The sequence below is a fragment of the Schistocerca serialis genome, chromosome 1, assembly GCF_023864345.2.
Source record: "Schistocerca serialis cubense isolate TAMUIC-IGC-003099 chromosome 1, iqSchSeri2.2, whole genome shotgun sequence".
Taxonomy (NCBI): Eukaryota; Metazoa; Arthropoda; class Insecta; order Orthoptera; family Acrididae; genus Schistocerca; species Schistocerca serialis.
Window position 1 is genome coordinate 510,826,865 of NC_064638.1, and position 60,948 is coordinate 510,887,812.

The 60,948-nt window shown below is 38.6% G+C and overlaps 1 protein-coding gene and 1 long non-coding RNA gene across 2 annotated transcripts; one reads left to right on the top strand and one right to left on the bottom strand.

Annotated features, from left to right (window-relative positions):
- Window positions 1-19,366: 19,366 nt before the first annotated feature.
- On the top strand, window positions 19,367-51,025 carry LOC126474209 (uncharacterized). The gene is made up of 3 exons (XR_007586583.1): window positions 19,367-19,511; window positions 47,264-47,367; window positions 50,514-51,025. It is a non-coding gene; the product is annotated as an uncharacterized LOC126474209 (long non-coding RNA).
- Window positions 35,412-55,521, bottom strand: LOC126474199 (holocytochrome c-type synthase-like). The gene is made up of 6 exons (XM_050101666.1): window positions 55,406-55,521; window positions 55,117-55,290; window positions 54,970-55,035; window positions 45,852-45,974; window positions 39,406-39,638; window positions 35,412-36,672 (listed from the first exon to the last, which is right to left on the bottom strand). The coding sequence occupies exons 2-6, from the start codon at window positions 55,273-55,275 to the stop codon at window positions 36,426-36,428; spliced, it is 828 nt and encodes a 275-aa protein (XP_049957623.1). The 5' UTR covers window positions 55,276-55,290; window positions 55,406-55,521; the 3' UTR covers window positions 35,412-36,425.
- Window positions 55,522-60,948: the final 5,427 nt, after the last annotated feature.

Below are 60,948 nucleotides of genomic sequence, written 5' to 3' on the forward strand. Positions count from 1 at the left end.
AAAAACAACCGAGTAAAAATTAGTGAACTACATCAGTCAAGTGAAGCCTCTCCCTATATTAAAATAATCAAAGTGGGTTATGCAAATATTTCTGACCTAAGGAATGTGAATCCTTTAGTCAGCTTTAGTCAGCATATGATACTGTGTTCAGTGCATAAGTCTACTTTAAAGAAAACCATTTGTGACACATTTAGTTAAACATCACAGAAACATCACCGGTATTGAAACAGTTGAATCTGAAGTTACTTAAATTTGTTGATATGTTCAGTGAAAATACTGTCTGCACACAGTAATGAAAGCTGAGAATGGTAGCGACTAGAAACAAATTAATATCAATCCGAACTCATAAACGGTCTCCCAAGTTCTATCGGAACAGTAACTTCAGTCTCCTCCAAGTTTTAACTATTGATACGTGATGGCGTAAGAGTTCATGTGCTAATCTGTTACAGACTACTTGTTAGCAAAATGAAACACAGCATTAAACAAAGACGACTATACTGTAGTGTCAGGTCTCTTACACACACTATCATCTGATCGTCGAAGTTGATAGCAACAAGAATCAACATATTACTTTAATTCAAGCTGCCTCTACCTATTTAGTGCTAGGGAGACGAAAAGCCAAGAAAATATGGGCTCACTATACAGAAACTGAAGATACAAGATGAAGTGGCACCAAGACGAAGGCTGAACCACCTTATTCAATTACATGTAAGCGGAAACGACAGTTTCAAATCCCATTTCATCCATTTACTACACATCTTTTACTTAAAAAATTAATTACTTTTCTGAAACAAATATTGACTAATTTTTGAAATTCGTCTATAATATTCAGAAAATATTATAAAATGTATTGCCTTATAATACGTACATGGAAAACGAGTTTTTCAAAACACCACGGCGATACACTCGACTTGCTGAACAATGTATATACGAGCAAACACAGGCATCACTTAACACGGAAACTTCGTTGGAGAATGTATAATCTATAGTATTCCTATCTTCCTATAAGTACAATTTATAAATTTCATGCTCTTCCAACACAAACTGCCTCAGATAAACACTGGGGATCAGTCTGGATGATAGATTTGTAACATCAAATTACCCCGAATTTAACTGCAGAGTCAAAGATCTCCACATTTATTAAATGCATATGTCTGTGAGAATGTTATGTTGATCGTCCGTAGAAAGGTGCAGTTGTTTTGACGCCTGCGTTTTGGATGTCACCGACTGACAGAACTCAGGTGTTTCTTGATGACTTACCTGCTGACTGCTATCTTTGCTGCGTGTTCTTACGGCGTTTCACGGTTTTCTTAAGATTTTGCTCAATAGGGACAGAAACATTCACGTTGCTCGCCAGTTGCCCCATCTTCAACTGATGCTAAGCAACGGCGCGGGCCGCTTCAGAGGGCCCTCTATTGTTGAGAACGTCGCGATGTGTTTGTTTACTCTGAGAGAGTTTGCGGAAAATAATCACTGCTCGGTTAAGGAAAGTATCTATCAATAATGGCAGGGACTAATGGGGCAATGCCTACGAGGATAAGGTGCCTCTGGAATTCAAAAGGGAAAAAAAAAACGAGGGAAAATGGAAATCGGAGAAAGGACAGTGGAAAATTTAGTAAATTTGATCAGTCAAGACAGATCACAAAAACTACCAACGACTGGGATACCGGTGTGCTGAGCCCCCCCTCCCCCCCTGCCACACCGTACCCCATTATTCAATGGCCCCACTGGTAGAGGATGACACGGCGGTCGGTCGGTACCGATCAGACCGAAAGGGCCTGTGGATGGATTTTACACTTACGACCAGTCAAGAGAAGTCTTTTCCTAAGTTAAAATAACGAAACATCATACTGAGGTAAGACATGCATATCGTTTACCTCCTTCACCAATGCCAAAGCTCATTCTGCATTAGAATACGAAAATCAGTTACCTGAGTGTACAGGATGTTCGCAGATACCCGTTACAAACTTCCAGGACTTGTAGATGGGAGAGTCCTCTTCGAAAATTTAAAAAAAAATCGATATTTTTGTTTTGACTTAAAATGTTCTCTTGGATATCTACGTTATTGTAGTGATAATCCCGTGCCTTTGAAAACCATTCACAGCGGGAAAAACATAGTCGACAAAGCGGCCAGCGTAATTTCAACGACGACCCAGCAGATATGGAACTTATGAGCGTACTAGAACTCGAGATCGTTCCAGCCTATTCCAACTTCTCCACAAAAGTGGACGCAAAGCGTATCGAGCGACCGGAGCAGCGAGTGACAGAAGCAGGAAAAAGAGGTCCACAGGACCACCATGGCCACGAAGATGGAGAAGGGCCTCATTTTGAGTCTGAGATTCCAGTGTGGTCCAAAGATCGCTGTCTAGAGGTCTGTTTAACTACAAAAAATGTAGCCCAAAACTTCAAATGCGTATGTCTGGAAAACGTATTTTCCATATTGGCGGGAAACATGACTTACGAACGGTATACACGATTTTGATCAAAATTGGATGCTGACATTCTAAATTAAGTTCTCTATCAGTGTACATAACTATTTTGATACTTTGTATGCTGTCACAAAATATTGTGAAAATAACCAATATAGGTAATAGGTCCAATCGGGGGGCTTTGGGAATTCCCGCCGACGTTTCGGCTGCAAGGGATCCTCCCACCTGGTGCAGCGATTACGGGGAGTGTCCGATGTGGGGACGAAAATTATTTCCTAAAGACAAATGTGTAAGAAATAAAACTATTTCATTAGATTTGGCGTTACTTTTTATTTTACTTGAAAAAGACATCATGAAAATCACCTATTTTTCATGGGATCGAAGAGAGCTACCCCGTTAAGAAACGGTTTGGTGTCGTACTTTGTTAACAGTTATCTTTGGTAGTGTGCATTATTTATTATGTGCAGTGAGGCAGAAAAGAACAACTCTTTCATGTGTAGATGGAGGTAAATCTTTTAAGATCATATTGCACTTGATCAAAATACTTAAAACAGAGTGGCCTTTTTTAAGTTTTTCTCATTTATATCACACTTTGACGTAAGTGGGAGGAGAGTGACCGAGATAGTGGTGTAATTTAGCGTGTATGTGGGTGAGGGAAAAAGGGGGTAGGGGTTGTTTATGAAAGACAATGTGTGGACGACGTTTTGTTGAGTTGTTAATGGGGTGAAGATGCGGTAGACACGTAGGAGGTGTAGGGTGTCCTATTTTTCATACTTGCTCCAGCGCCCTCATGACTGCATTTAACGCCCGTGGTGGGGGAAGGAACTAATAACAAAATAAGATTCCCATGAATTGGACACAGGATCTGTGCCTGCCTGGGGTATACCTTACTTCTACATCTGTTGACGTCTCTCCATCAAGGATGGCATTCTGCGTCTACCTCACCAAGAAATCCTCAACGTTCTTACAAATGTCGCTCAATACCCCATTCGAGTATGCTTTCAATAATAAGCATAGATTTAGTACTGAATCAAGTGTTTTTTTGAGAGTTCATACACTCTTCACAGTTTGCTGACAAAATTTTTAAACACATAGCTTATACTTCCCAGAATGAATTCCAGTCTGCAGCGGAAAGTTTACTGATTCGAAACTCCCTGGCACATTAATACTTCATGCATGGCTAGAACTTGAACCGGAGACCTTTGCCTTTCGCAGGAAAGTGTTCTATCTACTGAGCTATCCAGTCGCAACTCATGACCTGCCCTCACAGCTGCAAAAAGTCAGTGAATGTTGGAAGGTAGCCAACAGATACTGCCAGACGTGAAACTGTGAGGGTGGGTTGTGAGTCGTGGTGAGATAGCACAGTCTTAGACAACTTGCCACAGAAGGCAAAGGTCCGCAGTTCAAGTCCCTGTCCAACATGCAGTTTTAATTTACCACGAAGTTTCAGATACTTTGTTTAGTATAAGACTGTGCCAAACAAAGTTGCAACTTAGCTATCACATCTTCTCGAGCTTGTCCTTTCTCTATCACACATACACATGCTCTGCTTTTTGAAATCATTATTTATTTATTTTTATGACACATTAGTTCAGTGTCACTGTCTGCTAGGCAATAAACGTGGTGTATTTCTAGTATGCTACTCACTTGAAAATTCCTACATAATAAGCCTCCCAGAAAAGAAAAATTCTTGCAGTGCTGGGTACGCTATGTGCCGATACAACAGCACTTCTGAATCTCACGTATGACAGAAAGTATGTGGCATTCACTCACTGACATTCACCAAGTAGTGCTGCCAGCCAAATGAGGAAGCCAGCTGTATACGGAGTTACTACCCTCTTTCGCTGACAGGTTTCTATCATTTTGTGATCAATGCACTTTGTCTGGATGAGACAGCTCCATGAAATCTTTAAGTGAACATATTACATGTGACTTTATTATTTTTATTTCTGTTGACTTGTCAATCATGAGCTACAGATAAAGAGCAAAGTTTATTATTATTATTTTACATGAGAAATAGTAGATAACTCTGTTCACCACCAAAAGGTGCAAACCACAAGCAGATGAAACAGTAATATTATTGGATGTTGTCTCGTGTTGTACACTGTCTCTTCCTCCTTCAACTCACCCCATTATTTGCCTTATTACATGAACGCCACTTTATATCAGGTCATCAAATATAGCATTCCAAGGGTAAGCAAATTTAATGAAGATCTCTGCAATGTAATGGTGGGCTGGCACTCACGTGATAATTTGTGGCTGCAGAAATGAGTGTAGTGATAGGATCAATTCATTTCTTCACTGTTACAGTATGTATTACACTAAGCTACACTGCTACATTAATATTAATGACAGCTTTCATGTTCATCATCTACAGTCTAGGCTATGGTTTTACAAAAGTGTGACCTTTTTTTTCTGCCTTCATATTTCGTTCAGTGTTACAATATAGTATACTTCAGTCGATGAGAATCAGCTCTCTAGTAAAGTGTCATCTTCTCTAAATTTGACTTTCAACATTATAGATTTCCAACAACCACCTTTGAGCCATTGCCAAATCCAATTATGAACTAGCATTAGAAGAAACACCTTCCAGATTGCTCATTGTTCAGTTGTTGCCTTCAGACCAGTGCAGCTCTCAAATATGAGAAATGACTGAATCATGAACATTTATTCAACTGTAGAACATCACAATCACAATCACAATGACTAGCTGACATACTTACATTGTGAATATTTTATAAAATATATCTACATCATATGATATTACCAACTTAACATTAAATTCAAGTGAGCCAGTAGTAGTAATGCAGTTGTAAAGCTGTTTTTGTTTTGCTGTTGCTGTAAGATTTTGGACATGATGTTTTTGTGGAAAACTTTGTGATCTGCAAACCAATTTATGAAGTCTAGAATCTTTGTGTTCTTTTGACTTACCTCATTAAGTAACACCTCAGTTGCAACATTTGTCCTGCTGTACCAATCTAGATGAAAGGTATATTACTTTGAGGATGATGAACCAAGATTCTCCTTATGAAAGATACATTAGCTAATCATTTGATCTCATTTATAGAACTGTGCAGATGTTCTGTTACTTCTCAAAATATTCATTCTCTAATTTTCGGAATGAGAATACACTTTTATAGGTTTAGAGCAAATGATGTAGAAAAAGCAGTTTAAAGTAACTCACACAATAGTTCTCACATAATTTTGCTATAGGCCATTCCAACCTGCTTCCAAGAGGTTAAAATATTCAGACCCTCGTTAAATTTTAGAGAGAGGTTCATATATAACCTTAGTTGCTCACTCTTTCATGGGTAACCCAACTACAGTACTCTAAAACACACACAATTTAACTACCATACTCTAAAAACAATTCAATTTTCATGCACTCAGCCTACTGTCCCACTGATGTTATACAGAAAGTTTACGTGTTCATACAACTAATTGTCAGCATCTACAGCAAGATGTTCTTTACAAAGTGCTCCATTTTTCCTTAGAACATCTGTAATTATGTAGTAAAAACTGACAATCAGCAAATCCTATTTTGTAAATGAGGATGCACAGCTGCTTGTTACAAGTACAGAAGAAATGGTCATCGATATAGGAAGGCAAACTAAATGTTACAGCAAAGAAACTGTTTTAATCCATTACTAACAGTCAGGGCTTTTACTGAAGTATAACAAAATGGAAGTGGTGGAAGTAGCAGAATTGGTACCACTGACCAAATACCAAATAACAGAGCTACGAGTTAACCAAACTGCTTAATTATGAACCACTATAGAATAGTTGTGATGTAAACAGAGTAAACAAGATAAAGAACCAAATAGATAACACACAAAAAAGACAGTTTATGCATGTAAGACTCAATTACTCCCTGCAGGTAAATGCGTCTCTTACTAGTGAAGGATCAGCCACTGTGTTTCAGTTACTGCTACCTCTACGCTCCACAGTATGGCATAAAGCACTCCACACACGTCAGACATAGAGACAGAAGTTGAAAGATAGACATATGTGGCTGTGTGTAATGTTATTACTTTCATTTCACAAGAGGCATTTGAGAGTTCAGCACTTCTCCAATTGCACATTGTCTGCATGCAACAGAAACCAAAGTACTACTGTCTCCCATTCTGTCAAACCATCATTTGTGTACACACATGCCAAGCTACGCTGCACACATGCTATCTGGAATTTTCACACACATAAACAGTCTATTGAATACAAAAGTATTCCTTCAGTACTCTTCGACACACCTAACTTTATTTATAATTTTATTATGCAATGGTTCTGACCCAAATCTCCAACCAGTCTTCTAATTTAGTTCAGATTAATTTTGTTCATGCCACATTCATACTCATTATTTTCTACATACCCCTTGTTTGTTATAACACTATCATTCCCTTTCATTATTTCATTTGTGCAGAATTATATTTTTTCCCCCTTTGGAGGACATGCCTCATTTAACACAATGACTAAAATTTCCTCTTTCATTTCACTTCCATCACATTTCTTTCCTCCCTCTCAAGGTTCTTTCAGTAACTGTTATTTCTGTTTCAGCTGGTTAGTACTCCTGTTACCACATCACTCAAATGACCCTTCTTGACACTGACTGCCAGAAGGTTACCAGCAGCTACAGCAAAGCCTTGCACTGTGCTTATTCCTGATGCAATGTCCCAGCTTGGCAGTGAAATATCTATCACTCTGTGTGTAACAGTTAATGCATTGACTGAATCCCTACTCCTCATGATTGCAATGTCTGCAAATTTATCACCCTCCACAAGAATCCAGTTTTTAAAACTTTTCATTTCATCACTCCTTTACAACAGAAGTTTGAATTTTATAGTTATCATATTTCAATAGCAAAAGTTTTTCAAGGACTCCAAGGGATACTGAATATTGTTTAAATCACATTCTGCTATGGAGTGCACAGAAATGAATGTCTGCATTACACATTACAATTCAGTAAAAGCCTTACTGCAATGTTTTGCATATGCACCTGAGGAGAATCTTGCAGTACTACCTTTTCACTTCACACTGAACGCCTACCGGCAAACAATTATCCAATGACTGATAACAGATTAAATATGTTAGTGTACCTTCTCTATTCTCCATCACATTCATGCTCAATAGCTGCTGAGGTGTGGTGAGACAGTTAATTCACAGAAATTATTGATTTGCCCACACAGCTAAGAGAATGATAGTGGATATTGAAAAAAATGAGTTCAAACAAGTATTTTAGTAGGTAAATAAATGTCCCTCGAAGTTCTCTGTCACAAAGCTCCCAAAACAAATCAACAAGGTTCCCTATAAGTTACTCCTCAAAAATGCATGTCTGCAGTCTTTCAACTTCATCTGCTTTTCAGTACGTTTATTATGCTAAATACAACTGCATCTATCCTCAAAGTGTGCATCTAACTGTCACTCAGTCCTAACTAATACTTGAAAGAAGATTCTCTGCCAATTACTACATACACTAATGAGCCAAAATATTACCATCACTGACTGCCCATCATGAGATTGAATCAGCTTGGTGGCATTGCATAGGCAAGTGTCATAGTAAGTAACTGTAAGCAGCATGCAGTCTAACAAAGGCTTTCCAGAGTGGGAAGGAGCGCCTGGTCCCCGGCACAAAACCACCCGGCGGACTTGTGTTGAGGTCCGGTGACCCTTTCAGTCTGTGGGGATGGTTTTTAGGCAGTTTTCCATCTGCCTAGGGGAAAGCGGGCTGGTTCCCCTCATTCCGCCTCGACGAATGCTGCGCAAACAAGTTCTCCACATACGCGTACACCACCATTACTCTACCACGCAAACATAGGGGTTACACTCGTCTGGTGTAATTTGTTCCCTGGGTCAGGAGGGGGGTGGGATGGGGGCCGTACCACACAATAACCCTGAAAGAGTGGTTTGGTGTGGGGCAGCAGAGAAATGAAGTGGACTGCAGTAGTCGTAGTGGGGTTGTGGACCACTGCAGCTGTGGCGGGGATGGACCCTCTCCGTCGTTTCTAGGCCCCCGGTCATCATACAATACAACTGAAAGCAGAGAAAAGGTGTCTCGGGACTCATTCTAACAACAATATGGGTTGGAAATATGGAAATCCATTGACATAAGCGACTTTGACACAAGATAGATTGCTACAGCCCAGCGCATGGAAAGATGGTCGGCTGTACAAACGCTATAGCCATTTAGTACCTATGGAAAGTGGCTGAAAGACAGCGAAAAATGAGCTGGTGATAAGGTGTTCAGTGTCCATGCCTCTTCACAGAATTGGCAGTAGGAAGCTTGTTTGGTCTGTTGAGCAGGATACGTGACAATCCGTGGCAGATTGGCAGATCTGATGACACAGTAGTGCTGGTGCAGGAACAAGTGTTTTGAAGCACACCATTCAGCACACATTGTCGAACATAGTGCTCCCAAGCCGACCAAATGGTGTGTCACTTACATTAGACCATAGATCAATGGAAACATGTCACCTGGTTAGTTGAATTAAGTTTCTTATTACACTGGATTTATGGCTGTGTCCTACATGCCTGCTGCTCAGAGACATGCTTCGCATCTTGTATGCAGGCTGGTGGGGGTGGTACTATGCTACAGGGAACATTTATCTGGGCTTCCATGGGAGTTGGGACAGGAACTAAATGCATCGTAACACCCGACGAAACACATCTGGGTGACTACTAAGCACTAATTCCACACCCACAAACCACTGGCCTGTAATTTATATGAAATGTTAGACTTATTGAATCCATGCCACATACAATTGTAAATACATTGCATTCTGGAGGCACCAACACACTATTGGATACGTAGTCATAATTATAGTTAAAGCAATTACAGCCCTTGGTCACAAAATTTAAGTCTTTTGGCCAGGTTTCAACACTTCTGTGAGTGCCTTCATCAGAAATTAAATATTCAAATTGGCCTGTAACATAAGCACAAATTTATGGGAAAATTTTTTTATATAGAAGTGTAAGTACTGACTAACAGTACAAGAAAGAAACAATACTTACACGTCATGTATAAGATAAATATCGAGTGAGAAAGGCTTTAGTCACAAAAATTTAAAAAGAATTCATGGAAGGCGAGCCACTATGGGTTGCTCATAGCTATAAAGCCACAGATAGCAACAGACTGAGGTGCCCGCATTAGCAAGTGCGGGCAGATGAACATTACATGTAGAGTGCCATCTAGTAGCTGTAAATATAAGTAGGCTACTTAGCATTTAAAATATAGACAGCTGAATATTAAGATGAACAGTATTTAGTACATGATCTAATAGATGAAGTTTTATTTGACAACAGCAGAGATGGAAACTTTTTGTTTAAAAAAAAGCTTAGAAATACAGTTTGAAGACCGAAAACTGATTAACAGTACAAAAAGAAGCGGTACTTACACATCACTTGTAAAATAAATACTAAGCGAAAAAGCTTTAGTCACTTTTTTTTTTCACGATTGTGACTAAAGCTTTTTCAGTTAATATTTATTTTATATGTGAGTTGTATATGCTGCATCTTTTTGTACTGTTAATCAGTTTTCAGTCTTCAAACTATTTCTAAGCTTTTACATAAATAAAAAGTTACCATGTCTGCTGTTGTCAAATAAAACTTTGCCTCTTAGTTCATGTACTAAATACTGTTCCTCTTAATATTCAGCCGTGTATATTTTAAATGTTAAGTAGTCTTCTTATATTGACGGCTACTAGATGGCACTCTTGGTGTAATGTTCAGTTGTTGCTACCTGTGGCTTTACAGGTATGAGCAGCCCATAGTGGCTTGCCTTCCAAGTATTCTTTTTAAATTTTTGTACTAAAGCCTTTCTCACTTGATATTTATGTTATACATGACATGTAAGTACTGTTTCTTTCTTGTACTTTTAGTCAGTACTAACACTTATTTATATAAAAAAAAAAAAAAAATCCCGTAAATTTGTACTTATGTTATAGGCCAATTTGAATATTTAATTTCTAACGAAGGCACTCATAGAAGTGTTGAAACCTGGTCAAAAGACTTAAATTTTGTGACCAAGGACTCTAATTGCTTCTATTTGTAAACAGTCACTGAACTGAGCAGCCATGTTTAAATCTTTACGGTAGTCATAATGTTGTGGGTGATCAGTCTATTTGAACTTTGAGATGGTTTGAAACTGTGAGCAAAGTTGAGACTTCTTTCCTCTATGTGTCAAGTTCTCACTGCCCAAGCCACCTAATTACACCCTGCAGCTCAACACCAAGCTGCAAATAACCTGAACGTCTCCCCTACACTCCAAATACTATGAAATAGAGCCCCTGCAGCTCATACCCAGAATAATCTTACAGGATTGATTGGATACACATTAAATATGTATTACATAACTTCAATCACTTTCACATTTATTGAACAATGAGACTGCCGATTCCGAAAGTATGGTCACTTACTGTTGACAAAAACATGCAGGCTTATAAAAAGTGCACTGACAGTATCAAAATGAAAGTAATGAGTCAACATACATGAAAAAACTATGTTCTTTCGCTATTGCATCATAAATCATTAGAGCTCAGTAAAGAAACTTCAGAATAAATACTGAAGCAATATATGTATGAATGACCACTTGTAACCCTTCACACATAACTAACTGTAGGGCTTGAATTTTTCAGGTTTATCACAGTGTAATAGGCAGATGATTTCCTGGACGCAGTATCCGGAGAGTAACTACCATTAACCAATAAATAAAATGCTGTAGTAGCTACAGTGAATTTATTACAAGAATCTTAATATTTCACCTCTGTATTACCCCTCTGCATAATCACCACACCCTTTAAACATCCCAACAACCACCACCACCATAATCACCACTGAAATTTAAGAATTCATTTTATGTCTTAATGATGTCCCAAATTCTCTCCACTTGAAATTCTGCCACTTGAGATTTCAGCCAGCTAGTGCCATTATCTTTACGTTATTTGTTGGAATAACAGTGTTTAGAGCCATGCCACTTTTTTTGTGCCTGAAGAGGTGGAAATCACTTTGAACCACATTTGGGCTGTGGCAGATGTTCCTTTAATGCCCTTTAATCTATTGCCCACTGTTTTGTCTCTATGTGAGCATGGGAACTTTATAACAAGTAACCAGTCATGATTCTGTTCAGTAGGCCTTTTCATTTCACATTTTAACAGTTAAATCCAGAGAAGCAGTCATCTGTTGTGGTCCTCAGAAATGAGTCCTGGAATCCACTGACCACAAATTACTCCCAAAAATATCTGGAAAATTGTAAAACAACTGAGAGGTCATTAAATGCACCTTTTCACTGATTTTTCTGCTATTTTTGCTCCATTTTGTTACTGACTATAGTTGTTCAATACCTTTAGCATGAATATTCATATGAATGTGCAACACCTTCACTAATTACATAAGGTCCATATACAGAACATAATACACAATTAATGTCACAGCTTTGTTATTTCTGACCCCTATAAAAGCTACTACAGAACGAATTTTACATTTGATGGAATTTTCAGTTGTGATGACCATTTTGAATAATTAATCAGAAGCAATTTGGTTTTCTCACTACTGCAGCTCTAAGGAAAGTGATCTACTGTGGGAGGTAGTGAAGCGACCATTCTGTTTCCCCTACTACTTTCTATGATGTATGAAATTGAATTTACTTTCCAGATAGCTCTCAAATAAGTACAATTAATTGTATGTTTAAAAGGACGGTTCTGGGAAATTATTTCTCTGCCCTAAAAATATATAGTATGGAAAAAAAAACAATGATCAATTTAGGGGACGTATGGAGGCACACAACCCATTGTTCCGTACACAGTACATGTGAATGCGCCTGGGTAAGGTACCTGGACAGCACAGCATACAGGTATTTGTGCAGTAGTAGTAGTAGTAGTAGTAGTAAAGAGGATATACTACAGTTATTTTTAAGCCCACACTGTCAACTCCAAGAATAATCGCAGGTCATGAAATGAAAAACGACCCATTTTCTAGTAGTTATCGCAAGCCTATCAATCTTCTTAATCTAACTTGCCATTATCATACCTTGTTATGGAAATGTTAATGATGAAAAGCTTGTCTCCATTTATTTATACCGTGGGTTTTTTTTTTTTTTTAAGGAAAATTTTGCAGATGTTACAAATCCAGTGCACAGCACTTCATAAAATGTGAATTGCACTGATGACACAGGCAAATAAGGCAATTCATCCCAATTACTTTTGAACTAAGAGTGCCAATGTTTCTGAAACAGCTATGTTAGTGAAATGTTTACTTGTCTCTGTATTAACTGTCTCTTTATCAGACTAATAACACCATCATGAATAATTGTTTAAATCAAGAAGCTCCCACTGTAATTTGTGTATATGATGAGTACTGTTAATGGCACTTTGTGAAGGCCACCTGGTTTACATCACAGCAACTCACCACCAAAATAAAATAGACTTGCATACCATAACACATCAAAACCCTGCTGAATGTGAAATTCCACAAAAGGCAGGCAGAATGAAGGGGATTGCTCAAACCATTATTACGATGTTCATTATCACCTCGCCGCCGCCGCCACCACCACCACCACCACCACCACCACCACCACCACCACCACCACCCACCAACAATTTTTTGCTGACTGAAGTAAAGCAGACCTGTCAATTTTACTTTGTGGCATTTAAGAGAAACGAATAAAAACTTCTTCCATACACAAGAAATGACAATCTTTCTCTTAGCTAATCAACTTGACATAATTCCAATATGTCACCACAACAATCACTGAGTTTTTGGATTCACTTTATGTGTAAAAACTACAAGGAAGAATGAAACAGTACTTCACCTCTCACTATGAACAATTACTTGGTTAATATGATCATAAAATGCCAAATTGGGCTACCATGTTTCTGGATGGGTCAAATCAATAATTATTTACAGTCAAAATTGTGTAATGAGTAGAGTTGCAAAGCAATGACAACTCAAAAAATTTTATTATCATGTTATAAGCTAGTAACCAATACTGAACTTATAAAAGCAATGATGTTACAATATTAATACATACAAAATTAATATATTTATTGTGTGAATATTGTACAGTAAAACACTATACAATTATTTGAGTTCTGCTTCTAACACATTATCTTGTAATCAAAAAACAGCTAAATATTGTTCACTGATAGCACCAAATCAGCAATGTAACAGCATAAATACATGTATTAAAAATAACTGCAAAAGTAAAGTATCAAAATGCTAAAAAATAAAGCACTACAAGCTCATTTATCAGGTATTCCTTATACTTTGTAATACAGCATGTGGCAGTGAATGTATTTAACATGCTTAATGTATATTAGGAATTTGACTTCAATAACATGCATACAACTGCTACCAACACTAACAGTTCAAAGCTCGGCACTATGTTATACGAAACCAGGATGACAAACACCTGGTAGGGGAAGTCACGCAAATTACTGTTTTTATGCCATTGGCTTACAAGATATTCTTATCACTTCCTTTATCAAATTTATTATGCCAAGATTTTACATGACCATCGACTCAAATGCACGTTCATTTCACTATTCCAAATTATTTACAATGTAAACTGAGAAACATTTCTGGTAGCTAGTTTTCCATTAAATTTGCATGCTTATACAACCTAAGGACTTCATACTATCAAAATACTTGCAAACCTTTATCCTACTGTTCCCAAATTAAAAAAATGTTCAAGAACAGTGCAACATTCATACAGATTTTTATACAAGTTATTTTCATAGAGGAAATTTGTTTCCAACGTACACTTACATAAAGATCTGTCCAACAAGGTGTGACCAAACAGTATCAAGGCTGCATAATATTCCCCTGCAAAAGAGCTTATAAAGAAGTACTTAGAAGTTCCTGCAGTATTGACAGAGGGTCCTCATGTTGCTCACAGGCACAGTCAACAGCTGTGTTGGCACATTTCTTTTAATTTATGAATCTTTTCAGTTTCAGAACAAGTCATAACATTTATCAATGCAAGTATGATCATCTACATTCAAAGTCATCTTGCACAGGAGAAGTGAAAATTCTACAAAATCTTGTGGCATACTTTAATGCTACCTTTCATAAGGCTCATGGGAATGCTACCAGGAAGACAGGCCATTCACAATCAGCCAAGCCTTGTGCTATTTTCATGGCAATCTCCAAGTAGGACTGTGCATTAACCAACAATAACTCTTCAAAACATAAGTGATAAAACGTTGGCTGTGTGTATTGTTACCACATGGTTGAAATAAATACAACAGCTGAAATCAAGTTGCAGAACTTGCCTACAGATAATAGCAGTAACTGTTGCCAGACCTTTAAACAAAGTGCAAAATACCGATTCTGAACAACTGCACAAAGTGATTTTCTATTTCAACAGCATTATTTATACCGATTCTGAACAACTGCACAAAGTGATTTTCTATTTCAACAGCATTATTTATGTTCTGTCAGTTTATCTTCAAGAATCTACCCATCAATTTGTTTTATCACCTGTGCCTTGAATTGAAATGATTGATACTAAAAGCATTAAGACTCTCAAAAGATGATCATCACTCGTGCCCAAATAATATGTGCATAAATTCATTAACCCTACATTTTCTCAGCAATTCCCAAGAGATCTACAACAACCATCCTCATAAACAACATGTAACAATTACACAATGCAGTTTTTTAAAATGAGACTGCTTCATCAATCAGCAACATTGAAGCAGCTATTATCTAACAAACATTTTCACTACCTCAGTACATTAGTTATTAACACAATGCCACTACCTGGAACAACTTCAAGTATCAAAATTTATCATGAACCATGATATGTTATGATCACACCTCATATTTCTTACTAAAACTTATAAATAAGTGTTAAGATCTCTTGTCAGTGACATGTAAAACATATCTTGTTCTTTCTTTAGCAAAGTGCAAGTAGACGTCTTGACAGGATGAGCAATGATGATTCTCGTTTTCACGATTAGCGGCATGGGCTGCACCATACCATTCTACTTGGTGTCACCATTCAACAGCTTTTCCACTCTTTTCCACTTGAGCAATGGACCTATTGGAATCTTGCAAACGGAAAGTTCAGAGAAAAACACTGATCACTAAAAATTCTCTCTTTTACATAATATTATAGAAGAATTATAACCATGTTAACATGACTTATCTAAAACATGAAAGGACAGTATAAGAAGACCAACGAATAAAGAGTGAAAGAGACGGCTGTTAAGTCAGAAAAAGAAAAGTTAAACAGAAGACTCCGAAGAAGAAGAAGAAGAAGAAGAAGAAGAAGAGGAAGAATAAGTCACATGTAAATAGTAATGTATATGGAAAGACAATGCAACAAACAAACTGCACAGCTACCTACTATTAAATGAAATGGACACACAAACCAGTGCAGGATACAAAATCAGCTGATCCACTAAGTAACACCCGAGATTTCCTTCCCATCCTATCACATCACAATAAAAAATTAAAGATGCATATACTGTGTTGGTTCAGCTGTAAGTTTCAAGCCTGCATAACACTTTACTACAAAATGAACCACTGACTGATTATATTAGCAGTAATTAAAATAAATACAGCAAAGACAATAGGACAGAAGAAAGGCCACATCAGCTTCAAGGATCAAAGCAAGACAGTAACACAACTGAAACGTGAGCATGAAACTTCAAGCATAACAGTATAAAAACTTAAACAGGCAGAAGGTAGTTTCCATGTACTCACATTAACAATATCACATTTATTATCAAGCTATAAATATCTATGTGAAGTGAGATAATTAGTAAGGTATGCATAACATGAGTTATAACATAGGCAAATAATAAAGAATTATTCTTAGAGATTGAAAGAGCAAATATCTACCAAAAAACCAACTGCAGTAAAAGAAACATCAGAAATACAAAAAAATGATATCCACCAATCCAATGAACACAATTCTAGTCACTGAGATTACTACTGACACTAGTAAGTAGCATCTAGCTCAAATGTTACCAACATAGAACTTAACTCATTAGAAAGTTTCCATCATGAAAACATTTTTATTAACTTTCATACTAGTATGTCACTCACTAAAATTAACTATGTGCACACATGACCTACATCAACAGAGTGTAGAAACAGTGGAAGTTGTGCTTTGCAGTGAATGCACTTCAGTAATCTGCTATAGTAAACAGATCTACCTTATAGGCCATTGATGTTTTCACACAACTGAGTCATCACCATACACCCTAAATTAACATCTTCTACATGAGGTCATGAATAAACACTCCCCTCTGAAAAATTTGGTCTTTAGAAATGATGACAACTACCACACAGATACCTGCTTTCTGGAAAGATATTCAGCAGATGACATCAACAAAACCCAAATGCAAGCAGATATAGCAATAAATTATTTAGTTACAGCTTAGATGCACTAATGATTGCAAATCCCACCACAAATAGGTCCCTGGAAGTTGTTCACGTTTGTAATGAGCAAACTGAAATAGATTTTCCCCCTACACCAATATTTGCATCTCCACAAACAAATTATTCTACTATCAAATCATATAAAAGCATGAAGTTTTTAAAGACAAAGAAATGGACCCCCCAAAAATTGTACAAAGCTAACAGAAACGATACCAGGTTAAGCAATGGAAGATCCTACGCATGATCATGATTAACAGAAACCAAATTTTGTTACTGTACACAATGGAAAGTATAACAGGATGGTGACAACAGATTTAACAACAATTTCAATGCCACATCACACTGATTATTTGTTTGTGTGTTTTGTATGCCCATTTACAGCTGCCTTGGCAGTATAGAGCTGATTTAATTTCCATTTCTTCCAAGTGATGGGAATATTTGAACAATCAATAAACTATGGCTTTATAGACATCTAACAGGAGCAAATAATCCAACACCTGTACCACTTAGCAAACCAATGACAATGTCAAGTTTTTCATTTGTGCACGTAAGCAGAAAGTGAGAAGACCTTACATCTGCTCAATAGTTTGTACTGGAGAATAAATCATGAAAACTGTCTTTAACTAATTTTAAGTGCCAGAATATTCAGAAAACCGTAAATGTAATCATGTATTTATTCAAACAATAAGCCATTATCAAACTATATTCTTTGAAATTGACATGGAAGGTTCAATACAATTTCCCCTATTTGCTGGAATTCTGATTCTTTGGATCACCTATACAATAGAATCACAGTCTTAGAAGCTATGTAATGTACACAGAAGAGAAACAACATGCATTTGGAACTTGCAAAGCATGTGCACAGAACATGCTCTCTACACCAGTTGCTGAGACCAGTACATGAAGTTAACTTATTTCACTTAAAAGATTTAGAATGATAAATAACTCAGTCTCTATTTTGTGACACTATATGGGAAAAAAATCCCATTCAAAATTTTTCCATAAAAACCCTGTAGCTCCTAAACACTACTCCCAAATAAGAAATTCCTTACAGCAGCTAATAGCAGATAGACAAATGTTTGATATACAGAGCACCAATTTACTTTAATGAAATCGAATTAATGAACTTCATGTACAGCCCTCTCATTCATACCATACAACTATATTACAAACACTATTAACAGTAAAATTACTAAAGAAAGCAATATGTGCACTTCACTTGTTAAAACAGCAAATACATGCACCTAAACATCCATATTAACCTTCCAAGCTCATCGTTACACATGAAAAAGATAATTTCATTATTAATGGCATTATATGATACACCACAGCAGAAGAAAGCTGCATATATATATATATATTCTTCACACATACCTCAGTGGCCCACACAAAAGCACCACAGCAACAGATTTCGCCTTCTGTCACACTAATTTGTGGATTGACTTACCTGCAAGAAAAAAAAAGGAATTGTGAAAGAACAGTCGCCACATTCCTGTGCTCTCCCTCAGTATGCACTGAATAAACACATTTTAATGACTTTAAAACATGTCAGCACTGATCACACTCAAAATCATGACCCGATGCCAATATTAACCCATTCCTTTCATCACCCCAATGTAACTTTTATTCTCCCTCGGTTGTTGAGAGGCACCAAACACTTACAAGCACCACGTATTATTCAATGGCCAATGGCAAAAGTTTACAAATAGTACTCCACGTCAACAAGTCCTACTCCCGCAAAATATGCTACACACGTTAATCAGAAAATTCTGAATGTAAAATGACACTTCACCTAGATGAAAACATTTTTGTGTAGTAGATACCGAATAAATATTTTCTTCTCCTCACTTGGCACGTTAATTTCGGAATGTTAGCTGCTGTCAAAAGCAAGTAACATATATGTTAATAAAACTAAATAAAAAGTTTACACTGCTGGACGATCGTAAACAACGTCTTTTGAATGTCATGGTTGACACGCACTTTAGCAGTAGTCTTGTTAAGCACAACGTTACGTCATTACACGAAAACCGTAAAATTATGCAGACAAAACATCACGGCAAAACTTAAAATGACAGTACACCTTAAACCTCGTCAATTTTCCCAGTTGAAACATAACCTTAACTACGACAGCTGATACATGAAATCATGCATGCCTAAGTCGACTTTCTCTGTTTCAACAATATCACAAATTGCTTTTGCGAAGAAGAATCTTTTGCCTCTCGACTTCTTGTGAGAACCTCTGGTAACATATTGTCAGGAGGGATTTACTGAAATTTTAAAAACTATGTAATCGAGAAAAAAAATTCCCGAGCGCTGTTGAAAGCCTTTTCGTCGTCCAAATTCCTACTGCTTGAGGAAAGCCGTGCTAATTACCCGTTCATGGTGAAGATATAGAACAATACTTGGTGCCCCGCCTCACGGTTTATTTCGTACAAGTAACGCGCTGTCACTGACGATACAACAAGTGGTCTGGCGACAATCCAATATGGCCAACTCTTAATTATGACAGTACTTCAGAAATAAATTTCGTCATTATATGGAACGAGAAGGCTACAGTTATTTCCTGCATTACATACTGTAACGAAAAGTTACGCATTTATCAAACAGCTTTAACATGTTACATAACAATATCAAGTGTATTATTCAAGTTCAGTGCTAGTCCCATACGAACAATGTTATCTGTGGATCGCAAACAGAGCTGTATTTGTAAGTGTAAAATATTGAAAACTATACGAGTTTTAAGAAATTAGAACTCGTCATAGTATTTACCATATACTTTTAATGTTAAAGCTACCAAATGCTTAAGGAAAATACGCATCAATGACAAACTCGGATAGAGTAATGAAGCGCAGTGCGATGGTGAACCAGTATCTAGAGAAATGTAAACATATGCCCGGAGAAATAAATAAAATTCCGAAGAAGTGCTAATGTTTGGTGAAATGCGTGATAATTTTATACTTATCTACATTGTGCTGTATTTGTACATCACTAAAGACAAATGCAATTACCGGTACCTACATGAACATCTGTACTGAGCAAACCACCGTGAGGTGCATGGCAGCGGGTACGTCCTAATGTACCAGTAATTGGGGTTTCTTCATGTTCCATTCACGTATGGAGCACGGAAAGAATGGGTGTTTGAATGCGTCTGTGCGTGCTCTAATTATTCTAATCATATCCTCAAGTGAGCGGTACGTAGATGGTCGTATATTCCTAGTTATCATTTAAAGCCTGTTCTTGAAACTTTGTTAATCGACTTTCTCGGTATAGTTTACGCCTGTCTTCAAGAGTCTTCCAGTTCAGTTCCTTCAGTATCTCTGTGAAAAGGGTCTTCCAGTTCAGTTCCTTCAGTATCTCTGTGACATTCTCCCACAGATTAAACAAACCTGTGACCATTCGTGCTGCCCTCCTCTGTATCCGTTCAGTATCCCCTTTTAGTCCTACCTGCTACGGATACCACACACTTGAGCAACATTCTAGGAAAGGTCGCACGAGTGATGCGTAAGCAATCAATTTTACAGACTGATTGGACTTCCCCAGCATTATACCAAGAAACCAAAGTCTACAACTCACTATAACCACGAATGAACCTATGTAATCATTCCATTTCATATCCCTATGAAGTTCTGCACCCAAGTATTTGTACGAGTTGGCCGATTCCAACAGGACTCATTGATATTATAGTCATACGATACTATGGGTTTTTTTTTTTTTTTTCTAAAGTGTAGAGCAAGTTGCCCACCTCTGCTCCACGTTGAAATCTGATCAAGATCTGACTGAATATGTATGCAGCTTCTCACATGTAGTATTCATTATAGATAACTGCATCATCTGCAAAAACCCCGATTTTACTATTGTCATTGTCTGCAAGGTCATTAACATACAACATGAACAAGGGTCCCAACACACTTCCCTGGGACATGTTCACAGTTACTTGTGCATCTGACGATGACTTTCCATTTAAGATAACATGGCGTGTTCTTCCTAGCAAAAAGTCCTCAATCCAGTCACAAATTTCACTTAATACTGCATATAACCAAATTTTTGACAATAGGTATAGAAGCGGTACTGGAGTCAAATGCTTTTCGCTAGTCAAGAAATACTGTATCTGCCTGATTGCCTCGATCCAAAAAAAAGCTTTCAGTATGTTATGTGAGAAAAGTGTGATTTGGGTTCACGTGATCGATGTTTTTGAAATCCATGATAATTGGCACTGAGAAGGTCATTCTGTTCAAGATACCGCATTGTGTTTGAGCTCAGAATATGTTCTAAGATTCTACAACAAATCAGTGTCAAAGATACTGGTGAATAGTTCTGTGGATCACTTCTACTACCCTTCTAGTAGACAGATGTGACCTGTGCCTTTCAAGAACTGGACACAGTTTTTTGTTTGAGGGAGCTGCGATAGATTATAGTTAGAAGCTGGGGCTAACTCAGCCACAAATTCAGTACAGAATCTGATGAGGATTCCATGTGGGCCTGGAGTTTTGTTCAGTTTTAATGGTTTCAGCTGTTTCACAACAGCACTGACACTAATACTCATTCCATTCATCTTTACAGTGCTAAGAGGATTAAACTGGTGCAATTCTCATTGGTTTTTCCTTTGTAAAGGAGCATTTGGAAATGGAGTTAAGCATTTCAATTTTTAATTTGCTACCCTCAATTTCAGTTCCTGTCTCATTGACTAGGGACTGGGCACTAACTTTGTGCCACTAACAACCTTTACATACAACCATTTTTTTTATTTTTTAAAATGTCATTTGACAATATTCTGCTATGGTAGACATTGAAGGTATTAGGTCTATGCCTTTCTCTCATGACAGCCAAATGCGTAATTCAGCATCTATCTATAGACCTATGCTTTATTTTACGACTATTATGCAGTAGCCTCTGTTTATTTAGAAGTTTCTTTACAGTGTCTGTATACCATGGAGGATCCCTCCCATTATGAAATGTTCTACTGGGCATGTATCTGTCCAGTGTGTGGTCAACTATTCTTTTAAACTTGAGCAGGTGTTACTTTACATACACCTGACCAGTACTGAAAGTTTCAAGTTCCTCACTGAGGTACGACACTACAGATTTTTAATCTAGTTTACTGAACATACATCTTTCTGCTTGTTTTAGTTGTCCTTTGTACTTTGGTAATCATTGTTGGCACAACTGCATCATGGTCACTGATACCCGTTTCGATGTGGACATCCTCAAAGACAGCTGGTGTATTTGTTGCCATTAGATCCAATATATTTCCGTCATGAGCTAGATTCCTAACTATTTATTCTAGGTAGTTTTCAGACAAGGCATGTAGTAAAGTTTCACAGGATGTCTTATGCCCACCAATAACAAAACTGCAATTTTCGCAATTTATTGTTGAATGATTAAAGTCTCCAGCAATGATTACAGTATGATTGGGGAACTTATGTACAAGTGAACTGAGGTTTCCTCTGAAGTTCTCGGTTACATCAGGAGATGAGTCTGGTGGGTGATAGAAGGATCCAATTATCACTTTATGCCCACCCCTGATACTGAATCTTGCCCAAGCAATCCTACATACAACCTCAATTTCTGTCTCTATCTACAAGTAAAAAACTCCATGTATCAACCTTGGAAGCTTAGACAGTACTGGTAGGGTAACTGACTTTTATCTATCTTTGACCTGTCCAATATCAGTTTTACAATTTGTGCTGTATGATACAACTGGACCAATAAAAAATCAAATCAGTGAAGGGTCGACAGAAGCGTCCGATCCCACGCGTCGGCTTTGACCCATGACATAAGGGTGTTGTCGTGTGCGACGTCATGATGGCGCGGAGTTTGGTTTGAGTGTGGCTGTCTCCAGTTCTGTTTTATCTTATTTTATTTACTTTTCTGATCTGTTCATTCTATCTCGTGAGTTTTTTTTTAAATTTAAAAACACTTATTACTTATTTTAATTATCTGTTTCCTCCAATTTCTGTTTTAGTTTATTATATTTATCTCTCTGATCTGTTCGTTCTGTCCCGTGAGATTTTTTTTTAAAGACAAAAAACACTAATCAGCTACTGAAGCATCTTTATCTTCTATGGGTTGCAGGGGTTACGACCCCTGGGGAGGTGGGTGGGTATTCATGCATGGCTGTCTTCACTTACACGTTGTAGCTACGCAAGGCATCTAAATTTGTTTATATTTAGTTTGCCCCCCACCCAAAACACCCCATTTCCCGCGCTTGTCCCATTAGTGTCATTAGGCTTCTTGTGGAAAGAGTGTGTGTGTGTGTGTGTGTGTGTGTGTGTGTGTGTTTTTTTCCGCCATATTTGTGACGTCATGGGTCAAAGCAGACGGGCGGGATCGGACGCTTCCGTATTTCCTCAGTGAAATTCAGATGCTCATCCAACTACTCTATTTTTAGTTCTACACGAGGTCCACGACTCAATTCATTTTTGTTCAACATGGCCACTTCTGTGCCCAAGCATTTTCCAGTCAGTGCTAGTGCTCTGTCTGTAATGATCTGAACATAGACAGTTGCATGACATGTATAGTAAAAGCAGCAATTGTACAATTTAAGAAATGAAGATTTAGTGGTATTAATCATTACCTTTATCACTGTCGATTAACTTTCTCAGTCTCTGTGTTCTGTGAAAACATTACATCAATTGCACAACCCAGACAAACTATAAAATAAATTATCGCTGTTCTAGTTAGCCTATTATTTTTGTCAAAGTACTTCTATTGGTTCCATAGTTTCATAGAATTCCAAACTGTTTTTTAAGAGGCTTTCTATTCAAGTCTGGAAATGTAGTGTCATGCTTATTTTACATTTCACAGCCACTGGAAAGTCTGCTAGTAACTGTTTACCCACCACTAATTACTCAATCCAAGGAAAACTGAAAACAGTATATAATGAAGTATGTCGCTTTGTTTAGAACTGTTGGCTGTTCTATTTTAGATCACTAAATCATAAAACGTAACTAAGAACGTATACAATACTTATATTCTTTTCATGTTGTAGTGACCCCTTCATAAAATGTGAATAAAACTTGTATTAATGTTTCAATATCATATTACTGTTTATCAAAATTCTGAAGCTACACTCCTGGAAATTGAAATAAGAACACCGTGAATTCATTGTCCCAGGAAGGGGAAACTTTATTGACACATTCCTGGGGTCAGATACATCACATGATCACACTGACACAACCACAGGCACATAGACACAGGCAACAGAGCATGCACAATGTCGGCACTAGTACAGTGTATATCCACCTTTCGCAGCAATGCAGGCTGCTATTCTCCCACGGAGACGATCGTAGAGATGCTGGATGTAGTCCTGTGGAACGACTTGCCATGCCATTTCTACCTGGCGCCTCAGTTGGACCAGCGTTCGTGCTGGACGTGCAGACCGCGTGAGACGACGCTTCATCCAGTCCCAAACATGCTCAATGGGGGACAGATCCGGAGATCTTGCTGGCCAGGGTAGTTGACTTACACCTTCTAGAGCACGTTGGGTGGCATTGTCCTGTTGGAACAGCAAGTTCCCTTGCCGGTCTAGGAATGGTGGAACGATGGGTTCGATGACGGTTTGGATGTACCGTGCACTATTCAGTGTCCCCTCGACGATCACCAGTGGTGTACGGCCAGTGTAGGAGATCGCTCCCCACACCATGATGCCGGGTGTTGGCCCTGTGTGCCTCGGTCGTATTTAGTCCTGATTGTGGCGCTCACCTGCACGGCGCCAAACACGCATACGACCATCATTGGCACCAAGGCCGAAGTGACTCTCATCGCTGAAGACGACACGTCTCCATTCGTCCCTCCATTCACGCCTGTCGCGACACCACTGGAGGCGGACTGCACGATGTTGGGGCGTGACCGGAAGACGGCCTAACGGTGTGCGGGACCGTAGCCCAGCTTCATGGAGACGGTTGCGAATGGTCCTCGCCGATACCCCAGGAGCAACAGTGTCCCTAATTTGCTGGGAAGTGGCGGTGCGGTCCCCTACGGCACTGCGTAGGCTCCTACGGTCTTGGCGTGCATCCGTGCGTCGCTGCGGTCCGGTCCCAGGTCGACGGGCACGTGCACTTTCCGCCGACCACTGGCGACAACATCGATGTAGTGTGGAGACCTCACGCCCCACGTGTTAAGCAATTCGGCGGTACGTCCACCCGGCCTCCCGCATGCCCACTATACGCCCTCGCTCAAAGTCCGTCAACTGCACATACGGTTCACGTCCACGCTGTCGCGGCATGCTACTCAACAAAGAAACTCAGATTTTTCGTTTGTGATAGTACTTATGTAGGTACAGGTAATACTTTTTTGTATTTGAATGTGTCACAGAAGAATCTCAGCTCTCCATAAATTTAGTATATTTTCAAGAATTCCCAAGAAGTTTCCTTCACTTAGTTTGCCATATTAAGCTTCAAATTTTCCACCACAAGGGTGCAAGGTGATCACACTTTCTTCACAGTCCACCTGTAATGGGATTTTTCTGAGACCATACTTACTGTCACTGATCAGATCCAAGGCACTCTTTTATCACATTGTCTACGTAGTGCAACTCCAGCACACAATAATGTATCTTTCAGGCAGTCATGCCCTTGTATTTAGACCTCAAAGAAAACAAATAATTTTAGGACCTTATCTTATTTATAATATTTTAGAGTATTTATTCATAACTCATTCCCTTTTCATTACAAAATATGCTGGAGGAAAGAAAAGAAATAGAAAAAATACATTGGATGTAGTTATTTCATGATGAAATATGTCCTGACCACTTTATGTATAGGTTGTATCATTAATTTATGGAAATTTCTTAGAAATTTTGTTGGGTAACTCTGATCACTTGGGAATGTGTTCATGTGGAAACGGAGTTATATTTCTTCAAACAGGTTTATCTTATGGCTCCGTAGCAATGTGTAATACTTGTAGATTGTATGCTATGTCTGTCACTGGATGTCTGTCTTCAGCAACATATAAGCAAAGAGCACCCATGAGTTCAGAGAATAGTATATTGAAATTTCTTCCTGTTTGTGATATGTGGATCTTTAAACATTAATAGCAGCTGAGCTTGTACGTCTCTTATCAATTGTATGCTCTGTTGGCCTCTTATTTAAAAGTATTAGTAATTTCTAATTGATTTACCAGCACTCACAAATGTTTCATTTTAATGACATTTTGAATTGCTGTTATGATTACATTTACTGATACAAATCTTAACTGGATTATTTTTAGCTGTACATTAAACTTCAAATACTGAGATAGCATTTAGAAGTGTAGATGGATGTGTTTCTATTAATTTGCTGTAGGTCGAATCACGGTTAGGTATTATTAAAACTATAACATTTTTTCTTTCATATCAATTATTTATTTAATGATCTTAACACACACAGTTCTATGAACTACGTTTTTGGTCTTGCCTTCTTTTCCAAGGACTTAAGGAATTTATGGGTTAGACACACGCAAGAATTCCACATAGAGTTGTCCATGAGAAAAACATGGTTTCTCTAAAAGCACACTAGCAACTTTGAGTGTTTGACCTTCAGTAATTTTTAGTGTGAACTGCAGTCTTTTAACCTGAAAGGCAAACCCATCAACATAATTTGAATTTATGGAATGTCAAAACTTTCTCTTGCAGCTTGCCACTAATTATAATACCCTTAACAATATTTTGCCGCAGTTGTCCAATTTATAAGCATGTACCATTATATAATCTGATCATACAAAGACTATGCATTAAGAGAACTGTGCAGTAAGAGAACAGTAGAGCCAACCTATAACCTCAGATTACGAGAAGGCACTCCTGACAAGTCCAGAGAGTTTAAGAAACTCTGTACATTATGAGGTGACTTATTCAGTGTCTGTAAAACTGTTGTTATCAGCAGATAGATATCCTACAATTTCTCCTTCTATTGTGACAACTTTTTCATTTATCCATCCTACAAATTCAATAGTTGGCACCAAAATGCCCTTTCACATCATCATTCTTTATTTCTCATATTCATTTGCAGTTCAGGATAAGCTTTGCCAGATGCCGCAACAATTTTTTTCAAATTTGAGAAACTGCATGCATGAATAAACTTTGGATCTGCACTGCCACAGAATACTTTTTAAGCACTCCAAGTCTCTGACCTTGGCTCAAGTGTTGTCTGTATCACTATTTCACCCTTAGATGGGTCGATCCCCAAAAGTGGCCTATATGTTCTTCCTTAGGGTTCAACCCTATTTCCATACCAATTACATCAAAAACGACTCAGCACTACAGTCATGAAAACATAGCAGATGAAGTTACTATCACATTTGTTATATTAGTACAGGTGTTCTACCTTGAGGTCAAATATCATTTTGAGGGGCAACAATAATTACAAACATTCTATCAGTATTTCCTTATTAGTAACAGATTTAGTTCAATAATGCCACCCTGAATCATTTTATCACTTTCCATTTTGTGTTATTTGTTATTACAGCTATGGCTGCAATCGATTTATTCTTCTTACATCAAACATGATCAAATAACACATTAGGTTTTAACAGAAATACTAGAGACACTTTTGACCGATGACCGTAGCAGCCTGGTCCCTTTAATCCCACTAAAGAGACTTTCATTTCACCCTTAGTTTAAATTTAAGGATTGAATCATAAGTATGTTACAAATATCGTTATGTCTAATTAATCTTTACGGAGATACAGATAATTTCGTACCAGCATATTCTCTTGTCAATCTAGTGCATATTCAACCAGATTAATAAATACTTCTTATTTGCCAATGCAATTTTATGGTCAATTCTAAAAACGCTAGGAGCAGTTATTGTTTAATTTTTATTAATTATGACTTTTCCATTTTATAATAAAACACAATTTTGACATCTTCAATTTTACCCCAGTAGCCGAATTTTATTCTCAATTGTGCTAATTGTTGCTTTGTTAAGACAAATTGTAAAGCGATTACTGGAAGAGAACCTCATGTTATAATAAGAAAATTTTTAACTATCATTTACTTTTCCTGTTTTCTACTTAATCTTCCTGCAGCAAATGCATGACATAAGTTAATTAAAGACTACATTTAAATAATAATTAATTGCCTTGTGAAAAGCACATGCTTTGAAAATATAAAATTTAACTCCTCTATTAAGTATTTCATTCTCAAAAATTTCACTAAATAAATGAAATCAATAACATCTTTAAACCAATAAAGAAAGTGAATGGAAGGTAAAAAAACTTTTCAAGCTAAATATATAGGATTATCTTAACGGAAACATTGTAAAATCTCATGAATCCAAATCCTAAAGTTACAATAGCAAGTTTACTAAAAAATGTAAAAGAGAACAGTGAAACCAACAGCAGCAAACTCAGTGTTCAGCTCTAAAACTAATTAAGATTTTTCTTCAGCAAAGTTGAAAATATTTCGATTTGGCTGAAGATAAAGGGAAAAAAATAACATCAAATCAACCGTGAAGTTGGCAGTTTATAATTATACCTACCAACTAAAATAATAAAGGACAATAAAATTAAAACCCTATGAAATAGTTCAAGCAACAGGACACAGACAGCCTAATAAGAAATAATTGAAATTAGAGGATAATTATTACAGCATAAACACCTAATTTAGTACATGAAAAATGAGGGGACATATAGAGGCCAAATACAGAAAAATGACTCAAAGTGCTAAATACATCATTAAATCAAAATACGAGAAAAATAATAAAGTACCTTACATTATTTGACAATATAAGAATTAGCTGTTCTTTACAAACTAATATAATTGCACCAATAAAAGGTTGAGGAACAGCAGTGAACCGTGCCTTAATAGAACCTTTATGAGTTTGGATGTAGGCCTAATCAAAAACCTTTGCTGTACTGAAGTTAAATAAGCTACTCTAATCAAAACACAGATAATAAAAAAAAGTAATATTAAAGTAAATGTAAATAAATCATAAAGTATCAAATCTATGTTCATTAACAACCTTTACAATGAAATACGCATTAAATGAGCCTCATTACAGACACCCATGCCATAGGTGCATCTACAATGAAGTGGTATCTGTGGAGAGTCGGGACTTAACATATGGTGCCTAAAGAGAGGCTACAGCCTTTTCGATAGTTGCAGGGGCATAAGTCTGGATCTATCCTTATAACAGAAGCCCATATGGCATTGTTATCTTGGTACTGCAAATGGCAGAAACCAAGTAGACATTACTGTTATCCTATTTCCCTAGTGCATGCAGCTCTACGTTACGGCTTAACGATGATGGCATTGTCTTAGGTAAAATATATTGGAGCTTAACTAGCCCCAGTTCCAGATTTCCAGATGTTAACTAATCAAAAGGATACCATCATCTGGGAAAACAAAAATGGTGTTTACAGGACATATCATGGAACTATAGGTCTCTTAATTGTGTAGGACCACAAATATAATAGAAATTTGGGCTCATGTGGAGGGGTGTGGATAAGTCCTTTTTCCCTCAGTCTATTTGCAAGTTGAATAGGAAAGGAAATGGCTAATAGTGATGCCCAGTACTCTCCACCCTGCCATGGCTTGAGTATTTTCGTAGATGTACATACGTTATGGAATTTAAAAATAGATTGGATATTTTAAGGTCAGATGTCAAGTAGGACTAGTGCAGTAGCTGGTCTGATGATGAACAACATAGTAATGCGGGGCAGCTACTACGAGCAGTATTGTGAACACATTATCGTAGTGAAGACAGAGATGAAGACCAACACCCAGCACAGTAGCACAAGTCTGTATGCCAACAACTAGCTCACCAGATGAAGAGACTTAAAGCATCTAAGGAGAGATAAAATAAATTTTATTATGAGAAGGAAAGTTGCTACTCACCATTTAGCGGAAACGCTGAGTCGCAGATCACACAAACAACTGCAGTCTCAGGTAACTGAAACCACACTGCCAGTTGCCTGAGACTGCGGTAGTGTGTGTGGGTTGGGTTTGCGTGAGTGTTTTTGTGCACATGTGTGTCTATTGTTGATAAAGACCATTGGCCAAAAGCTTTAAATGTGTAAATCTTTCTGTTGTGGCTATCTGCGACTCAGCATCTCTGCTATGTGGTGAGTAGCAACTTTCTTTCTCATAATATTGTTACATTCCATCCTGGATATTCCATTGTTTGATAAAAGAAATTATTCAGATGATAGTTAAGGGAGTCCGAACATTTAATTGTGATGAAGGACTGGAATATGATAGTAGGAAAGTAAGAGAAGAAAAAATAGTAGGAAAAGTTGGACTAGGGGACAGAATGAAAAGGGAAGCCAGCTCATAGATTTTCACACATTGCATAAGTTAATTACTGCTAACAGTTGGTTCTTAAGAAGCATGAAAGAAGGATGTATACGTGGAAGAGACCTGAAGACACCAGAATATTTCAGATCAGTTAGATAATGATAAAACAGAGATTTTTGAAACCATATTTTAAACTGTAAGACATATCCAGATATAGATGAGCACTAACCATAATTTATTGGTTATGAACTGCAGGTTAAAACTGAAGAAACTGCAAAAACGTAAAAAATAAAGGAAAATTTGAAAGAACAAGAGGTCACTGAGCGTTTCAGAGGCAGCATTAGGGAACAGTTACTTGGAAAAGGAGAATAGAACTCAATTAAAAAAGAACAGTTAGTTCTGAGAAATGAAAGAGTGAGGATAGCAGAGGATCACATAGGGAAAAATCCAAGAACCAGTATAAATCCTTCAATGGCACAAGATACTTCACAAATAGAAATTACTAAAACACAGCAAACAAAGTAGACAAATGGAAATACAAACATCTGAAAAATGAGACAAAGTTATTTCAAAGTAGTAAAGCAGGAATGACAAGTAGAGTAATGCGAAGCTGTAGAAGCATGATTGGCTGTGGAATGGTATCTGCCACCAATAGGAATATAAAAACACCATTGGGGAAAAATTGGGAAAGCTGCTGTATGAACATAGAAAGCTTAGATGGCAAGCCAGTACTACGCAAAGAAAGGAAGTCTGAATGGCAGAAGGAACAGATAGAAGGGCAGCAAAACTGGTGAAAGTGTACAGAAAGGGAAATGGAAGTAGATGAATAGGAGATAAGACACACAATATTGCAAGAGTAATTTGACAGAGCACTGAAGCACCTATGGTGAAACAAGGCACCTGGAATTGATGACATTCCCTCAGAATTATTGATATTCTTGAAATGAGGTAGAATGACAACACTCTCTGCTTGCAAGACAAGTGAGACAGGTGAAATAACACATCAGACTATAATAAAAACATAATAATTTCAGTCCGAAGGGGGATTGGTGTGAATGCTAGCAAACCATATATTTAATAAGACAGTGTTGTAAAATACTCAAATGAATTACTTGTGAAGTAATGGAAAAACTGGTAGAAGCTGACTTCGGGGGAAGATAGGTTTCGTTTCCGCAGAAGTGCAGGAACGTGTGAAGAGATACTGACCCTAAGACTTAGCTTAGAACAGACACCAAAGAAAAGCAAACTTATGTTTACAGCATTTGTAGATGTGGAGAAAGTAGTTCATGATACAATCTTAAAAATTCTCGAAATGGGGGGGGAGGTATAAAATACAGAGAGTGAAAGTTTATCTACAACTTGTACAGAAACCAGACTGCAATTGTAAGAGTCAAAGGACATAAAAAGGAAGCAGTAACAGGGGAGGGTATGGGACAGGTTTGTAGTCTACTCCCGATTTTATTCAATCTGTCCACTGAGCTAAGAAACCAAGGAGAAATTTGGAAAGGGAATCAAAGTTCAGGAAGAAGAAGTAAAAATTTTGTGGTTTGCTGATGACTGTCAGAGTGGCAAAGGGCTTAAAAGAGCAGTGGAATGGAATGTATAGTATTTTGAAGAGAGATTACAGGATGAATACCAAAAAAAGTAAAACAAGGGTAATGGAATGCAGCCAAATTAAATCAAGCACTGTTGAAGGAATTGAGATCAGGAAATGAGACAAAGTAGCAGAAGAGTGTTGCTATTATGACAAGAAATTAACTGTCTGTGGCAGAAGCAAGTGGGATATAAAATGCAGACTGGAAATTGTATGAAAAACAGTTTCTGGAAAAGAGGATTTTGTCAACATAGAATATAAATGTGTGTGTTAATAATTCTGTTCTAAAAGTATTTGACTTAAGCAAGTTTCCAACCTTTTAGCTTACCTGGGCCATACTGGAAGAAAAGTATTTTTGGGCTGCACAAAGGATAATAACCTAACACTAACAACAACCACTGAGTGGAGTAGAAAAAAACTGGAATGGACCAATGCGAGATAAGCATCATATAGCAGGATTTTCATATTGAAAATGCTCAATTTGTCATAACTTTACATCATCAAAGTTTTTTGGATTTTTTTTTACCAATCCTATGATAGATGCTCGCTTCTTGAGTCACTTTGATACACACTTTGGGTTACATGCAGCCCTCGGGTCGTGGTTTGGACGGGCCTGGTCTGGTGTGTAGTCTTCTATAGAAGTGGAATTTGTGTGATAAATAGTTCAGAGAAGGGAATAAAAGATTTGAAACTTTGTTGCAATAGAAGAGTGCCGAAGAAGAGATGGGTACATTGCATAACTCATAGATGGTACTAAATCAAAATGGAGAAACAAATTATGGCACAACTTGCTTTAAAAAAGGGATCAGTTGATAAGGTTGTATCATGAGGGATCAAGGAATTGTCAGTTTGGTAGTGGAGAAAGTGTGGGGAGTAAAAACTGTAGAGGGAGACTAAGGGACGAGTACTATTAAGGAGATTCGACTAGATGTAGATTGCAGTAGCTATGGAGGGACTAGTAGGCGGCTTGCCCAGAACATAATAGTGTGGAGAGCTGCATCAAACCAGTCTTCGGACTGAAGACCACAACCCACATTGGGCTCAGTTCAAAGTGCTAGACAGTACCACATTCAAATGGCTGTGCATAAAGACAAATGCAGCCAATAAGGACTGAGAAATACATTTCAATAGGAATACAGTATATGCCATTGATTACTGAGCATTCATGACAAGTAAAATGGCTCTTACCATAACATATATTTGTTTCTGGAAATATATTTGCAGGATTTCCTTTTCTAGTTTTGACCAATATCTTAAATACCCTGCATATCATTCAACATTGCACAGACACTCATTCACCTGCTAATGAATAGTGATTTGTACAGCATACTTATAGATCAAACAACTGCATTAATCTTACCATTGCCTTGCCCCACCCCACACACAAGCATTTACAACTAGCTTATGTTAACATTGTGACTGCTGCATGCAAGGTGCCATACCGTCAGGCATGAGGCTCTGCTATGGCTGCCAGTGGACACTTGGCATCAGGCACAAGAATCTGCTGTCGGTCCTGGCGGTTTTGTGGCAGTCAGAGTCTTAACTGTGCTTGTGTGTTGTTCACAATTCTTGGAAAATGAGTGGTTGCATGTTACTTTTTCTGACGACTCATTCTGTGTGTAGACATCTCTAAGAAAAATGGCATCAAGATGAATCTATTTTCAATATAGACTGAAAACAACTTCTCCTTACAGTCTGACTTCCATGACAGTCACATGTAATCAAAATTTCATTATTTTCTGTAAACAGGTTCCTTCATCTAGTAAAAGATACAAAAGGTTTACGGAAATAATAATTCTCAAAAATTACTTAGGAATATCATACAAGACCTTAAGTTTTGGTAATATTCAGCAGGTAAGATTTACTTCTCTCCTTTCTCTACTGTCACTTGAGGGTGTCCTTTCGTGTCTCATTTACGCACAGAAATAAGACAAAATCATATGGCGCATCAGGCAAGCAAGGTGTGCATGTGTGGGGAAGAGGGCGGTTGTCGGTGGGGGAGGGGGAAGCATGCAGTTACAATATCTTACATTGACTTGATTGTTGCTTGGTTTTGGAGTTGTAAACACGAAACTGATTAATCACTAGCAATAGGGGTCAAAGGGAGAACAATTCTTGCAATTGAGCTGTCCTCCACAGTGGTATCTTGGTTAGCTGTTTTGAACATTTTGTGACTATTTCTCAACCAAGATGCAAAGTCTAGGAGCTTCACATTGTCCATTTACACACACTAATGGAAAAATGATGAGAGGCGCCAAACAAAAATTGACTACGGCCAGACACTAAAGAGTTGCTTAACACACCCTCAGTGACAGCAATATGTAATAATGCAACCCCTGTCCATGGCACTACTATTCCAGAAGTTTCTGGAACATCCCTGGCATAATACTTCCTTATGAATGCTGAAGTTTACACTTTTCAATTACATGAAGTTGATAGTAACTACAATATATGGGGGCAGTCTGTAAAGTTCTTGTCCTGGTAGTGAAAACGATGATCTATGCTTTTGAATATTTTTTTTTTTTTTTTTAACATAATGTCCTTTAATATCAATACATTTCATCCAGCATTTCCCCAGAAGTACCCATTCACAGGCACTCTCTATTGGACAGAAAGTGCTGAACAGCAAGGAATTTCTTCAGTTTTTCAAAACAGATGGAAGTCCAAGGAGGCCGACTCTGGGAAAACAGTGGATGTTCCAGCACTTCATAGTGCCAATTCCTCAACTTCCCCATTGCCAAGACACTTGTGGGCAGGGCGTTGTCCTGATAGATATTTTTGTTTTCCTTGTTTATGCCAGGTTTGTTTTCACAAATGCTCACATTCAGTTTTGTTAGAAGTTGAGAGTAGTATTCTCCAATTATGGTTTTACCTTTTTCAAGATAATCAATGAAATTCCTTTTGCATCTCAAAACACTGACACCATGATCTTTCCTGTCAATGGCACAGTCCTTGCCTTCTTTGAAGCTGAAGAATCTGCATAGACTGCTATTTGTATTCAGGTGTGTAATGGAAACCCATGTTTCATCCATTGACATGTATCAATGCAGAAAGTCTTATTTTTCTTAAAATGCACCAAACACTTTCTGGGAAGTGTTGTACAAATGCATATGTAATCCACAGGGAGTAGACATGACACCCACCTTGCACAAAGCTTTCTCATGTGCAGTTCGTGGTGCAAGATGTGACCAGCACGTTCCTTTCACATTCTTGGAGAATTCGCAATTTCACGCACCTTTATACGCCAATCTTCCAAAATCATATCATAGACTTTGTCAATGATTTCTGGTATGCTTAAACTTGTGGACGTTCTTTTCATGGATCATCTTTGATGCTTTCACTGCCATGTTTTAAACTCTGCTGCCATTTCTTCACAGCAGAAACTGAAGGTGAAGAGCTGAGATACGTATTGACAAATCACAAATGGATTTCATTCAGTATTAAACCTCCTTTTACAGTGAATCTGATCACTGCAAGGTACTCAATTTTTTTCCATTTTCAACACCATGTGCACCACAACTGATTCAAATAACTGTCTACAGTCAACTGCTACCTGGAATGTCTTGCAATTTTATGTGGCATCGACTAATATGTGTACCAACATAGGGGTGGGGTGGGGGTGATCACATGTGTAGTGCTGCGATTTCTGGGCATGGCCGAGAACTTTTCAATCATTCTTATATAGTCAAGCTCTTGTATGAATCTAGTTGTCTTGATGGAATTTGGAAACACTGCATTTTGTGCTTGTATTGGGAAATCTGTTTTGTAAGGCAGCACTTAGGAGTTATTGGAAAGACATACAAATGATAACTGTACTTTTTATTTGAAAAGTTATGCCACTGATTACAATTGTACAAGACTAGAAATGGAGTAATTGAGATGGCTTGTAAACCAGGTGCAGACACCACAGAATCATTTATGACTGACCTGTAAGGGGGTCACACAAAAGAGAACCAACAAAGTGTTACTCAAGCTGTTGCTTAAATAACAATGTATCCATTCACAGAAGTGACAGAACATCATAATTAACAGCATTTATGATTTAGAGAATACACTTGCATGTTATATTTAACTGTAACCACAGTCATTTTCTTACAATACCACAATTTAATTCCATTTGCCAGAAACAACATCAAACTCTATATAAATCTAAAAATTCATGTGTTGCAAAATTTTAACATGAAAACAAACATGTTTATTTTAAAACTGAGAAGAATGAAATAAAAACTTTATCACCTACATGAATAAAGTCATTATAATTCTTTGATAAACATTAATCTCTCTCCTCTCTCTCTCTCTCGTGACGTACATTCAATCAAACAAACACCTAGTTTATAGTATGTATTTTGCTAAAGTTCTTTTTGTCTCCTTTTCAGTTACCTTATTAGTTAACTGAGTCCTAAGAGTCATGGAGATTCTCATTGCAATATGTTCGTAACATTATGCAGTTCTGTTCAGTTATTTTAGCTGTGTTATCATAATCCATTTAGAACAATTTATTTTAAACAATGAGAACAGCATCAAGTGGATCCAGTAGAATAAATAATGTTGATAAAAAACCATCATTTTACATAAAATTGTCAACTAATGAATTTACTGTAAAAAGATTCATTATTACATTAAAGAATAAATCACAAAAATGTGTGACCCATAACTGCAAAATATTAATCCACAACGAATACTGCTTGTGTCTGCCAGTGGCAAAATACCTATGATGCCAGTTGAGTGCTGTTCAAACACACAAAACTGATAACAGTTAGTAAGTACAAGTGTACAGACAGTTTATACTAAATCACTGAACGCTCTTTAACTAACATCAGTTTCCAACTTTGGATGCCCCTTCAGTGACAGTTTCTTCACTGCTATACATCCATCGCCAGTACGCCACCCTCATACGATCCCAGATGTTCTCCCACGAGTCCATTGCAGGACGGACATCAAGGAGAGCAAATGTATAATCCTTTGGATTGACAGACCCACCATCATAATAATCTATAACATATCGGACTTCTTTTCCACAGCGATCAACAATCCAGTCATGTCGGTCAAAAGGAAGCTCATACCTAAAACAAAGAGAGCACATGGAATAAATAAACTGAAAAGGGAATGCAATGAAATAAAAATAAATGAAATCTATAATGGGCTGTGTGGACTCCTTATTCATATTGAAACTATTTTCTTCAGTGGGGTGTCAAATTGTAATGGCCAAAGAATAAAGGGTCGTTCTTTAAAATTGCTAGGCGGCAGGCGGCTTTTTTCTGTTTTAATGGCTCTGTAATACCGCTATGAAAATTTAACAAGCAGCCCTTCACACCAAATGCAGTTGTATTTGTTCTGTTTCTAATGGAAGCCTAGTAACATCCTATTTTGGGAGCATCAGTCACAAGGCTTCACACTGATCTATCATGCTACAAAATAATAATTTGTACTGTAAAAATGAGTATATTTGTTATTTTTTCAGCTTAAAATTTGGATGTCTTTGTAATACCATAGTGTAGTAAAAAGAGTTTAATTTCTTATGTTTCACAAAAAGTAATTGAGAAAAAATGGCACACAGCAGAAGCACAAGAGCGCATATATGACAGCAGGTGGACCAGGGAATCTGGACAATAGAAGCGGCATCTGGTACACACTGGCTACGTTTGAGCATAGCACAAGCATCACAAAGGAGCCAACACATCACTGGAAAATAGAAAGGAACTGGCAACATTAAGTCAAGAAGAATTTACTGACACTACTGCATGAAAAACCATCCTCAGTTCTTTCACTAGTCTGTCTTGGGGAAGTTCACATGTTTGACAAAAGATGTAGCCTAGTGTTTCTGCCACAGAAGTAGCTGGCTTCTGTAATAGCAATGTAATAGAAACAAGAACCGTAATTACTATCAGTTAGGCACAGTATTTCGATGAGCCTGGGGACATACTAGTTTTGAAAAGCTGTCATTTGATAGCAGTACATGTCTTATCTATGTTAATATATTTTGTTTGGTAGTGAAAGTGGTAGACATAAATAGAATTTATCTTCTGTTCTTTCCAAAATATAGGTCAGTATTGTAATTCATATTAAGAATGTAACTAGATAGATCGCTAATATGATTGCTCTGTTATAATCGGTAAACATATGTCTAGGGAAACATAAAAGTGATTTTTAAATTCTTATCATTTAGTAGTGTTCTGACCTAATCTACGAAGTCCTTTCCAATTAAAATTGATTTTTGTAAATTTATTTCAGCATTCTATTGCACTGAATCCTGTGACATGCCAAAGTGGCATGGCTGCTGCCACGAGGAAATATGTCACGCAACCTTAGTTACAGTGCAACAGCAAGTGGCTAATCTCTTATATATAATAGGCAATGTCCTGACTAACTAACTAACTCTCACTCACTCTCTGACTCACCATCATTCAGCCCAAACCACTAAGGATAGGAACTTGAAATTTGCAGATGACATTGATCTTATGCTGTAGCCATCATTTAAGGAGGGATTTTTGGAAATTCACCCTCAAGGTGTTGAAACAGGAGCTGAAGATATTTTGAAAATTAATGCAATTTAGGTAATTTTGAAGCTGTACCTACGAAAACTGGTATTTGGTTTCTTGGTCAGAAATAGAGACAAGTGTTTCAGCATTTTTGAATGGGGATGAAAAAGTAGGAGAAAATTATTCTGAAAGTAAATGAATAATAAAGAACCACTGAAGTATCACATCTATGAAAGCTGGTATTTGACTTCTCAGTTACAAGTAAAAAAAAAAAAATTACATGTTTCAAAATTTTTCAACATTCAGCCCTAAGGAGGTTGAAATGCTTTTTAGTTTTGTGAAGTGCACTATTTTGCATTTCTGAACATCTCAAGCAAATTGTCCATCTTTGCATCACTTTGAAATTAAGACCTGACTGAAAACTTGTGCAGTCTTTTTCAGACAGTACTTCGTTACAGATGACACATCACCGTCTTTTTCAGACAGTACTTCGTTACAGATGACACATCACCTGGAGGAAGTCCAAGGTTACTATTAACATTGTCTTCAAGGTCATTACTTTATGACATGAACAGTAAGGGTTCCAAAACACTTCCCTTGTGTGCACCTGAAGTTACTTCTACATAAGCTGATGACCCTCCATCCCATAATGCATGCTGCATCCTCCTTACCAAGAAATCTCCAAACCAGTCACAAATTTTGCTTGATGCCCTATACAATTGTACTTTCAATAGTAAATGTAAGTGTGGGTCAAATTCTTTTTGGAATTCAAGAAATACTGCATCTAACTGGCTGCTCTATCGGATCGATGGCTTTCAGGATGTTATGAGAAAGGTGAAAATTGGCTGGTTGATGTTTTCTAAATTCATGCTATTGCATGAAGGACATCACTGTCTTCAAGAGACCTCACTACATTTGCGATCAGAATATGTTATGAAATTCTGCAAGAAAATGGATGTCGAGGAACTTTGATGGTAGTTTTGTGGAGCACTTCTACAACTCTTCACTTAGTTGTGACCGTTTTTTGTGCAATGGATCTGCAGTGTATTATAGTTACAACAGGAAGTGACATCCACAAATACGGTACAGAATCTGGTAGGAATTCGATTGGGTCCTGGAGCTTTGTTCAATTTTGGCAACATCTCAATACCCACTATTTTGAACCAGACTAAATATTGCATATTTTTATTGATGAGTCTACAGAGAACTACAGCAATATTGTGCAATGTTTTCCGACAGTAATATTGACCATCTAAATTGTGCTTATTATTAATTATGTACACAGTTAACATAAGACATGTTTAAAAAAATTATTACCCAAGCCAGCTTCGTATACGAGCACGTGGAGAGTAATCTTTGGCTCTTCCACCAAAGCTCTTTAACTTTGGTTTACCACATTCATGAGCATGCAGAGCTTCCCACTTCAAAACTTCCAGCCAAGCATGTTCATTATTGGCATTGTGGATACGAATAATATCATTCATATCTTTCTCCGAGATATCCTCTTCTCTCCATCGCCATCCTTTGCGCAGCATAGCATTCCAAAACATCTGTAAAGCAAGGTACATTCCTCCATTAACATATAAGACACAAATTCAACCAGAATAACAGTTTTGCCAACGGTATCCAATTATTCATACCAAGTTAAAACTTAAAATCCAGCTACGAAAAGTTACATTAAAGCAACAACTGATTGATGCTGGAGTGCGTATAAAATTCATATTTTAAAAAATGAAGAAAATATGTCTGCAGCTTAGTGATGGCAGCACTCTGAGACAAATGGATATCTTTCAACTAGTGCTCATTTGCTCCATTTCAGGAAACACCAGTAATATCATCAAGTTACCATGGACAATTTGTAACAACAGGCCCTCGCACTGGAGAAGGAATCTATAGGTACATCATGATATGGAGCTGTGGGTTTTAGTGGCCACATAGTAATTAGCTGCACCACCATATTTTCTTCCTCCCTCTGTTACAGGACATCTTATTCACTAGTGGATTAGGTGAAACAGCATATCTTGTTACAATATTCAAAAACTATGAAAATGATACATTACTTCTCACTATAAATACATTGCTTTTCACTATGAAGATGACACATTCAGTTGCTGACAGGCACAACAAAAAGACTGTTTCACACAAAATTTCCAGCCATAGCTTATTCGAAAAAGAAAGGAAAGAAAGGAATTCACACAAGCTGACACAAAACACACACACACACACACACACACACACACACACACACACACGCACACACTCACTCACTATCACCGGCCACACTGGGCAGACTGTAAGTGCTGAAAGAGAGCAGCAGTCTGGGGTGGTGCAGGGAAGGGGAGGGATAGCAGAGTAAGTGTTGTCTGATGGAATATGCAAGAACTAGAAAGTGGCATGACAAAGGCGCCAGGCACAGTATCAAGAGGCTGTGGGGAGGACCAGAATGGGGAATGGGAAAGGAGAGGAGGAGGAGCAGAGAGAGCTGCGCACAATAAGTGTGATGAGACGTGAATCGGAATGATGTGATAGAATGGAGCAGGCAGAAACTGCTGAGTATGGGGACAGTAGATTATCGCAGGTTGAGGCCAAGATTTTCATGAGCATAGAATCTGTTGTACGGATAACTCATATCTGTGCAGTTCAGAAAAGCTGGTGGTGGTGGTGGTTAATCGGGGCTTTGATAATCTATCATCACATGCTGAAATGAGACATATTACCCAAGATTCTCCTCCCCCCCCCCCTTCCCCAAAAGCTGTACTCCATCACCGACCCAACCTCCCTGTGGAAGACCCAGGGGCAAGACCTGTCCAATCCACCCACCAAGCACTTCCTATACCAGTCCTGTCACAAGCTTATCCTAGCCCTTCCGGGCCGGGCCTCCTGTGAAAGCAGACATGTCATATACCAGCTCGGCTGCAATCATTGCACAGCCTTTTATAAAACTATCACTACTAAACAAATGTTCACAAGGAAGAATGGCCATCGTCAAACTGTAGCCAAGAGCAAAGTGGACAAGCCTTGTGGCACAGCATGCAGTTGAACATACCATGCTAGGCTACAATGGCTGCTTCATAACCTGGACCATCTGGATCCTCCCTTCCACCATCAGCTTTTCTAAACTTTGGAGATTAGGCTCATCCTGACAACACATTCTCCAGTCCTGAAATTATCCTGGCCAAAACTTACAATAATCTTCTGTCCCCACACCATCCACTCAACAGCTTCTCCATCCTCTGTCCTACTATATCCTCCCAATCCACATCCACTCACCCTCATTGTGCACTGCTCTCTGTGAACATACCACCCTCTCTGCTCCTCTTCCTCTCTTTTTCCACTCCGCATTTGCCTCCTCCCCCCACAACCTTCCGATACTACATCTGGCAGCTTTGACCTGCTGCTTTATAGTCCCTGCATGCTCTGCCAGACAGCACTCTTCTCTCCACCAACCCATATCGTGCTACCCTGCTATCTTTTCCCCTTCCCTGCCCCACTCTAAATTGCTGCTCTCATTTAACGCAACAGCTGCAGTCTGCCCAGAGTTGCCAGATGTAGCAGTGTCGTGTGTGTGTGAGCGTGTATATGGGGGGGGGGGGGGGGGGCGGCACATATGCCTGCTGATGTGAACATGTGTGTTTTTCTTTCTTTTCTGGAGGAGGATTTGGTGGAGAGCTCAATAACAGTCTTCACATGCCAGCTTTATGACGAGTGGCAATCTATCCTTTTCATAACTGTTGATATTTCAACCTGGGCTTTCCACTGTTTGTTACAGTATTCCATTTAGTGGTCTTCCTAACGGCAGCAACATGAAGTTCAATTATTAAACTGCCTAAGAGACAGCTGGGTGGCATGTAAATCCAATGCCTTTACATGCAGAGAAGGGAGTCCTGCATACTTTGCTGGGTGCAGGGATCCAATAGCTGAGGAACTTTGTCATATGATCGCATCTTATCTGCTACAGTGCCCTGAATATCAGGATTAAATGCAGTAAATTCACTCAATAAGATTCTTCGGTGTGTTTGTCTAGCTGGTTCATGCAGTAATGTTGTTTAGTTTTCAAAGCTGAGGATGAGATACTTCAAAATATTCAATGAGTTCTGAAATTCACAGCATAAATTAAATTCAATAATCACATATCTGTAGTAGAACAAAAGGAAACTGTAGCTACCTGGTCACTGTACTAACAAAAGCATAACCATCAACTCTGCACAACTCTGGTCTGTAAGTTACAATCAAATATGTGATGGGGAAGAAGATAGTAATTCCTTCAGATCTAGTGCGTTTTTGCCCAATGTGGGTGCTCTTTCCTCGAAGATAGGCCGTATTCTTGAGAAACACTGTGTTAAGGTGATCTTCTGGCCCCCCACGAAGATTGCAGCTTTACTCGGCTCTGTGAAGGACGATTCACTGCTCCGTAAAGTGGGTGTGTATCAGATTCCTTGCGGAAATTGTGAGATGTCATACATAGGTAAAACTACACGCACCGTTCATGAGAGGTGTGTGGTGCATCGAAGATACACACACTTATCACAGCCAGACCAGTCAGCTGTGGCTGAACATTGTATTGATACAGGGCATTCCATTGATCACAGTGATGTGAAGATTTTAACATCCACCCCTTCCTTTTGGAATTCTGTCTTCAAGGAAGCTATAGAAATTAGATTAGCTGACAATCTAATAAATAGAGATAATGATTTTAATTTGGACAAAGCATGGAATCCGGCTCTTGGAGTAATTAAACTGCAGAGAAGTCGTCGTCATGTTACCGCCGACGATCATACATCGATAAGAGAAACGAATGTCTGTACGCCTTCGCCACAGGCAGCGCATGTGTAAGCGTATCTCTATGCCGCCGACCACCACCTGTGACCCGCATGCGCAGTACCGCCGCGGTGGAGCATATAAGGCCACGCTTGGCATCTTCTCATCAGTCTTGTGACTCACTCTGAGGATGGCAGGACGATACGCGGCCAAAATATCAGCGGAGAAAATTTTATTTGCACAGCTGCGTGCCCGAAATTTAATGGATTATTCATTACGCCGCGAGAAGCTGAAAATGCACAATCTACATGAAGACATAAAATCACTTACCTTGGTCCGAAAAGGGGTCTAATATTCAGTACACACAATTTCAATAAATTGCTAGCAACCATTAAAAACTAGGTTTCAGATTAAGCACAGTGCAAACTCCTCCTACTCTACAGATGAATATCTTAACAGAGACTGTCAAGCCAACTTAAGTAAAAATGTCTGTTAGATTTCAGTTTTCACAATACTTTGTCACTACGGTCAACATTAGATATTTTGTGTATGATAAATTTATTAATAGTGGATAACAATGTTTGATTCTGACAGCGTGTTAATTCTGTAAATATTAGCTGTTCCAGTTTACCGCATTGTGTTCACCTATTTCAACAATCTCCTGACAAATGATCAGGGTATTAAATATTATATCCAAATGCTTTATGTTTTAATGTTATACTATCTGATATGTTCCACACCCACGAGAATCATCTTTTTATTTGTGTGTGAGGGGGGGTCTATGGAACAAAAACTGAATCAAATCTAATCTAATCTCTTTCCTCTCCCCTCACTCTCATTCCCAGCCCAACCATTCCCCACACTCCAACTTCTACATGTTTCCTGAAGGATGCTTTATTGTGGCTGTTTATTGTGTGGCCACTGAGAGAATCTCTGCTGACATGGATAAATGCCTTCAGCCTATTACCCATAACCTACCCTTCTATATAAGACACCAACTGTTTCCTTCAACAACTTTCCACAGTTGCTCTTCCTTTACTACCTAGCACTCTGCTTGTCACTGTTGATGCTATCTCTCACATTCCGAATGTCCATGGCCTTGCCACTACTGAACTTTACCTTTATCAACACCGAACTGACTCCAAACCTACCACCTTCCTTGTCACCATGACCAACTATATCCTCACGCACAATTATTTCTCCTTTTGAAGACATCACCGACAAACAAATCCGTGGAACACCAATGGGCAACCACATGGTACTTTCCTATACCTACCTATTCATGCACATCTACAGGAATCCTGCCTAGCCATGAACAATCCCATCCCCTGATACAGTTTCAATAATGACATCTTCATGACCTGGACCGAGTGTGAGGACATCCTATCCACATTCCTCCTGACCCTCAACACCTTCTCTCCCATTCATTTAATATGGTCCTCCTCAGACCAACAAGCCACCTCCAATGTTGACCCCCATCACCTCAAGGAAAGTTACCTCCTTCCATATCACACCTACAATCACCAATACCTCCACCTCAATAGCTTCCATACTAACGAATCCCTTCCACATAGCCTAGTCATGTGTACTCATCTGGTCTACAATGATGTACTAGGAGTCTCAATGAGGCCTTCACAGACCGAAATTACCCTCTCAACCTTTTCCAGAAAAAAGATCTCCCTTGCCTTGTCTCTCCAGCTACCTACCAAATAACCACTGTCCAGCAACAAAGGAGAATGCCTCTGGTGACCCAGTACCACCTATGACTGGAGCAACTGAATCACATTCTCTGCCAGGACTTTTTTTTACCTCTTGTCGAACACTGAAAGGAATATCCTACCCACTACTGTCCCACACATCCTATCAGCTACTCCATTCCTGTGAAAGACATCTCGTATCCTATCAAAGGTAGGGCTATCTGTGAAAGCTGTCATGTGATCTACAAACTAAGCTGCAACCACAGTGCTGCTTTCTATGTGAGTATGACATTTAACAAGCTGTTTGTCTGCATGAACGGCCACAGCTAGACCACCCAGTTGCTGAACATACTGCACAACATGATGTGCTTCACTTCAATGACTGCTTCATAGTCTGTGCCATCTGGATCCTTCTTAAAAACACTGACTTTCCGGAATTGCACTGATGCGAACTTAGCCAACAACATTCTTTTTTCTCTCATAGTCTCCCTGGCCTCAATCTTCGCTAGCCTCTGTCCTCTCCCTACCTATTCCGTTCCCTGCTTCTTTTCCAGCATTAAATAGTCCACCAACAAACCTACATTTTCCCCCCTACATGTCTCCCTTCACTCCTCCCCCTTCCCTTCCATAAACAGCCTCCCTACTCTGCATCTGGCAGCCCCTTCTCCACGGTGTCCCTGTAGGCTCCCACAAGCAGCAAATCATCTCCCACTCCTTATCTGCTACCTCTCCCATTCCTCATCCCAAGCCTTCTCCTTGCCCCCACCATCCATCCCAGATAGCTACAGATCTCAGTAGTCACAGGCATGGTTCACTGTCAGCTCCCAGCGGCCAGAGACAGTAGCCATTGTGTGTGTGTGTGTGTGTGTGTGTGTGTGTGTGTGTGTGTGTGTGTGTGTGTGTGAGAGAGAGAGAGAGAGAATGCGCATGTTATTTTGGAAGAATGACCTTTTGTCTGAAAGCTTAAATGTTTAGCAGTCTAATTCTGCTTGTCTGCAGCTCAACACATTCTCTATGTGTGAGTAGCAATCTATCCTTTTCATAATATTGTTGTTACTCTACTAAAAACTGATGGCTTTACATGGCAATTTAAATGTGGAAATCCACTGAGTCCATGCTAAGCTACAGTCTAGTTTCCAATACATGAGAGCTCGTGGATAATAACATTTACATCACCTAAGAAGTTCTAATTTACATTCTGGCTAAACGCCTATTTAAGGGGGAAATTTTTGGATCCTCAGAGATTTGTTAAAAGGGGGTTTCACTGTAATTATATAGAGTACCTTAAGAGGAATAGGGAGCAAATACCTGGGCTGATGGATAGACCCAATATTCATTTTCAGAGCCTGCTTTAGGTATAGATGAAGTCTGCCTCTGTGTTGAAAGCGGGAATGGCTGATCTGGTGCTGGATGCTGATTTGGTGCGGGCATCTGAAAATATTAAAAAGCCAGGTGGACAGTATTATTTAACTGTTTTAACAATTTATATATGCTGTGAACAAACACACTCTAATGTGCTTAGACATTCAGTAATATTCTACTGTGTGTTTAGCCTCAATATGTTGACCCACATTGCATTTCTCAACTTTTTATAAAATACAACATTTTTTATTCACTAATACAAAGAATAACATGGAAACCTAAATTTATACAGCATGTTTCCCTTCTGAACAGATTTATAAGTAAGAGACGTTCTGATGGGACAAGCAACTAATAATTTATTAAAGACTATACTAGAAAGATTTTTTAAACGGGAGTTAAGATCTCAAAAAACAACAAACAGTCCAAAATATCTACATTGAAATTTACAAACAGAATTCACTAAGATGAGAACAAGAAGCACTAACAACCAGACAGATGTCTGTCACATACTGAATACATAATCTATAATGTTAACCCTCTGTCTTTCCCCATACCAGTGCTTGTATTCTGCAGCACATGTCAAAAGAAGTCAAATACCGTTATTTGTTTCACATTCCTGAAGGTTCTCCTTGTACATGGGATCGAGAAAACATGATGAATGAATGAGCGTATTATATCCAACAAGACTAATATCAAATTATGAAAGGGACAGCGCACACAATGAAAAGTCTCTGGCTTTGTCCCCTTCCACTTGGAACCAAAATTGAATTTGGTATTATATGAAACATTGATGTCTTATTAAGTGTAACTGCACAAATATCACATGTCCCTTATTCTCATAACTACATCTTGTCTCAAGTAGAACATGAGATGCCATAAACTTAAGCATCATATCTATGTAGTTACAGGGTGTCAAAGTTTTTGTTTCTCCAAGAAACACTTGGACAGAAGTGTTCTTCCAACAGCACTGGCAAAAACTGAGTGTCTCATTTCAAGACTGATGAGTTTTGAGGACCCGTGAATAACCACCAAAAGGAAGATGACATACTAGATACCTCCTGGGAGCATACTAGTTTCACTATTACCAATGGTCTAGACATTAGAAAGCTTTCTGTGAAGCAGATGCCAAAATGTTTGAACAGCAAACCGAATAAGCCACAACCTATGACACTTGGAGATATTTGGGAGCGTTTCAATGTTACAAAGGTTTTTTTTGCTAGGTTAGTGACAGAGGGTGACTTCTGACTCCACATTTTGATCAAAAAGCTGATGATCAGTCAAAGGAATGGCACTATAGTTGGTCCCACAAGTTCTGTAACCATAAACAGGATGAAAAATTCAGAATGTCCACTTTCTAGGAAGAAGACCATATCAAAAAGCAGACCACCTACCTCAGGAATGCGGTATAACTAGACAACACTACACTAGCCGCCTCTGCCAGCAATTATGATGAAAAACAATGGTAAGTTGACCAAATGATCCTTTAATTGTAAGACAACGCACCTTCACACACATCCCCAGTTGTGTTTGCCCTGAATTTCCAATTTGACACACTTATCCCCCTATTAACTAGACCTGACCCCTCTCAACTACCAGCTCTTTCTGATCCCGGAGTGGCTGAATGGTCCTTAATTTGACATTTTTAACAACATTCTTTGATGATATACCACAAGATTTCAAATAAATTTGCAAAGTTCAATCTCTAACTATTCTTTCTATGGAAATGGTTTGCTGCTTTACAAAATGGAAGAGAAAATTACTGTGCAAAACTGCCTTAACTACAGTTGTTTTGAAAAAACTTCCTCACAGTAATAAATGTGCTTATGATACTGGCACTGACTCAGAAAATTGAATTGATTGATGGTAGTTTGAAGAAATTCAATAGCACGGGGGGGGGGGGGGGGGCAGGGGGAGTTTATTATGTATATTTAATACCCACACATATTTAGCAATTGTGAAGCATTCCCAGGTTCGCTAGTTTCAAATCAAAATCATAAAAGTCATGTACACATTAACTACAGAAATACCCAGAAGGAATCTTTATACAGATACACATGGTGTTCCATTTATCAGCTGAGCACATGCACGGCACAGTAGATGGTGGGCAATGAGCACTCCATTGACTAACGGATCAGAGGCCATGTCCCACGGCTTCAGTGTTGACAGTTTTGAGGATTAACATACCTATGAAAACAGAACCAAGCATCTTCTGAAAATAGAATGAGGATCCAGTTCACCACCATGCACTTCTTTCAAAACTCAATAGCAAACATAACCCTGTATGCACTATCACTAGGCTTAAGTTCTTGCTCCACTGTTACTTTGCCCAATTAACTTAGCACACTTTGTAGAGAGGTGCAAGAAATTTGCATTCACTGTGAAAGATGTCTGAGACTTTTTACAAGAATTTTCCATGCATGGTGCAATGTGTCTGACATGAGCTTCTGTGAGCACTGTATGTCCTCATTTATGCTTTTTGTCATGTACACTTACTGTTTCACGAAATTTTGTTCACTAATTTGGGGAAAGCATCATGACTAAATACCTGGAAACTTCTACTTGAACAATCTCCGGACAATATGAGTGGACTCTGCGAGCACATACGAAACAGACATTTGTTGTGGAATGGAGTAACTTGGTCTTGCCATTGTTGCATTCGCAGACTTTACTGTTTTATTCATGATGTCTGTTTCACCATTGGAGTAACACTGGCCAAACAGGCACGTAGTGCTGCCTCATTAGGGAGACATGGGACCCATCTGACTTGCCTGTGTGGCTCTAGTGGACGGCAAACATAGCCTATGGCATGCAGTCATGAAATAAATTGAACGTCCTGCATATCAGAAATGGTAATATGTGGCCAAAGCAGTAGGTAAAGAAATAATGTGAGTAGCTCGCCTTGTACAGCTCATCATTGGCTACTATATATTATCCTGTAACTGAGTGCCACCAGCCTGACAAGCACAGGCATTTCCAACATCCGCTCCATATGCAAACGAGCAGTGCACGGACAGCCCATTGTGAAGTTTAGCCAGTAGTGCACTGTTGATTTTTCATTTAGGTGATAAATGATGTTGATAATGTGACTGGCTGAGTACTTCATAAAAATGGCTGAGACAATTACTGTGTAAAATATTACAATCTCCAAATGGTTAAAGGAGGTCAAACTGATCTTCCTGCTCTGTATTACATGGTAGTGTGTATTGGTCTATGCAAACAAAGCATTTTTTCTGTAAATTCAGTTTGAGTGTACTCTAGCACCTAGTATGTTAAGGCTGTTCTGTTGAGACATTTGACTAAGGTAGATTGTTAATTTGACCAGCAAAATCTGGTGGAGTCTCTGAAAATTAACCTTACTTATAAGGTCTCCTTTCTTTCTGGATCATCAGATGATGCAAAAACACATTCTGGCAAAACAGCAGTATTGTAAAAATAAAACAACTGCAAAATTTGTTGGGAAGAAACATATGCCTGAAGAAGATGCCATGATATATGCAAAAGTTGCATTTGTTTATCAATTGTAAAACATGGTTTTAGTTACAAGTCATTGCGCTGCCAAATGAAATTGTGTCATGCCTAGTTTCCAGAGAATAGTAGTGCATCTAAAATTTCATGTGAAATAACTAAGGCAATGGATAAATGTACTTGGCCTTTACAGTCAAGATGTAGTCATACGAGGTCTTCGGATGCTAGGAACTGAGGATACAAATTTTTTTCCTTATTCAGAGACTGCCATGTTTCTATGAAGACTCCAAAATACCGACAAAGACATTTTGCATGCAATAAAGAATGTTACAGTATCTAAAGGCTTTCATCTGAATCCAGTAAGTGCATACAGTGCTGACAATGTTCCAATGAACTACAGCAAAAACAATTTGGTTCTTGTCTAACAGAAAAACGAAAATCTATCCATTTTGAGAGCAAACTGCAACTGCCATAATACTGCAACACATGGTCATAAAAATTTCATTCTAGTGCAGAGGGAATAGTTCTCAAAATCTACAAGGGATCTGGTTTCTCTGCATCAAATGTTCAGTCACAGAATTTTCACAGTTTGTAGAGATACGGTTTAAGGAAACAGTACAGCATGTCCTTGCAATATGGCACTTGCTTCTTCCTGCAGTTGACAGAATTGTTTACTGCTGGCATGCTATAAAGTCATATTTTATTCAAAGGGTGAGGAAGATTGTTCAAGATTGATTTGGCAGTTTGTGACATCATATGGGGAGCATGATGCTGAAGATACTGAACATTCACTTCCTGAAAGCTATCTAAGTTTTCTGCAGCACATTTTGCCCCTACCTGAAACTTGAATCAGAAAACAACTCAGTTACTTCTGTTGAGCTGGACAGAATAATAATGGACCGTAAGAGCAAACTACAGAGAAGGAAACAAAATAAATTCTTGGGAAAGGAAGTTTATGAAATTCTGGAAGAACTATCAAAATCACAGAGGCCGAGTTTTGAAAATGATGCACAATCTTTCTTGTCACACTGTATTGATTAATTTTCCCGAAGTTACTTTTCTGAGAACAATATGTTGAGTCTGCATACATGTTTTTCACTTAAAGAACAAGATTTTCATCTGTAATGGCATTATGTTTTCCAGGTTACCAACAAACTGAATGTCAGCCTGGATGAGTATCAGTTATACAATGGACTCTGCCATTTTCGGAATGAATATGCTGGACTTGTTAAAAGTAGAGCAGGAGGCCAGATTAGGGTAGATTTCTCGAAGCAGCAAACCACAATTGGCATCTCCCACTCCCAACTGATTAGTCTTATATCGCAGGTATTTTCATTTCTTATTAATAACTCATATCCTCAGTATGACGGGTGTCATGGCCTTAGAGAAAATAAAACTTCAAGTAAAAGTGATGGACAGCTGAAAGCAGCAAAGAGCAACATCAAATATGCACTGAAAAATACAGTGATGATGTTACTGTTGGTCATTTTCTTTGAGATTTTTTTATCTCCCTCTTTTATCTGAACTTTGAATTTAACTTATTATATTGCTTGTAAATGTTCACTTAGAAATTAATTTTGTGTTTAAATGGCAAATTCACACATTACAAATAAGAATGAAAAGAAGACAACTTTATTTTTTATTCTTGTGTTAATGCAGCATTACAAATAAATTTTGACATGTTTAGAAATTATAGGTACAAAAAATTCATTATATTATCATATTTGCAGTAAGCTATCCGCATTTTCTCCATTCCCTATCATCAAGAAGTTGAAGTCTAGCCCAGGGTTTCTTGATAGGTGGCATCCCTAATCAACAGTGGAAAAAAGATCTCAATTTCAGATCACAAATGTTGCACATTTACCACACAATAATCGCATCATACTGTATTTACAATAGTCTTTTTTTTTTCTCTCAGACAGTATGATATGGTGTCAGAAAACATTAGCAGTAAAACTCCTAACACTGCAAGTCTGACTTAAAGATCTGTGTAGCTTCTTTTTGGTACGGGGTCAGAATATCAAAACCAACTGATAACTCATAATTGCATAGGCTTCCACGGCCAGAGTGCTACACAGCTTGCAGAATGGCCTGTATGTGGCAGCATAGTGCAGATGCACACACACTGTCGCAGTATCAGTATAAAGATGGCTGCCCCATTTGCAACTTGCACCAGGGAAGAACAGCATTCTGTTATTCGTTTTTTGCATAGTGAAGGTGTGAAACCTATTGAAATTCATCGACGAATGAAGGTTCAGTACCGTGATGCATGTTTGTCACAGCAGCAAGTCTACGAATGGAGTAGGAATTTCGCAAATGGTGTGACTTCAGTGGAAGATGTTCCTCGTCCAGGTCAGGCACAATGAGTTGTGACTCCACAGAACATTGCAGGAAAACTGCTGAGTGACACTGAATGACATTGGAGCATGTTTACAGATTACTCACGGGTGAGCACACCCCATTGTGCATGATGTGCTCCAGTTCCACAAAGTCTGCAAGATGAGAGAACAACGTGTTAATGCTTTTGAAGAACTTCTCCGGCACTTCGAACAAGAAGGTGATGGCTTCCTTGCAAGAATCGTTACTGCGGACGAAATCTGGGTTCACTTCCACCAACCAGAAACGAAGATAGCGAGCAAGGAATGGCGCCATTCCACATCACCAAAACCAAAGAAGTTTCAAACAGAATCATCAGCAGGGAAGGTTATGCTGACTCTCTTTCAGGCCAAAAAAAGGTGTCATTTTGGAGCATTATATGTTGTGGGCTGGCAGGAGAGCCAACCTGTATTAATAGAGGAAGCCGAAAGGCACGCGTTTAAGCTCACGCAGGCTGGCGTGAGGTCTGGAACAGGACAAGGAATTTAGACTTCAGAAAAAAAAGGAGGTAACTGGTGGAATACTTAACTTTAATCCATTAATGTTGAACGTAGCTCTTGTCTGTACATTATTTACAATATCAATAGTAACAACATGGCGCCTTGCTAGGTCGTAGCAAATGACATAGCTGAAGGCTATGCTAACTATCGTCTCGGCAAATGAGAGCGTAATTTGTCAGTGAACCATCGCTAGCAAAGTCGGCTGTACAACTTGGGCGAGTGCTAGGAAGTCTCTCTAGACCTGCCGTGTGGCGGCGCTCGGTCTGCAACCTCTGATAGTGGCGACACGCGGGTCCAACGTATACTAATGGACCGCGGCCGATTTAAAGGCTACCACATAGCAAGTGTAGTGTCTGGCGGTGACACCACTTTACATGCCTAGAGGGACCACTGTCACCAGTGCATCATACACAGATCTCCTAAAAAATCATATGCAGCCTGCAATCAAATCAAATCAATGTGGATTGCTGTCAGTAGGTGTCCTTTTGCAATGCAAGGCCCCACACTGCCTGTACAACAGTTGCAACAATCACAGACCCGCATTTTGAGTGTCTTCCTCATCCACTATACTCAACAGACCTTGCGCCAAGTGATTTCCATATGTTTGGACCACTCAAAGACGCAATGGGAGGAAAGAAGTTCCGTTCTGATGAAGAGGTACGCCATGCAGCGCGTGAGTGGTTGCGCAGACTACCAAAAGAATTTTTTTTTAAAGGAATTTATGCACTTTGTAAGTGCTGGAGGACTTGCATTGAACATGGGGGAGATTACGTTGAAAAGTGATACAGCTTTCTACCACTACTGCACAATAAATAATATTTAAAAAAATGTTTAAGATTTTCGTCTGAGTCAGCCTCGTAGTAACACCCGAACAGGAATTCAGACGACCTAAAATGGGTTGACTGAATCTACCAACACCAGATGTCAGCTTCATCTCTCTCAATCCAATGATGTAATTTGTGACTTCATAGTGCGCAAACAGAAAGATAACAGTCACTGACAACTATTGTTTCTTTTTAAATGCAAGTTGTTGTGACAGACTTATCTGTAAAATAGCCTGATGTCTAGGTTAAGTTGAAAGGTGACAGTCTTATTGTGAATACTTGAGTTAGTCCCCTATGCTGCACCTTCCCCTCTCCTCATATTGGACGATTTTCTTTACCACATAATTGCATCAAATACTTCATTATTAAAGTGAAAGTATTATATTCCAAATACAATTACTTAGTGACGGACAGGTTGCAGAGAAAGCGATGAGGGGCAGTGCTGCAAGCATGCAGCCAGCCGAGCTTCACACGGCAATGCACATATCTATCAAACAGACAACACAATAGGCATCATGGATGGTGGATGGCCCATAGCACTCAACTCACTGAAATGTCATTCACAAAGTAATTTTAATTATAATATAACCAACTTAACAATTACTCAGTGACGGACAGGTTGCAGAGAAAGCGATGAGAGGCAGTGTTGCAAGCATGCAGCCAGCCGAGCTTCACACAGCAATGCACATATCTATCAAACAGACAACACCATAGGCATCATAGATGGTGGATGGCCCACAGCACTCAACTCACTGAAATGTCATTTGACTGCACAGCCCTGAGGTTACATGAGGTGTTTGCCAACTACAATAATCTAGGTAAGTTATCTTTAAGTGGGAAGTATAATACAGACGTTACTGAATATGCTATAAACAACATGCAAACAGAAGCTGCTGGAACACTACAATGGTGGTACAACTGACATGTGTATGATACTCCACAGTACTTTAAGTAACAGAAAATGAGTTCTACTACGTACCCTCAGAGGAGTTTATCACTTGGTAGACTAGCGGGGATACAAAATTAATTACAAGCACAAAAATGAAATTAATTAATTATATCATCACAAAACACTGAAATTAAGAGTATGATAAACAAGAAATTGAGTTTTATCCCCAGATGTAAATTCATAGCATACTCATGTACTATGCACATAATGCCACTTGGAACTTGATGGATCTGGGAGTGTAAGCATGTGACTGCCATCTAGCGCGTAGGCTGCTGCCAGCAAAGGAAAGACACGGGGGAAAAACAGACTCGCATCATATTTACAGGGTAGGCAGAGCAGTGTAACCAATGCAGCAATCACAATCCATACCTTGCTACATTGCTACAGCATGCTGTATTGCTTCCTACCCAAATAAGAGCAAGAAGCAGGAAGAAACCGAACCGCTCCAAAGTCATCCTACTTCCACCATATCCTACATTCCAAGCAAGTAGACCACAGGTGGTACGATTACAGAATGAAATGAACTGGACAATGAGTAAATTATCAGGAAGAGGAGAGCTAGCAAGCACAAATAACAACAGATCAACACGGACAAAGTAAATACCATACTGTGTATGTCACGACAAAGCAAACATAACTACTAATTCTTCCACAATGCACACTGACTGGGACAATAGATAATAAACGGTATATCATACATAATATTTGGACCGTAAAGTATAATACCAGGACTAGTGGTTAAATGATGTAACAAAAAAATTAAGGCATTCGACGCAACATAATCAAAAGTCATTTAAAAAAATAAAATAAAAAGGGCAGGAACAAATCTGAAACACATTCCTTGTGAAACCTGTAGCGCATAGAATATCAAATTGAGACGTACTTAATGATCTACGTGGGGATGGTAATGTTGCATGCCACGACCCTCACTATCCTTTTTGTGTACTCACCATGTTGAGTGGGTTGACAGTGTTATCGAAATCGCCATGATTCACGGGGCACTCGGATACTGTTGCCTGAAACCCACATACGACATTTCAGTGACAGCTTTAAATTACCTGATAATTAACGCAGGGTAGCATCGCAGAACTACATACCTTTGCCTCTTCTTCCTTGTGCATGGGGCAGCCTGCCGGCGGATTGCCATACATCCTTGCAGATTTATTGAAACCATCTGACTGTACTGAACCCTTTGTGTCGTATGGCCCAGTTATTTGGGAAGCCGCCACCTGGGCGGCTGTTACAGTGTTTCCCATCCCCAAATTAACAGGCTAAAGAGTGTAACATTCAATAAGAGAAGTGAAATTGTTACAACATGAAGCAAACTATCTAAGCAATGTTACGTAAAATATCTTAAACACGCTTTTTTGGGATTAAAAAGCATACCTGAAGGTCACAACAAATTGATTAAGAAACAAATCAACAACAATGCGGAACGAAACACTTAGACCACTGCAGACGACCAAGGAAACTTTACTTCAGCGCAAAGACATTACTCTACCATACACAGAGACATACAATAATAGTCTCGCCGTAACTAGGAAGTGTCTCGCGCCAGTAAAACGCATGGCTGCGTTAACGTTTCGTACTGGAAACCAGCATTACGTGACTAGCTGCAGTACAGTTCTGGCTGACACGAGAGATGAACACTTGACGCGGAACTCTATGCTCAAGTGAATGTTATTGTATATTCATAACCGTAAAATTCGTGTAAGTACTAATCCTTAGTTTCATCTATCAGTTATCTACATGCACGAAAGAAATTGCGAGTATAACTGCTGTTACGGTGAAAAATATGGAGCCAGTTACATTTCGGTTGCGCTTAATAGCTTTCGCCTGACAGAAAGAAAGCATACCATTGCTGTTTTTGTAACACATGTGTGTGATCCCGATGTAGATGTAGACTCGCGATTAAACATTAGTTAACATTTGTTGTTACGTAGTTACATCAACTATAATCGTGTATTAAATATTCAGACACATATTACTATACTAAAGCTTCCCGGGCAAAATAAATAAAGCAAGACCATACATACACTACTGACACTCTTGGGATTACTATAAATACATTTATACATGTACTTTAAATTTATTTATTACTCAATGCCCTTAAATTACTTTAATGTTGTATAATTGCCAAGCAAAAAAAGCCTTCAAATTTCACAAACGCTTTTATGTTGGTGCTTGGTGTAGCATTTCAACCTCTCATTTTTTTCTAGATGTATCTACTACAGGTAAAAGTAGTTCATTGACATCTTCCTCCTAGCGAGGTTAAAACTATTAACATATATTTCGTCTAAAAGCGTCATCTAGATTATTATCATACACAGGGTCTTCCTTGTGTGCATCACAACTTAATGATAATGACTCACCCTACTTTTGTAATAAGGCATTTTTTAGCATGTGGTGGTAGTAGAATTAATTTTGTAATTCACTGAGAAGGATGGTATATATGACTCAGTTATGTATGGTATTAAACACTTCTTTGATAGTTCTGTTTTCTTTTTCTCCACATCAATACTGTTTGTGTACAGTATTGTTTCCACAGAAAAAACACAGAGAACAAGATGTTAACAGAAGAAAGTGTAGCACATAAGCAATTATTTTTCACTGAAAGCAACTGTTTTTCTCTTACAATGGCTTCTAATTTGTGAAGGATGAATCACTTTCAATACCTTGCTATATACCTAGGGAGTGTGTGCTTACCATGCCAATTTGAAATCTAAGTGTATGACTAGTCATATGGCTGACAGCATACTTATTAACTCTGTCAATGAGTTTGTGATGGAAGGTTGTAAATATCATCAGCTTCAGTGTTTTTTCAAATGTGAATGACATGTAAAAAAAAGCAATTGAGTGTATCTATTATGCCTTATTCTACCACTATTATGTAATGACAGTACAGAGACTCTCATTTTCTTAAAACTAAGGTAATAGGCAATGCTTAGCAGACTATTTAAACAGTGACAGTCATCACGTTAACAATGTTGTTGCTATTGTCATCTTCAGACTGAAGTCTGGTTTGATGCAGCACTCCACGCCACTCTATCCTGTGCAGGTCTCATCATCTCTGAATAACTACTGCAACTTATATCCTTCATCTCTTCAACAGCATAACCTATGTAAGACATAAGTAAATTCGAGCAACAAATATGAATCAACAGGAAGAAAAACAAAAAACTGACCAGGTGTGAGTAGGGCTCGTGCACTGAGGGTCCTGTACAAAATTACATACAAAGAAACCTCATGCATTTTGGGAATCGAGACTCGACTATCTTTGGTCATTAGTGACATTGATACTGGCAAGATATCAGCTCCAGGGATTTCAAGACATTGAAGTCTGACAATTCAGACAGACAGCTGAATAACAAATGACTAAAATATTTTTGTATGATATAACTGCAAATTAACAATTTCGGATTTTTCCTTTTCCTTGCACTGTGAAAGCTGCTTCTTGCCAAATTTCATGATTCTAGGTCAACAGGTTTTGATGAGTGAGTATGCGAATATCAAAATATATGACCTAAGTGGCCACATGTTTTGGTTACATCGACTTAGAAGCTTCAATTTTTACCGCCAAGGCTCTGTAGGCTTTAGTATTTAGAATTAAAACTTGATATGTCTACTGGTTCCTGAGAAAAAAGAAAGACAGGCAGGCAGACATACACCAATGTGATCCTATAGGGGTTCTGTTTTTACTGACTGAGGTATGGAACCCTAAAGATAATAAACAAACCAAGCGCAACGAGAATAAGGAAGTGATACAAGAGTATGCAATTGCAGTGGGTGGGGTCATGTGATATCAATTTCTGGTCTAAAACGTCAGGGCAGCCAGGCGTTTTACTGGCACAAGATACTCCTGTTGTAACTAGTGATTTCATGTCGGTAAGGGACGTTCATGAAGGTATAATAGTAGAAAAACAATTGATTGTACTTTTCAGCTGCGCGCTCTCACGTGAAACTGTTGATAATATTTTGTATAATTTGAATTTCCCCCCATGAACCATGGACCTTCCCATTGGTGGGGAGGCTTGTGTGCTTCAGTGATACAGATAGCCATACCATAGGTGCAACCACAATGGAGGGGTATCTGTTAAGAGGCCAGACAAACGAGTGGTTCCTGAAGATGGGCAGCAGCGTTTTCAGTAGTTGCAGGGACAACAGTATGGATGATTGACTGATCTGGCCTTGTAACACTAACCAAAACGGCCTTGCTGTGCTGGTACTGCAAATGACTGAAAGCAAGGGGAAACTACAGCCGTAATTTCTCCCGAGGGCATGCAGCTTTACTGTATGGTTAAATGATGATGGCGTCCTCTTGGGTAAAATATTCTGGAGGTAAAATAGTCCCCCATTCAGATCTCTGGGTGGGGACTACTCAGGAGGATGTCATTAGCAAGGGAAAGAAAACCGGCGTTCTACAGATCGGAGTGTGGAATGTCAGACCTCTTAATTGGGCAGGTAGGTTAGAAAATTTAAAAAGGGAAATGGATAGGCTAAAGTTAGATATAGTGGGAATTAGTGAAGTTCAGTGGCAGGAGCAACAAGAATTTTGGTCAGGTGAATACAGGGTTATAAATACAAAATCAAATAGGAGTTATGCAGGAGTAGGTTTAATAATGAGTAGGAAAATAGGAATGCGAGTAAGCTACTACAAACAGCATAGTGAACGCGTTATTGTGGCCAAGACAGACACGAAGCCCACGCCTACCACAGTAGTACAAGCTTATATGCGAACTAGCTCTGCAGATGACGAAGAAATTGAAGAAATGTATGATGAAATAAAAGAAATTATTCAGATAGTGAAGGGAGACGAAAATTTAATTGTCATGGGTGACTGGAACTCGACAGTAGGAGAAGAAAGAGAAGGAAACGTAGTAGGTGAATGTGGATTGGGATTAAGGAATGAAAGAGGAAGCCACCTGGTAGAATTTAGCATAACTTAATCATAGCCAACTCTTGGTTCGAAAATCATTAAAGAAGGTTGTATACATGGAAGAAGCCTGGAGATACTGGAAGGTCTCAGATAGATTATATAATGGTAAGACAGAGATTCAGGAACCAAGTTTTAAATTGTAAGACATTTCCAGGGGCAGATGTGAACTCTTATCACAATCTATTGGTTATAAACTGTAGATTAAAGCAGGCAAAAAGGAATACAAAAATGAAATCGACAGGAAGTGCAAAATGGGTAAGCAGGGATGGCTAGTGGACAAATGTAAGGATGTAGAGGCGCATATCACTAGGGGTAAGATAGATACTGCCTATAGGAAAATTAAAGAGACCTTTGGAGAAAAGAGAACCACTTGCATGAATATCAAGAGATCAGATGGAAACCCAGTTCTAAGCAAAGAATGGAAAGCAGAAATGTGGAAGGAGTATATAGAGTGTCTATACAAGGGCGAAGTTCTTGAGGACAAAATTGTAGAAATGGAAGAGGATGTAGATGAAGATGAAATGGGAAATACGATACTGCGTGAAGAGTTTGACAGAGCATTGAAAGACCTGAGTCGAAACAAGGCCCCGGGAGTAGACAAATTCCATTAGAACTACTGACGGCCTTGGGAATGCCATGTCAGACAAAAATCTACCATCTGGTGAGCAAGATGTATGAGACAGGCAAAGTGCCCTCAGACTTCAAGAAGAATATAATAATTCCAATCCCAAAGAAACCAGGAGTTGAAAGATGTGAAAATTACCTAAGTATCAGTTTAATAACGCGCAGCTGCAAAATACTAACACAAATTCTTTACAGACGAATGGAATAACTGGTAGAAGCCGACCTCAGGGAAGATCAGTTTGGATTCCGTATAAATGTTGGAACACGTGAGGCAATACTGACCCTACGACTTATCTTAGAAGATAGATTGAGGAAAGGCAAGTCTACGTTTCTACCATTTGTAGACTTAGAGAAAGCTTTTGACAACGTTGACTGGAATACTCTCTTTCAAATTCTTAAGGTGGCAGGGGTAAAATACAGGGAACGAAACGCTATTTACAATTTGTACAGAAAAAGATGGCAGTTATACGAGTCGAGGGGCACAAAAGGGAAGCAGTGGTTGGGAAGGGAGTGAGACAGGGTTGTAGCCTATCCCCGATGTTATTCAGTCTGTATATTGAGAAAGCAGTGAAGGAAACAAAAAAAATCGAAGTAGGAATTAAGATCCATGGAGAAGAAATAAAAACTTTGAGGTTCGCTGATGACATTGTAATTCTGTCAGAGACAGCAAAGGACCTGGAAGAGCAGCTGAACGGAATGGACAGTATCTTGAAAGGAAGATATAAGATGAACATCTACAAAAGCAAAACGAGGATAATGGAATGAAGTCGAATTAAGTCGGGTGCTGCGGGAATTAGATTAGGAAATGAGATGCTTAAAGTAGTAGATGAGTTTTGCTATTTGGGGAGCAAAATAACTGATGATGGTCGAAGTAGAGAGGATATAAAATGTAGACGCAATGGCAAGGAAAGCGTTTCTCAAGAAGAGAAATTTGTTAGCATCAAGTTTAGATTTAAGTGTCAAGAAGTCGTTTCTGAAAGTATTTGTATGGAGTGTAGCCTTGTATGGGAGTGAAACGTGACGATAAATAGTTTAGACAAGAAGAGAATAGAAGCTTTCGAAATGTGGTGTTACAGAAGAATGCTGAAGATTAGGTGGGTAGATCACATAACTAATGAGGCGGTATTGAACAGAACTGGAGAGGAGTTGGGGCACAACTTGACTAGAAGAAGAGATCGGCTGGTAGGGCATATTCTGAGACATCAAGGGATCACCAATTTAGTATTGGAGGGAAGCGTGGTGGGTAACAATCATACAGGGAGGCCAGGAGACGAATACACTAAACAGATTCAGAAGGATGTAGGTTGCAGTAGGTACTGGGAGATGAAGAACCTTGCACAGAATAGAGTTGCATGGAAAGCTGCATCAA

Excerpts from the sequence above, each read along its gene's own strand:
- LOC126474199 (XM_050101666.1), bottom strand. The coding sequence starts at position 55,275 with ATGGGAAACACTGTAACAGCCGCCCAGGTGGCGGCTTCCCAAATAACT. Across the intron at positions 55,036-55,116 it reads ACAAGGAAGAAGAGGCAAAG|GCAACAGTATCCGAGTGCCC; the intron begins GTATGTAGTTCT and ends TGTGGGTTTCAG. Across the intron at positions 45,975-54,969 it reads CTGTCAACCCACTCAACATG|ATGCCCGCACCAAATCAGCA; the intron begins GTGAGTACACAA and ends TAATATTTTCAG.